Source organism: Eucalyptus grandis, chromosome 8 (assembly GCF_016545825.1).
Source record: "Eucalyptus grandis isolate ANBG69807.140 chromosome 8, ASM1654582v1, whole genome shotgun sequence".
In the NCBI taxonomy this organism is placed as follows: domain Eukaryota; kingdom Viridiplantae; phylum Streptophyta; class Magnoliopsida; order Myrtales; family Myrtaceae; genus Eucalyptus; species Eucalyptus grandis.
This window is the reverse complement of record NC_052619.1, coordinates 27,024,679-27,084,201: the sequence shown is the minus strand read 5'-3', so window position 1 is coordinate 27,084,201 and position 59,523 is coordinate 27,024,679. Positions and strand designations below refer to the sequence as shown.

The 59,523-nt window shown below is 39.6% G+C and overlaps 3 protein-coding genes and 1 long non-coding RNA gene across 4 annotated transcripts; 3 read left to right on the top strand and 1 right to left on the bottom strand.

Moving 5' to 3' along the window:
• The first annotated feature begins 2,666 nt into the window (after nucleotides 1–2,666).
• On the top strand, nucleotides 2,667–16,560 carry LOC104441056 (cell division cycle protein 27 homolog B). Its single transcript, XM_010054055.3, has 17 exons — nucleotides 2,667–2,694; nucleotides 5,686–5,927; nucleotides 6,345–6,417; nucleotides 6,562–6,671; nucleotides 6,844–6,890; nucleotides 7,969–8,066; nucleotides 9,385–9,695; nucleotides 10,881–11,036; nucleotides 11,677–11,893; nucleotides 13,256–13,479; nucleotides 13,572–13,637; nucleotides 14,009–14,128; nucleotides 14,333–14,409; nucleotides 15,023–15,142; nucleotides 15,273–15,492; nucleotides 15,592–15,873; nucleotides 16,086–16,560. The coding sequence occupies exons 1-17, from the start codon at nucleotides 2,667–2,669 to the stop codon at nucleotides 16,134–16,136; spliced, it is 2,442 nt and encodes an 813-aa protein (XP_010052357.2). The 3' UTR covers nucleotides 16,137–16,560.
• Nucleotides 16,561–22,359: 5,799 nt separating this feature from the next.
• On the top strand, nucleotides 22,360–23,376 carry LOC104442663 (influenza virus NS1A-binding protein homolog A). Its single transcript, XM_018872568.2, has one exon. The coding sequence runs from the start codon at nucleotides 22,360–22,362 to the stop codon at nucleotides 23,374–23,376; it is 1,017 nt and encodes a 338-aa protein (XP_018728113.2).
• A 5,997-nt stretch (nucleotides 23,377–29,373) lies between these two features.
• On the bottom strand, nucleotides 29,374–34,687 carry LOC104442664 (2-oxoglutarate-Fe(II) type oxidoreductase hxnY-like). Its single transcript, XM_039299786.1, is given in 12 exon segments — nucleotides 29,374–29,464; nucleotides 29,868–29,947; nucleotides 30,411–30,456; nucleotides 31,077–31,133; nucleotides 31,920–31,978; nucleotides 32,060–32,160; nucleotides 32,243–32,364; nucleotides 32,934–32,985; nucleotides 33,071–33,169; nucleotides 34,277–34,457; nucleotides 34,459–34,473; nucleotides 34,592–34,687. Coding segments are annotated over 12 exon segments (999 nt in total).
• Nucleotides 34,688–38,059: 3,372 nt separating this feature from the next.
• LOC120286560 lies at nucleotides 38,060–39,877 on the top strand. Its single transcript, XR_005545200.1, has 2 exons — nucleotides 38,060–38,295; nucleotides 39,665–39,877. It is a non-coding gene; the product is annotated as an uncharacterized LOC120286560 (long non-coding RNA).
• Nucleotides 39,878–59,523: the final 19,646 nt, after the last annotated feature.

The window sequence follows — 59,523 nt, the reverse complement described above, 5'->3', positions numbered from 1 at the left end:
TGGAAGCCAACGTTAATAATGTTGATGTAGAGGGCGTGTGAAATTTGTTGCATCGGGAGCAAATACATTACTTTCCAAAATTGAACTAATTTAGGATAGAATTGCAGTGTTTTAAAAGGTGGAGATTGCTGTCGGCTAATTCCATAAGTACCATATTTTCCAAAATTGGATATAAATCTTGCACCTTATCCCAAATTGAATTTCCTTCCTAAATTAGTCCACATCTCTATGCATTTTTTTCCATGCCAAACCTTTTGTTTTTTTTTTTTACATTAACATGCATAAAGTAAAAAAAAGCACGAATTCAACAATTTTATATGCGATCACAAATTACTCGAGTTCAAGACCACCAAGGTAACTTTTTAGGCGACCTAATTGACCATTTTCCTACTAATTTTTTCTTGCGTACTATCAAGATCTATTCTACTCAGTCACTTTATTTATGTGCGATCCGCTCCTAGCAAACGCCGAAGCCTCATCAAACTCATCTGATTCGATTTTGCAACCCCTCTCTATTTCACCGCGTTCTCCTCCCAATTATTTTCCATGCAATCTACTCGATAGATCTTGTCATACCTCGAAATAGAGTACAATCGGTCTCACCGGCCGACCAAATCGAGAAACCGGTCAATTCGCAAAGACTTTAGGGCCAACAAAAAAAAAAAAAAGAGGGGCATGTGCCTTGGGCATGTGCCTTTTTTTTAATTTTTGTTTCGACATAGGGATAATTTCCTCTTGCCCCTGGTATTCTATTGGGCGGACAATTATTTGGGCATTGATTGGGGGAGCGGAAACCGAAATGTACGGTGATGCTGGAAATAATCAAACGGCAAAAAGTAAAATAATAATAAAAAATTAATTCGAGCGACCCAATTGGGATTTTAAGGTTGCCGGGTCCGCGGGGCGGGCCCCACCGGTTTTGCGGTTGCGCTTAGATCACACTACCACCCAGCCAATAAGAAATTTTCAAAAAATTAAGAAAATTTTAAAAAAATTTAAAAAAATTTAAAAATATTAATTTTTTTTTTTTAAAAAAGTAAGGAATTAAATAGCGATGTAAATTAGGGGTGGACTTGTAGGGGGCGGAGGTTGGCGCCACGTTTCGTCCGCTCACCTTACGTGAAGTTTCCGACACGCGCCACTCGCACGTGCCGACGTCCGTGCTTTTTTGTTTTTGTCGTTTAAAAAAAAAAAATTAATGAAAGTGCGTTGACGGGTCAAAGTTTTCGAGCCAATGCGGAAATTGATGCGTGAATAGTCGGTGGAAAATTCCACGGCGTCCGCCACAGTGGTACTTGAATATTAAATTCCTCAACCCCTCCCTCAAAAAAAGAAAAAGAAAAAAGAAAACAGCAATTTACTTTTACCAAATTGGGCTTTCTAGTGACACAAAGCCCGTGTTGAATTGTCCTAAATCTCGTCGAAACGCTCTCGAGTGCTCCATTCTTGCGAATTGATTTCTTTGAGATCCGATTTATGTGAGATCCGTGCTGCTCGGTTGGGGTTCCTTTTCCTTTTTTTTTAATTATTATTAGAGAATGTTCTTTGGTGCAAGATGGTGGGTATAGATCGTTCATTTCGCAAATGATTTTGATTTTGCGGCGGAAAAAGTTGTGGGATGGAGGAGCATTGCGACCCGAATGATCCGATGAGATTTGGGGCATTTGAAGACGGTTTTGTGCGGTACGGGGTCCAATTTGGGGAGAAAAACTATTAAGGGGGCATTTTATGAATCTATTGTTAATATTGGGGTCTATTTGGAATTTTCTCAAAATAGTTTGTGTTAATTCATAGTCCAAGTCCATCCGAGCCAGAAGAGCTCAAAGCCCAAACATTTGGGAAAAAGCTCGCTCGGCCCGACCCCACCCAAACTCATGCAAGTGATTGAAATAATTTGAAACAGGGCACGGCACAATAAAAAAAGTTTAAAGAATCTTATTAATTGAGAAGATTATATTATACCTCAACTTGTGTATTAGGTATATCAATTTAGTATATTGTACATATAATGACATGTTGTAATACTAGATATTGCTTTACGCTAATTTTTTTTTCAGACAAATAATTATCAAGGGTTTGTACAATGGGTTGAAGATCAGATTGAGGAATGTCGAATCCATTCACCTATAGATGTGGATGTAGTCGATTCTAAAGAGGCTTCCGATGAAAATGATGAATTGGCAATCATGAAATGAGATTGAAAGTTAATTAGAAGAAGAATGGGCTTTATTATGTCATTAATAATATCATATGGAGTCATCGTATCTTTATTTACTAGAATTGTGATCTCTATGTATATAAGTAATTATAAGAGTCAATATTGATGGTTAGCTTAGATATGATTTTAAAAAATTTAGAGTATAATGATTTTTTTTCTCGAGACAAATATGCAATCGATGATTATTTGAGATTGGCTTATCTGATTTTGACAATTATCTAATAAGATCACGTAACCTTTGATTAATCATGTGACTCATAAAATGTAATCACCCAAAAGCAAAATCTACTAAAGGAGATTATGCAAAAGGTGCAATAGAAAAAAAAAATGCCTCAAAATTTTGAAATCTTGATATGATTGCAAAAATTCAGAAGATGTTCTAGATGATAGAAGAAAAGAAACCCTTTGGAAGTTCGTAACCAATTAAAAGATGACCGTACTCATAAGAATGGGGGCCGGTGGCAATTGTACCGGAGGTACTCCCTTTATTCGGTTGTTACTGCTTCTGATTGAAGGACGGTGAAATATAAAAGCACTCAAAAAGGGAGTGGAAACAGCAGATTCTTTAAAAAAGAAGGCAATACATAACAAAACAAAGCTCAATATTCGCAAAAATCAACATTGTCAAAGCAAGAGAAAGAGGCGCATATTATTGCCAAAAAGGAAATTATGCTTTCGAAGCTTTCTAAAGTATACAAGATAAATAGTTGTTACAAGTATGCTCTCTAATAAGCAAAATTGAGCATGGAACAAGCATCAACTAAGAATTCTTCTATTTATTGATGTCATAGAACACCATTAACGCTTGCTGCCATCTTCATGTGCAAAAAAAGGACAAATTTCAAAGGATAAGGATTAGTCAAAACTACAGTATGAAAAAAAAAATGGTGTAATTCCACAAAAAGAAAAGAAAAGGATTTTCTCATATCTTGCACCTATCTTGGACCTAGTATGAAGTGCCTCTTTTGCATAAAGATTCCTTTCTCTTTCGCTTCGCCTCTTGTGCATGAAGATTCATATCTCTTTTGCTTCTCCCTAACTAACACCCTTCGACCAAGTATTTGGTACATCTTTTGGCCTTCTCCAAATGGGATCAAGTATTTGAATTCCACAATTTTCTGCATATTCAGATTCATCATTTTCCATTAAGAAATTAACCTCTTCAAGCAAAATGCCTTTGACTTTATTGCGCTGTGAAAGCTTTCTCTAGCATTATCACAATTGGTACTTTATTTTGCAGCTTTTGTCTACCTCTTCAAAATGTATTATGAGGGAATACTTGTAACATTTAAAATGCATAAAAGTATGCCTATATAACTATCATTGCATTTCAAATAACTTTTAGCTCCATATATGATAGAATTCTCGAGTCAAAAATGGCAACATGCTGTCTTTCACTATTTTCAATTCCCACGATATAAGTGTGCGACAATCTATTAACTCTTGATCTAAGAACATGTTTAGATAAAAGCATGCATGAGCTTGTCCTAGAAAAACCTATAAATGACATCAGTGTAGACATGTGCAGTGTGTTTTACTATTTATTATTTTCAACCATAATCTGCGGCTTTCATCGAGCACATTCAAAATCATCTACAACTTAAGTAGTACACATTTGTTTTTGTTTTTGTTTTTGTTTTTTTTTTGCTTGTTTCTCATAATGACTTATAGATTCAGATAAAGTCATGATCTTACAAGCCATATATTGAGAGGCATTATTAGTGTTTTCACTTCCTAGTGTAGATCTAATTCCCATAAAAAGTATCCCGACCAAATGCAAGACACTATTTATAATGTAGGCGATAAATATTATCCAATAATTGTTGTCCTCCAAGTTTCACTTGTGACACATTGCTTTCCAATTGTTCTCTATTTCAAGTTTTGATTCGCATTAATATAAAGGCTTATTGCAATATTTATCACGAAAGGCCAACTTTCCGAGAAGATGTGCTATATGATGCGCAACATTTTTTCTAATATGCCATGCACATAAATTATGATTAGCGTCCAAAAGGACAGTTTTAATGACACGTGACATTGTATGATCTTGATCAATGAAAATAGTCTTTGATGCTTTGTTGCTCATTACCTTTAAAACGGATTGAAATGCCCTCACAAAAGAAGTAATATTTTCATCCAATAGAAATGCCCAACCAAAGAAAACATTTTTCCACTGATGAATCAAGCCAACAAAGGTGCACAATCTTATTGTATTTTTTTTTTGTACATAAAGTAATATCAAATACCACAAGATCTCCAAAACTTCCATCTTTAGTGTACCATCAGACTAAAAGAAAATTGATCGGTCTTTCCTCCTTATCCAATTGAAATGTATAAGAAACATAGTTTCCATTAGATTGTATGCAATTAAATTGGTTAATGCGACTTTTCTGATTTGTGGCACTAATCAAGTCCCTTTTCTTTGATTGTAATTTTTTTTGAGAATTGTGCAATGTAAAGCCTACAATCTCCTATCCCCCACTTCACCACTAAGGTAGAAATATGCTTTTGCAGCCCTCATACCGACTTTAGCCAAAATAAGCCAAAATATTTCTATTAGTATATATTATGTGTTGATATAATCGTATCAAACATTTTTAATTATCATCGTTAAACTTGGCTATAATCCCAACTCCATCTTCGATTGAGATTATTTGGTTATTTTCATAATCCTATAAATATCTCTTTGCTCATAAACATCCTTTACAATTATAAAAAATGTGCATGTTCACAATATTCCTTTATATATTGTTTGCTTTTTGTCCTTTTGCACTCCGAATTCCTTGCAAATTGTATAAACATCATATGTATTATAAGCTTTGTCCTTGTCAGCAAATGTCGTGCCAATTTTAAATTCAAATTGTTATCGACATCATGCACGATGACGTTATCCTTCCTTGTATACGTCTTAAAAATAAAAATCTAATCATTTAAATAAGAAAAGTAAATTCAAAATAAACTTAAATAACCCATTTATCTCGAGAGCAAGTCAAATTATCTATCGAAAATCGAGAATTATCTGCTGAATATCTTGTGAAGATGTAAGTGATGTCAGAAGTTTTCGTGCGAGCATGCTTTATTTCAGTTACAATAGAATAACTTAAACCTCTTTTCACGAATTAAGGGTGCAGAGTCTTCTAAGCCAAACTGAACTTTTAGCAAAAGAGGAAAGGAAACCTTCGGAGAAGATTGCGGTACCTCCTGCTTTTAGCTCCGGAATCGCACCTAACTCCGTAAAGAGCTGTCTAGTAATTATGAATGCTGGGGTTTACTTGGAATTCTCTCAAAATAGCCAGTGCAACAGACTCACGGTCCAAGCCAGCCCGGCCCAGAAAGAGCCCGAAGCCCAAAACATTCTGGACAAAACGACCCGACCCGAACCGACCCGAGCCCTCACGCACGTGACCGGAGGCGTTCGGGGGCCAGGGGACGGCACGTGCGGCACAAATTTTTTGAACCTGCTGCAGGCGCACCACGGCGGAGGAAGAAGAAGAAGAAGAAGAAGAAGAAGAAGCGAAGCCCCCGCCGGAGCAGCACGGCATCAGTGGCGGCCGAATCGAGAGCGAGAGGAGGAGCGACCAGCAGCGGCTGCGGCGGCGGCGGCGATGGAGGCGATACTGGCGGAGTGCGTGCGGAGCAGCCTGCGGGGCTTCATGCACCGGAACGCCGTCTTCATGTGCGAGCGCCTCTGCGCCGAGTTCCCCCCGAGGTAAGCCCCCCTCCCGCCCATCCTCCTTCTCCCTCCTCCGGTCCGATCGGTCGCGGGCAGAGCTCCAACACCGGGTCGGTTCGGGTCGGGTCGGTTCGACTTCGGGTCGCAATCCGTCGCGGCCGCATTGCCCGATGCCGGCGTCCGATTTCGCTCCCTGGAGTCCCCCCGCGCCTTTTCGGTGCGGTTGTCGGCGTGAATTTCGCGATTGCGGAATGCTGTTTAGAAACTTCGCATCGGTTTACGAAGCTTCGGATGATGAATCTCGAGTTTTTCGATTTTCCCTCCGTTTCTACTCGGGTCGTTACGCGATGGTGTTGCATTGGTTTTTGATTTCTGTTAAGTTGATTCTGCTCCCGATTTTTTATGTTGAAGTTCGTTGTTTTTTTTTTTTTTGGGTCGCTTGGTTGCTTTCAGGTGAATCTGCAGCTATTAGCTGGCTGTTATCTGCACAATAATCAAGCTTACTGTGCTTACCATGTTCTAAAGGGTAGGGCTTGTCCCCCATGCCTCCGTGTTTCGCTAATTATGCATCTTTTGCTGAATGACCCGTGATTCCAGGGCATCATCCTTACTTAATATGTTTCTGGGGGAATTCGTTTTCCTGATCAATTCAAGTGTTTTTCACGTGAAGGGACTCAAATGCCTCAGTCGCGCTACTTGTTTGCAATATCGTGTTTCCAGATGGATTTGCTTAAAGAGGCAGAGGCGGCGTTGTGCAATGCTAATGAGCCCGGGGCAGAGGTACGTGACCTGCATATGCAAATGGAGCTGTTGGTCCCAACTTGTTTCGCGATAAAAAGCATCTTCAGTTTATGTCAGTCTAAGCCCATGTTATTTGACGGAAATTTTGTTGCATACGGCTTGGGTTAATGGATGTGGTCGTTTGTTGACTGCTGTTCTGGTCTCCTGGCAGGTTCCTAATGGTGCTGCTGGTCACTACCTTCTCGGGCTTATCTACAGGTTGCTCTCGTGTTTTTTGCAGAGTCATCCTGATAACATCCTTTCCTAATTGCATTGTCACCGTCCGAAGTCGTTAAGATGGTTTGCTATTTTGTAGTTGGCAGAAGAGAGATAGGTCATATCAATGGTGTGGACAAATATGAAAGAAGCAAAAAAAGTTGAAAATATAATTTTCTTTGGATTTTTTTTTTTTTTCCTGAGAAATAAACTAGATTTCAAAAATAAGGTTCCGAGGGATGCTATAGTCATATAAAACAGTTTCAGATGGGGAACCACCTATATATAAAAAATTATGTTCAAAATTTGCATTTTCAAGGGCAGTAACTTGTAGCTGTGGTTCTAGTAGGAAAGTGAAGTAGTAATGTGAGTTTCTATAAGAAAGAAAAGGTAAGAGGATGGACTCTTGTCAGCACAATAGAAGGGAAGTAGGCATGTGCATATTGTCCACTCTATAAATTAATAATGTGAAAGTGCTAGGGTGGATAAGCTAGTGGAAGGAAAAGCTTTACCCTTTAACAATCTATTCTGAAGCTTTAGCTCTTCTGGGCACCATTTACGCTGCACTGTTGGGATTCTTAATGGTGTACTTGCACCATGGTGAATCCTGACTTCTATATGTCTAGAGGTGGCTTATATAGGTCGCATGATTGAGAGCTATAAGTATTAGCAATGCTAAATTAGTTTTTATGATATATCGTCAGTGCAATAATAGGAACCATAACACACTCGTTCTTTCACGATCTGAACACATGCTCTGACTCATGGCACACCGACAATTCGATAGACGGAGTCAATGATGCCACCAGTATTAGGCTTTTCTTTAAATTTACGAAAGTTCTCTTTGCCTTTCTTTCATGTTTCTACCAGAGCATCTCCATACATTGTAGTTTCTGTGGTTTTCCAGGTCAATTTTGTTTAATTATATGTCGAATCGTTCAGAATTACATTTTTTGTTGTTAGTCTTATAGGATCTTACATGGCATAAATTTTGACTTATTGACATACAGTGATGGATGCTAGTTAATTGTTCTGTGTATATATATGAGGCTTCCTTATCCAAGTTTGCTTCTGTTCATAGATATACTGATAGAAAGAGAGGTGCTGTCCATCACTTCAAGCAAGCTTTGTCAATAGATCCTTTACTCTGGTCTGCATACGAGGAGCTCTGTGCCTTAGGTTTGTATTAAAGTACCCTAGTTATCTCACGTGACTATGATGTTTGGTGATAATAATTGGCATATTTCAATATTGATTGGTTTGATGTTATATATGGGAAGTGCTTTGTCGATGGACTCGGAAGTAGTTATAAACAATTTGAAATTAAATTTGACCTCGTCTGCTCTTACTTCTCACATTTAAGATGAGTTCTCCTGTTTAGTGTAAAAAAAACCCAAAAATGGTTCATGTGCATAGCGATAATCTTTTTCTGACTATAAGCAATTTCTGACTTTCCCATATGTGTATTTTTAAATTCATGTGGGGTACGATGACAACCAACGAGCATACATTATGTAAATTCCGTGTCGAGTGTATTATTTTAAATTTAAATTGCACATGTATGTGGCAAGTGCATATTTTTTTGCTATGAGGCTATAAGTGGGATTGAGTTTGTTGATGTACTTGTCTATTTAGGACACATTTGGTAATCATTCTATTCCCGGAAATAATTTTTGATCAGAAATGGTTTTTTCTAATTTTGTTCCTGGAAACAATTTTTAGGCAAAAGAATGCGTTTGGTAATCATTCTATTCCTAAATAATTTTTGATCGAAATGGTTTTTTCTAATTTTGTTCCCGGAAACAATTTTTAGGCAAAAGAATGCGTTTGGTAACTGCACAAAATTTATATTCCCGGGATAAAAATGCGTTTAGTAGGATTCTTAAATTTTTTTCTTTCTTTTAATTTTTTAATATTTTTATTATATTTTTCTTATTTTTCTTTTTCCTTCTCTCTTCTTCTTCTTCCTCCTTCTTTGTGGCCGGTCACCGGCTGCCGTGGCTGGTGACCGGCTGGGCGAGTTGGTCGCCGATGACTAGCTAGGAATGGGAGGAAGAAGAAGAAGAAGAGAGGAGGAAAGAAAGAAAAGAAAAGAAAGGAAAGAAAAGTTGGGCTTGATTCTTGAATTTATTTCCGGAAACAAGAAGCAACTTTTTCTATTTCTTAATTTTGTTCCAAATCTATTCCTAAGAACAAAAAAAATAGATTTTTATTTCTGGAAACAAAAATTTTACCAAACGGATTTCTATTTTTATTTTATTTTATTTTATTTTATTCCGAGGAACAAAAGGAGAGAATAAATAGGGCCTTAGTTTGAAGCATGTGCCTTTCTTGGATAGTGGCTGTTTCTATTTACAGCAACTTGATCTTACGCTAGTTATCAATTAAATTGGACCGCCACTTGCTTCATGAATTTTAACCTTCTTATTGGGTTCTTACTAATAGGATTTTCTCCACCTAGGTGTCCTGTTCATCGTGTTTTCATTACTCTGTGTAGGTTCTGCTGAAGAAGCGGCTGCAGTTTTTGGTGAGGCAGCTGCTCTTTGTATCCATAAGCAGTACCTGCACAATGGGCTTGCCCCTCCAAACGCACATATGTCTTGTGAGGATCGAAACTTGAATTCTGCCAGATGCTCAACTGATGATGTTAGCCCTAAGCAACTGAAACAGACATTAGGCAATAATACAAGAGATCTTGCTGGAAGTTACCATGGAGGTACTGCATCTTCCCAAGTTGCTAGTCAGCCTCTAAACGGTGGATCTGCTCAGCTATCTTTATATAATACTCCTTCCCCGATAGCTACACAGGTAAGGTAATGTTTTTTTGGTCCTAATAGGTTGAAGTATGTGTAGTGTAATTAAGTTAATACTTCCATATTTTCGTTACTTACCATAGCCTAAGGGAGGTGTAATAAAAAAGATAAAGCATATCTATTGAGAAGCCCAAATCTAACTTGTCTAACGTGAAACTGCAGGCATAGACACATTTTAATCAATTTTTAGTGAAAAAACAAAATTCATACTATATTAGTAACAATATGAAATGACATGAATATTTGATGCAAATATGATGATGTTGCATAAATTGCCAGCCCCAATCATAAATAAATGAATGTCTTGTAAAACATGTGACGAGCTAAGAGCTTCATTTCACTTGAAGTAATGTTTGTTGTTATTTGTAATTTCTAACTGACCTCCTCCAAATTTGATTGGTTTATTAGTTGATGTTCACCATGCCAACTAAGCTTTATTCGCTGGCAATCTGTGATTTTGAATAAATGCACATACCCTCTTATGGTGCACCATAGATTTGCAACTTGAAAATGAACATTTCCAGTGTTTCTATGCAAGTGATATGTTACTTTCACACAATATATTCATTTTGGTAATATTTTCAGTAAAAATATATTATTAAACCGTGAATTTTTTTTCTTGGTTCACAACTTGTTTTAATTATGATTTAATCATATTGTATCATCAAAATTGTTTTAAATGAAAAATCATGTTTTATTCAAACTCCATGTCCAAACAAGTATGCCCCTACTGTACCATTTTTTTTTTAACCATTTTCATTCGATGTATTGGTACGGTCCAGGTAACTTGTGTCATCCTTGAGTAGGTCTTGATTCTTCATTTTGTTATTCATCTCAATGAAAGTCATGTGTACATGCTTCATTCGTTCTCTGTGTGCTGGAGTCATGTTTTAGTTGGGAAAAAAGTTGCGACGTGCTATAGTGTATGGCAGGCAGTGCTGGCAGACACTATTCAAAGGATGTCATAATATGTTGGTCTAAATTTTCAGCCAAGTTTCACCATCTTCACTTTCTTACTGTCCTCATACGAATGGAATAGGGAGTTCTTTTCTCATGTTGAGTTCTTCATTGGAATGAGCATGAGCTTATAAAGCTATGTCTCATCCAGTTTTGGCTTTTAACTTCTGATCATTAGTATTGTACAAATCATCTGGATGTCTCTGTTTTAAAATCTCTGCAGTTGTCAGGTGCTGCACCTCCTTTACCGTATAGAAATTTACTGCCGAATGGACCATATGTGAGTGCTTTTGGTGCTGAGAGTTCCTCACGGTCAACCGTAAACTCAACAATTCAAGCACCTCGAAGAAAGTTTGTAGATGAAGGAAAATTTCGAAAGGTTAGAAGCTTCTATCCTTTATAATTGTATGGCTGTGCCACAGCTTAGATGGGCTGACCATATGAAGATTGCGTCTTAAGTTAATAAAAGGGTATTATCATCCTATTGAAACAATTTTTAGGTGTATATTTGCTTGAGTGCCTCCTGTTAAGGCTTTGATTTATCATTTTCACTAGATACTCAATTTCTTGGGCTTGACAGGTGAATTGAGGTACAAGAGGTGGACTATAGATGTTCTGGAGTCCTTGGCAGAACAATAGGCTGAGTAGTATCCCACTCCAAAACGAAAATAAGAGAACAAGTAAAGTAGGCTAATAAAGTGAGATCTCACTTGTTTAGCAAGAATCTTATGGCTTTTGAGACCACTAGTCATCTAGAGGATGTATTTTATGTTTCAAATGTTGGATAGTACCAGTCATTTCTCTGGGCTTTCTGCTTTTGAATAATTTGGATGAATTCATGCTTCTTCAGAGTTTGTGCTCTGATGATTGTCTACCTATAGAATAGTGATTTGATGGCTATATGTAGTTTATACAGCATATGTCCCATTTCATCTTGATATTGGGGGGAACATATCTGGTCTGACTAATAAAGCTGAGACCAAGTTGATTTTATTGTAAATCACATTTCTCTTTTACAGATTTCAGGAAGATTGTTCTCTGATTCTGGTCCTCGACGAAGTACAAGACTTGCTGGAGATGCAGGGGCAAATGCAGGTACAAATGCAACATCAGTTTCTGGAAATGGCACTAGCAACTCCTCTAAGTATCTTGGAAGTTCAAAACTGAGTTCTGTGGCGCTCCGTGCTGTGACTGTACGAAAAGGACAGTCCTGGGCCAATGAGAATTCTGATGAAGGTGATGTTCTGGTCAACGAATGATTTGTTTTCCATTTAATTTTACTTAACATTGATGGAATTGCATCGGATTTGTAGAAAGAGAGCATGGTCGACCACTTTGATGGTAAAAGCATGGTTCTGTTTCAAGTTTTATCAATTAATTTAAGTTTTAGTTACTTTGATCTTGTAAGGCCCATATGTTCATGGATCTATAATATGATGGTTTTGAATTCAGAATGCTGGTGAATATGAAGCGTACTTGACTAGGCACCTTGAAATTTGATGGGACCAGAACAAGTACTTGTAGGTTTTTTAGATATAGGAATCTAGATTATTTTTGTATTGGGTATAATAAGATAAACCCTTCCAGTTTCTTATATTAGGTATGTTAATAGAGATATTTTGTAAAGCGAATTGTTTGGAGCTTACTAAGGATGGTAAATAGATGTTCGGGTATAGGGAAATGTCGAGAAGTATGGATGGGGGGTTGTGATAATGGATGTCATGCATGAAACAGCTAGGGATTTGTAAGACTGTCTGATCCAAAAGTTAAAGCTCTAAGATGGAGCAAAACTACATGAGTATAAGGCCAATTTAATCCCTAAAGACAAGAAATGTGGGATACTTTAACACCCCATCTCACACGTGAAAAAGATTGAGAAAAGCACATGGAATTGACAAACAGGAGCCTTGTTAAAAGCTTAAGCTTTTTGGTGGAGAGAGACCACATATATATAAGATCATTTTAAACCCTATAAACAAGCGATGTGGGATACTTAGCAAATGGTGGTCGATGCAGAATTTGAAGAAAATGGATTAGTGCCCATTGAAGAATGGGAACAAGACCCAGAGACACAATGGTTGACGCCTTTGAGAGTCCATGCTGTTTGGTTAGCTGGGCTAAGATTTTGAAAGGCATCGTGTTAGCTCACAAGGGTTTTAAACTGAATTTATTCTTATGAACAGCTCAGAAATGTTTAGAGAAGTGAGCACCTGTGATCTTTCAACGTTTTTTCCCATCTATGTTCTGGTCAATAAAAGGATGTTAAGTCCCAAAACTATGACTAAACATATTGAAAATGTTCATGTGGTGCTATTTTCTCAAGTCTCCTCCTTTTGGTGTTTACATGTGTCATTGAGGGAGATGCATCGGAGAGAGCTCATTCTGTGTCCTAAATTTGCATATTGCTGCCGGAATATCTTTAACCTGCTCAAGATCCTCTTTCAGATTGGGGGAGCCTTTTTTCTTTTTTGGTTGTTTAGGCAAATCCACAGTAAATTACTCCTTCATTCACGCGGCTTCCACTGTTGCTGCTTTTACTTCAATTGTAGTCCTCATTTATTTTGTTCTGATAACCCCCTTTTTTATCACATTCTTTAGGAGTACGGAATGAGGTTTCTGATGATTCTCGTTCCAGTTCTACATCAGGGAATTGTTTTTGTCCTTCAGGGGACAATAGATCTCTTGATCAAGAAGGAGCAAGTATGTCTGTTGCTGGGTCTGTACTGACTAGTACAAGGGTGTTAACAGGCACAAAAGAAGTATTAGGTCTTCTAAGATTATTTGGAGAGGCCTATAGGCTTTCTTGCTTGTACAGATGGCAGGTACTTCTGAATTGCATTTGTAATAGCAAAAGATGGCATTCTTATCTTCTATGTAGCATTTTATTTTCTGAATGTAATTTTCTTTTGTGCAGGATGCACTAGATGTTTACTCGAGACTTACACACAAGCATTACAATACAGGCTGGGTGCTTTCACAGGTAATATTTATGGAAGTGGCCCATCGTGAGATCTATCATCTTTTTCTGCATGTTTGGTTTTACGTAATTATTAATTAGATGAATACAGAAACTACAGGATATATAATTAAAAAAGAATTTTTTCGTCGGCTTCTTTTTAACTGCAATCTTATGGTTTATAGATTACAGTGAGATCTTGAGAATTTGTTTAAATTAAATTGTTTGTGGTGCTTTGGTGGTTCGAATTCAGTAAGAAGATGAAACATTCTTTGCTGCCAGGTGATGGAAAAAAGCAGAAACATTGCACATCGACATTTTTTTTTTTTCTTATCAGCAACTTTGTTGCACTTGCAGTAAAGATATATTTTGTGAATAAGCATGGCAAAACGCAGGTTGGCAAAGCATATTTTGAGTTGGTTGATTATATGGAAGCGGATCGAGCCTTCAACCTCGCTCGTAGGACTACACCTTACAGTTTAGAAGGAATGGATATTTACTCAACTGTTCTTTACGTAAGTGCTACATCCTTCAGCTATTTTGTTCCATTGTCTGATTGAAAATTTTGACCCTGTCTAATTTCCAGCTTTGCAAATTCAAGTAACCCTAGTCTGGTTCCTATCTGTGGTGTTCTGTTTCTTAAGACACCTGATTATCGGTAAATTGATCTCTTCACCTGATTGAGTTTTCTTAGAATGTTCTTTTTCCTCTCTTTGCAGCATTTAAAGGAAGATATGAAGTTAAGTTACCTAGCTCAAGAGCTGATAGCGACAGATCGTCTAGCTCCTCAAGCTTGGTAATTTTACCCTAGATCAAGTAACTTAATTGTCAGTTCAGAAGCAACTGTTCCATGAGTAGCATTGTGCCTTAGATACTGATTTTGACATTAATATTTCTCCAGTACTTAAAGCAATTCACATATGTATCAGTTCTGATGCGTCACTTGACTATTGGTTTTCTCTTGAATGAGGATAGGATTGTCGCTATTTTCAGCATAAGATTCTTACCATCAATAGAGAGCATAGCCTTGTAAAATGCTGCATATTTTTCTGGCTCTAGTGTGGGAAGATTGACTTCTTTGAGACTGCTTTGTACTGATTGAACCAAGTAACTTTGCTGCTTTTCCTTCCACTTCTGGAGAATTGAATGAAAAAGTTTCATAATGGTCATGGTGGTTTTTTTTCCTTTGATGCTCACTGTTATAGATCTGCTTTGAATACCTATATAGATCTGTCGGTTGTTGTAACTGCGATTTTTTATTCTGTTGCATAAATGTATTCAAATAATCTAAAATTATGACTTTCAAGGACTATGCTTTATAGACCTTTGTGGGTCTCTGCTAGGAATGGGCTGTTAGTTACAAGCACTTTTAGTTCCCTAGGCTTATTCCTTTGTTCAATGAAATGCAGGTGTGCCATGGGTAATTGCTTCGGCTTGCAGAACGATCACGAAACTGCTTTGAAGAACTTCCAGCGGGCAGTGCAATTGGATTCAAAATTTGCCTATGCCCACACTCTGTGTGGCCATGAGTATGTCTTCACCTTTCTTGCCCCTTTATAGTTTTCATCCACCTAAAGATGCTGGACAAAATCTTCTAAACTGCTAATTAATTGTTTCCAGCTACATATCATTTTATCTTAAGTTTAATGCTTATTACAGATTCGTTTCTTTAGAGGATTATGAGAATGGAATCCAAAGTTATCAGACTGCCCTCAGGATTGATGCAAGACACTATAATGCGTGGTATGGGCTTGGAATGGTTTATCTTCGCCAAGAGAAGTTTGAGTTCTCAGAGCATCACTTCCGCATGGCTTTCAACATAAATCCCTGTTCTTCAGTTATAATGTCATATCTTGGAACAGCTTTGCATGCCTCGAAGGTTGGATCACTAATTGCATTGAAGCATTTGATACTTTGATTTAAGAGGAACAATTTATGTTCTGGTTGTGTCTGAATTTTCAATTCCTTCATCTGGCAGAGAAGTGAGGAAGCTTTGATGATCATGGAGAAAGCTATTTTAGCTGATAGAAAGAACCCTCTTCCTGTGTATCAGAAGGCTAATATACTCATGAGCCTGGAAAAGCTTGACGAAGCTTTAGAAGTCCTAGAGGAGCTCAAAGAATATGCCCCTCGAGAAAGCAGTGTATATGCTCTCATGGGCAAGATTTACAAGTCACGAAACATGCATTCTCAGGCAATGCTTCATTTTGGCCTTGCTCTGGATTTGAAACCATCAGCAACTGATGTTGCAACCCTTAAGGTGATTTGACTTCTCTTTTCTTGCTATATTGAATATAATATCCTACACTTCTTGATCTTAAGAAATCTGCTCGATTTGTGGTTATGTGAGAATATGCAGGTGACTTGGTTGACTCTTATAATTTGCTTCTCCTTCAGCTGAGAAGATTTTCATTATTGCCTCCTGCTAAGCATGGCTTGATTTCTCCTCTCATCTATTTAATTTGTTGACAGGCTGCAATAGAAAAGTTGCACGTTCCAGATGAAATTGAAGACTGCTTGTAATATTAAGGAAAAACTTTTGAGTTGAGAAGAGAGCACGTTGTACATTATCCGGCTCTAACTACTTGGCCTCGAACGTGGCCTGCTTGTGCTTTCGAGGGATCACAAACATAGAAGATTAGTCCTCAACCCATTCAGAGATTAGTACCCCTTTGGTGGGCAGGCTCCTTGACCTCTTTTGTAGATTACCGGACACTGATGGGATCAGGCGACGAAACACATGGAAGGCCGAGTTACATGCATGCTCATTGACTATGTTAAAAATGTAACAGATGCTACATTCATCGTCTTCGACTTTTGTTTTTGGTATAGCCAATTTTACCCCTCATTGAAGGACCCAATCCCTTGTACTAAGCACGTATTAATGCTTCCATTTATTGAGCTTCTTTTGGATGAGCATTCGCATATTTTATACAGCGTTCTGCAATAGACCTTGATTAGAACTTTAGTATAAAAGTGGATATTTTTAGACTTAAGCATTGTTTGACAATGCTTCTATTTTTTTTTTTTCTGTTCTATTTTCCGGAGTAAAAAAGGAATAGAAATCCTTTTAATAATGTCAATTAATTTTTCTATTCTCGGAATAGAAATGTGATTGGGGAATAGATTTAAAACAGAAATAAAAATTAGAAAAAAATAATTTCTCGTTATCGGGTATAATTTCTAAAAATAAGTCATCTTTTTCTTTTCTCCCTAGTCGTTGCTGACTGTGATGGCGGCAATGGCGAAGTAAAGAAAAGAAAAACAATTCTTAAAAATTCTTAAAAAAATTAAAAGAAATATTATGTTACAAAAAAATTTGTAGATCATATCAAAAGCATTCCTAGTATTTTTCTATTCTGAGATTAGAAATTTTACATAGTTTTTTTTTTTTTTTTTTGGTAATCCAGGGAACCCCGTCAGTAGTTCGTCACCTTACGGCGGTGCATACATAGCGCCAAGTAAACCCAGGTGATCTTGACAAGCAATGCCCACCCACCACCCCGACATCACGCTTAAGACGCCGATGCTTCCACTGGGTTTTGACCCTTGCACCTTTCCCCCAAGGTTCAAGGTCTTATCCAACTTCGCCACCAAGGCCGGTGGTTAGAAATTTTACATAGTTATCAAACATGTTTTTTATTTATAAATTGTTCTAGGGAGTAAAAAAAAAAAGACTATTTCTAAAAAGGAATTATCTCCTGAAACAGAAATGTTACCAAATAAACTCTTCATACTTTTGTGAATTGATGATCATTGGAATTGAATTTCATAAACTTTAAAAGTATTGCTTGCCTTACTGTAAATGAGCTTGCGATATTTGTTTCATGGGCTCTTATGCTCATGTCTAAGTTTTTAAAAAAGGGTAAATGTTACAAATGGTTATTGAACTTTTATGTAATGTTCAATTTCGTCCCTAGGCATTTGATTTGCTCAATTTGATCCTTAAATTATTGACAAATATTTAATCTAGTCCTTTTGTTTGCTCAAATTGTTAAGTGATGAAGTGGAGCATTGATTGATGATGGGAGCTGGGGAAAAGTGCCAAAAAAGTCCTAAACCTTTTGGCTTTGTGTCGATTTAGTCCTAAACATTTTTTGGTGCCGCCGATTTAGTCATAAACCTTTTACGTTGTGCCAATTAAGTCATTTCCGGCCAATTTTGACCGGATATTGCTGATTGGACCAGCCGGCCGACGTGCTTTGATCGGCGCGACGTGTATAATTTTTAATAGTATTTTAATTTTTTTCTTTATTTTTTTTTCTCTTTTTATTTTTATTCTTTTCTTTTTTCTTTTTCTTTTTTTTTCTGCTCATCTTCTTCCTCCAGCCGGTCGTCGGAGCTCGGCGACCGGCCAGAGGCTACGGCCGGCGAGGTCTCGACCTCGCCGGCCACCCTCGCCGGGCCGCGAGGGCGGCCTCGCGTCGGGCGGGCGAGGCTCGCCCGCCGGATCGCGAGGCTCGACCCTCGCCGATCCGGCGCGAGGAGGAGCGGGGGCTCACCCTCGCCGGATTCGGCGAGGGCGGCCTCGTGCGGGTGGGCGAGGCTCACCCTCGTCGGATCTGGTGAGGGTCGAGCCTCGCCCAAGGCCGGCGAGGTTCGACCTCGCCAGATCCGGCGCGAGGAGGAGCTGGCGGGGTCGCCCTCGCCGGCCATGGGCGAGGCTTGACCCTCGCCCGGATCCGCGAGGGCGAGCCTTGCCCGGGTCTCGAGGGCGGCCTCGCACCGGGCGGGCGAGGCTCTCCTCGCCGGATCCGGCGAGGGTCGAGCCTCGCCCACTACCGGCGAAGCTCGACCTCGCCCGGATCCGGCGCGAGGAGGAGCGGCGGGGTCGCCCTCACCGGCCGTGGGCGAGGCTTGACCCTCGCCGGATCCGGTGAGGGCGAGCCTCGCTACCCGTCTCGAGGGCGGCCTCGCACCGGGCGGGCGAGGCTCGCCCTCGCCGGATCCGCGAGGGTCGAGCCTCTCCCACCGCCGGCGAAACTCGACCTCGCCGGATCCGGCGCGAGGAGGAGCTGGCAGGGCTCACCCTCGCCGCCCAGGCCTCGAGGGCGGCCTCGCCCGCCCGGCCGCGAGGCCACCCTAGCGGCCCATCGGCGAGGTGGCCGGCGAAGTCGACCTCGACCTTGCCGGCCATCGCCTCTGGCCGGTCGCCGAGCTCCGGCGACCGGGCCGGAGGAAGAAGATGAGCAGAAAAAAAAGAAAAGAATAAAAATTAAAAGAGAAAAATATTTAAAAAATAAAAATGTTTAAAAATATTAAAAATATTATTAAAAATTGTACACGTCGCGCGATCAGGCCACGTCGGGGCGGCGTCCGCTTAGCAAAATCCCGCCAAAATTGGCCGGAAAGGACCGAATTGGCACAACGTAAAAGGTTTAGGACTAAATCGGCACCAGAAAAAGGTTTAGGACTAAATCGGCACAAAGCCAAAAGGTTTAGGACTTTTTTGGCACTTCTCCCCAAAATGAGTTGGATTACTAAAATTATGAGTCAATATATAAGGGAGAACAAATTAGGGCTTCAAAAGCCCTCTTGACCAGATCTGAGCGTAATCCCCCGTGATGAGCAAAAGCTTTGAGTGTTGGAAGCCGGCAACACCAAACAAATGGAAGAAGAGAGAAGACGAACCTGTATAGTGGAAGCCACCGAAGAATGGCTCCGGGAAGCTTAGTATTGACGAATCCATCCTTGAGGGAAAATCGGAAGGTACCATCGCCAGCATACGTCACAATTCCCTAGGAGAATTCGGCCACCGAGCTTGTGAAATCGATCAGCGCGTCCTCGACTGAGTGCATTGAAGCCCTAACCTTCAAAGAAGCCTCCTCTCTCCTGGCGACACACTTGGATCGGAAGAGATGAACTGATATGAGTGGGGAAGTAGAAAGCATAGCTTGTCCATTTTTCATTTAATTTCTTTTGGTTAGAATAGCTTATCCATTTGTGATCCTCTTTTTCACATCGATGATTCTTCCTCGTCAACATCAGACTTTTCAAAATGTTTGAATTGAGATTGGACCAAAGATGGTTGGGTTGAGGTTGATGCTAGCGACAATTCGCATCTTGGGGTCTTGGTGGGTGCGCCACCGCTCGGTCAAGCAAAAACTTTGAATTTGCTCAATCAGAATTTAGAAAGAGAGGAATAAGTGAAGAGCCGTGCGAGCATCACAATTGAAAACTTTGAAGAGCTTGTGTTTGGTCTACCTTGAACGCTATGGATGACCTAGGAATTGACTTATGGGATATTACTCATAATTCGGCAATTAAAGGACTTGCTTCCTAGAAGCAGATAAATTGGTTATCTTTTGAGTCGATTTTGACATTTTCACCTTTGTATGCCGATTATACTAGATCCTACCCGGAGCAAATTCCAGAACCAAAAAAAGTAAGAAGACATACAACAATGAAGAAAGAAAGGGAGCAAGAAGTGGAGATGAATACACTCCATTTGACACATAAAGCTGATATCCTATGGCAAAAGTGGCATAGGTAGGATATCCGTGTAGTTCAATGAACTGAGCACTCACTGAAGGAGAAGGAACAGAGGGGCTCGACCATACTAGTGCTAAGGAGCAAAAGCAGATGATTTTTGAATTCAATCAATAATTCTTCCCTCCATCAACTTTTCCTCTTTAGTCTAAAGCTATTAACGAAATTGGTCAATTTCCAGATAATCTAGGGACTAGATCAGACATTTGTCAATATTTCAAGGATGAAATTGAGCAAATTGAAAGTTCATAAATGAAATTAAACATTAGATGAAAGTTTAGGGATTATTAATGACATTTTCCCTTAAAGAAAATGCAATGGTAATGACACCATTGCATGCAAGCATTATTACGATCAGTCTAGTGCTTAAGCAACGATATGCAAAAGCAATAACTAAAATGTTCTGCCAAAAACGTATAGCTCTAGTTTTAAGTAATGATTGTATGCTGAACACTTACTCATTAAGACACTTAGCTGATTTTTCTCATAACAGCTTCAATATTGGAGTGAAAAATAGGACTCTAAGGCCCTGTTTGGTAACCGGCCAAATAGTAAAAATTTATATTCTTTTGTTCTCGGGAATAGATTTCTATTTTTTTTTGTTCTCAGAAGTAGATGTGGAATAGAATCAAGAATAAAAAAAAAAAGTTGATTCTTATTTCCGGGAACAATTCTAGAATCAAGTCCATATTTTCTCTTTTTATTTTCTTTTTTCTTGTTCTTCTTCCCTTTTCTTCTTCTTCACCGCTGTGGTTGCCGTCTGTTGCCGTTCGCTGTCCGTCGTCCATCGCCCACTGCTACCGGTCGCTAGCAACCGGTCCGGCGAGCTCGTCGGAGGCTCACTATGGCAGGGTGAGGTCTGGTGAGCTCACTGGTGGCCAGGCGAGTCTCACCCAGCCTCAGCGAGGCTCAAGCTCAACATATCCTTATCAGTGGCTGGGCGAGCTTGGCCTTGCTGGTGGCCAAGCAGGCCTCGCCTAGAGTAGGGCCTAGCCTTGCCTAGCTGCCGGTGAGGCTCGGCCAACAAGGGTCGACCTCGCCGAGGGTCGGTGACGCTGGGTGAGGTCGCCGGTCCTCGTCTAGCCGGTTGGTAGTCATCCCAAGGCCGGTGACCGGCCACTTGAAGAAGAAGAATAGGAGAAAGAAAGGAAAAAAAAAAAAAAGAAGAAAAAAGAAAAAAATTAATAAAGTAATAAAATTATTTAAAGATTAAATGAAAATAATTTGGAGTAGAAATTTTGAGCACGGTACTAAACGCAATTCTATTCCGGGAATTGAAATTTTGGATAGTTACCAAACGGCTTAAAATGCTTAGAAATTGTTCTCGCGACAGAATAAAAAAAAATAATTTTTTATAAGAAATGGTTCTTAGAAACAGAAGCATTATAAAACGAGCCCTAAGCCCATAGTTTGTGCAGATAGTTGCAATGAAGTCATTGAATCAATCACCAAGTTCATTGAATCTCTCAGTTTCATGCATCTTGGGAGTTGGATTACACTCCTGCCAATATGCAATGCTTACTCTATGCATATGCGAACGGACAAAGCATAGAACATATCGTCCATTCTCTTTGTTTCCAATACGTACATTCCGTTAAGAGCTATGATTCCGAAATTGAAAATCCTGTGTGATGTTATTATCAGCTCTTAGCAAGCCGACGACGGTCCCATCCAAGAAAGATGGAGGAGAAGGATCGCATTGTTTTGGATGAGGATTCTTCTCTTGAGCCACCACTGATGGAGCCCTTGGGTTGGATCCTCCTAGTCCTACCGTGTTACATCAGCCATGATACGAGAAAAGGACAATGCATTAGGCAATAACCCACCAAACTACATTCCACAGTTCGCAAAACATGCGCCAGGACAAGGGAAATCACCTAGTTGTTATCTAACACGCTTGGATGCTGCCTCATCCTTCTAGACGATATTCTTAGTCAATATCGGCAAGACCAACGCTCCTCTCGTGCTATCCGGTCGCCCTCCTCACTATATAATTCAACCGAATCGTTACTTGATATTTCCCTTTTGCCAATCATAAGAACCCCAGGAGCTAGTCAAAGCGAGCTTTAGTTCGTCACCTCCCCCTACCCCTTCAATGGGTTCGATCCCTTTCCCCCCACAACCCCTAACACGAGAGCCGTCCCCGGATATCGATCGCCACGGCTACCGGGTGTACGTTTCGTTTTGCCTAAGGCAACCAACACTAACCACAAACAACATATCGAACTGGATAGAGTGCTATAACCCGTATAGCCACATGTGGAGTTACGTTAGCCCAATTCCCGGGATAACCGAGAGCTATGTCTTGAAGGGTTTCGCCATGGCTTCGCTCCGAGACTCGATCTACATCGTTGGTGGCCGATTATGCTACAAGGAAATGGTTCATGTTTCGGACGGATTCGCCGACTTGGTGGACGTGAAAGTCGAGGTCCTATCCACAGTATTGCGCTACAATGTTCGAACCGATCGATGGTCTACTTGTGCACCTCTTCAAACCCCCCGTTCGGATTTCGCGTGCACCGTATGCAACGACAAAATATATGTCGCCGGGGGCCAGTCCACTTCGACAAATGCCAGGGGAATTTCATCCGCCGAGGCGTATGATCCGACTCTAGACGAGTGGACTTCTTTGCCCAGCATGAGCACGTTGCGATACAGATGTGCAGGGGTCTCGTGGAACGGTAAGATCCACGTGGTCGGCGGGTTCGCTGAGAGGTCAGACTCGGACTGCTCGTCGCCTGGCCTCGCGGAGCGGAGCTCAGCCGAGGTGTACGATCCCGAGACCGGGAGATGGGAACTGAGGGCGAGAATGTGGCAATTGGATGTTCCACCTCACCAGATTCTCGCCCTTGATGATGGGAGGCTGTTCAGCTCAGGGGATTGCCTCAAGGTATGGAAAGGCCACATCGAGGCCTACGATCCCGAGCTCAGCATGTGGAACATTGTCCCCGGATCGCAACAAACGACTCGATCCCCAGCGGGGCACCCATCGGATGGTGCGGATGGCGCATGGTCACCGCCTATCCACCCATTAGACGTTGCAGACGGCACTTGGCCACCCATCCAACCAACGTACGTTACAGTTGCACCGATCGGGAGCCGTTTGTATTTCTTGGTCGGGTATCGGACCTCTGGGCCCTCGCCCAGAACGGTGTCGATGGTGCACATGTTCGACACGTTCGCAAATGCTAACTACTGGAGGAGTTTCGGGCAGGTCGAAGAGGATGGAGAGAAAGAGTTTTGTAGTCACTGCTGTGTTATTCAGCTATCTTGAGAGTATCAGAAGCAAAGAGAGAGTCCTTGTCCTTTACCCCCAAAAAAAAAAAAAAAAGAGTCCTTGTCTGTGTGGAATCCTTTTCCTCAAGCCTGTCCCTTTTGATGTTTCGACCACCCATGAACTCCATTTCCTACGTTGCTTTGTCCATTTCCTTTTTAACATTCTAAAATGTTTCTGATGTATTTAGCTAAGGGACAGAACATCAAATAACAAGAAAGAAGATACCACCATAATCTCTCCTTAGGTTTTTCCAGCAGAACTATTTCCTTGTTGAACATAGACGCTCTCTCTTCAAGTAACAAAAACAAGGAGAATGTGAAGCATGAGATGGTGGAGCACATGTTTTGCACACGGAAATGGATTGATTGAGAGAAGAAGGTGACTGAAACAGATCTGGAGCATGCTAAAACATATAACGACCTTTTCCTTCTTTTTTTTCTTTTTCAATATTTATGAAAAAGTAGTAATAAGAATGAGAGGTGTTAAGCTTTTTATCATGTTGACGTTGAGCTATTTTTTCATCATGGGAGATTGATAAGACTGCAGTTTTGAGTGTTTGATGGTTTTGATTGTTAATCAATTAATCTAATCTTTCTTATCATGTTTGGCAAGATTTGGACATGTAATTATAATCTTCTTTTTCCAATGCTCAATCAATATACCAAAATTGACTTGCTGTTGCTCTTTCTTTGTCTTTCCAAATTTGGCAATATTTGAAGGGTAGAATCATTTCCTGTCTCAGCTTTCTTGTCCCGGAAGGCCAATTTCATTGTATGTATAGTTCGTGCAAACTTTGTTTTATATACTTTCGCTTGATCAAAAATTGAATTTTGCATATTTTGCATATTTTGTAATTTGAAAATTTTGCTTTTTATTCCAGATATAGTACTTCAGAAAATAAATGACCAAGAAAGTGCATTTCGAAGGGGGAAAAGGAGCTTCTAATTTAAAACAATTTTCCATCTTTTTAAAATTTCTTTAAAAAAATTTGGTGATGTTTTCTCAAATTTAACAAACCTAAAGCTCTCCGAGGCATATTAAAAAAAAATGGAGCATATTTTTATCTGCTCGAAAAAAAATATTAGAGCATGCTATAAGGAAAAGCTTTTCGTGGTGTGAAATAAATTGAGTCTTGCCAAAAATATGTAAGGAATTATGGAACTAATTATTGATTGTTTATTTTGTTTAATTAGATTCAAAGAGGTAATCAAACATTTAAAATCACATAAATCACCAGTTCACGCTTTTTAATATATATATATATATAAAATCTAGATCATTGACTTTTAATTAGCCTAATCAAGTTCTTATACTTTTATAAATTTTCTAATTGAATTTTTTCCGATACCAAATCCAACCAAATTTAGTTGACATGGCCGTTAGATGATGCCATAGTGATGTCCATGTGGAGGTGCGTGGAAAATGTAGCAAACGCAGGCCATGTCGGAATACGATGGAGAAAATATTGGCTGCAGCTCTGACTCCAACGTGTCTTCCTCCGAGTCCATTCACCGGGCGACACGTGGCGCCCGGCAGCCACGCTGGAGTCCGAGCTTCGGCCCTTTTATTTTCGTAAATATTGGAGCCAGCTCTCGAAAGTTTCTCTCTCCTCCTGCACGTATTGTCCTGTTTTACTGTTTTGCAAGGAACGGAACAGACCTAGCATGCACATTCTCTCTCATTGCATTTATTACGAAGGAAAGAGAAGCAAAGCTTTACGTTGCTCTCCAAGAAAGAGAATTTACCATTTCCCATTTCTTTCACCCGACCGAGGTTTCGAAATTTTGAATCTCAAAATCTCTCTACCCTCGTCGCGCCGCTCGCTTCTCTCTCCGGCCTCTCCCTCCTTCGATCTTCCCCCGCCCAGCGCTGCCCCTCCGTGGATCACGCTCACAGCCGTGCCGTTCGAGAACTCGAACCCCCGAAGTTGGTGTTCCGGAGGACAGCCTCCCCAACCGGCGACGCGATCGAGGGAGCTGAGAAGGAGCCCGCGGTGGAGTAGTCGAGGGACTTGATGTCGACGCGGCGAAGCCTGAGCTCGGGGCTCTTGACACAGGCGGTGAGGGCGAACCCGAGGAAGGCGGCGTGGAGGATGACGATCGGGGCAAGGGTGTAGACGAAGCACTTGCAGCTGCTGCGCCTCTGGTTGCGGCGAGGCGGCGGCTTGGCGAAGTGGGCGAGCTCCACATCGTCGCTCCGGAGGCGGGGTCCGGAGGGCACGATTGGGCTTGTCGGATCTTCTTTAGGCATCGCGAAAGTCGGAGTTCAAGTGAATGCGAGAGAGCACGGTCACTCACTGAGAGAGGCTGTTCTTGAGAGGCTGTTCTTGATGGTGGTGCTTTCGCTTTTCTTTTTGGGTTTGCGGGATGATTATCATCGTGTTCATACGATTCAGGGAATCATGAATAGAGAGCTTTTTAAGGCATATAATACTATATCTGGTCTATCTTCCTCTTCAAATCTTTTTCTTGCTACTTCTCGTTCTTTTTCAATCTATATCTGGGAGAGCAGATTGGATCATTTGTCTCCAGAAATCATTTCCAGTCAATTTCGCTCAAGGGTCAATCTTTATAACCAGAGGAGCTGTCCAGATTGATGCAGATAAATGGACAATGATCTAAGAATCTTTGGTCTTTCAGATCAAAGCAAATAACTATACCGAAGCTAAAATTTTCGATCCCAGATTTCCAGCAAATAAACAGTCAAGAATGCAATAAAATAGAACAAGTGCTAACTAAGACGGCCTTAAGCCACAGGACTCGCTGGCGAGGGGTTTGCATTCCGACGAGGTTTTGCTTTCCGGTGAACCCAGCATTTGATGCATATGCCATAAAAATCGCAGGGAAACAAAGAGAGAAGAATGATATCAGACGTAGATTCACAATATAAGAACAAACGCATTAAACTAGGCTTCTAACGATCGATCCGACTAAGTGGGATTCGGCCGTTCACTCAAGCATTTTGTCGAACATCTAATATGCACCGCTGAAACGATAGATTTTAGACTAGATCAAGGCTCGAACACAGGTCTGGGTCCCTAACAGAGGGCGCCATAACGCGTTACAACACCGATGAAGGACTGGAAGAATCGAAGTTCCCATGAAAACGAAGTGAGCATGCTTCGGGAAACCCACCGGGTTGAATGGGAAAAAGGGCTGCGGCGGACGGCGGCTCTCGGGCGGACGACTGGCGACGGCGAGGCGTTCCTTCAAGCTCCCTCTCTCTCTCCCTTCGTTATTCGATTGCTTTGGTTAAAGTAGTCGCCGAAGTTAGGTGTTGTTGGGAGATCAAAGATTCTTTGCGTTATTCAATTGCTTTGGTTATAGTGGTCGCCGAAGTTAGGTGTTGTTGGGAGATCAAAGATTCTCAGATCATTTCCTACTAAAGTTGCGCATGAAACCCAAAACAAAGCCAGCTGATCCTTCCTCATTGCACACCCCCAACATATTCATACAAGCACACAGACATGCACCCATATTCACACGCGCAGGAAATTATGAGCTCAGAGAGAGGGAGATTACATAATACAATCAATCGCTATTTACATTTGCAAGATTTTAGGAGTTAGTGTGGATGACCAGATCCAGATCCAGCAGAAAGTCTTATTCCTCTCTGTTTCCCAAAACCAAATGAATCTCGTCCTCTTCAATCTGTTTCCTATGTGGTGAGATGATCCTGAAAACATGCTCTTGACTGATGCAGTTGTCCACCATAACTAGCCATCTGCTCTTCTTCCTCCACCCTTCGCTGTCGTCGATCTTGCCTTGGGCTTTAGCACCTTCCTATGCCGCCTCGAACGCCCTGCGCGGGTCATCACCGACGGAGGTTCAAAGAGCGACATCAACAGAGCAGCACAGCACAGACCCACTCAGACCCAGCTTTCACACGGTCCTGCACGTCTAACCGTCAAAAACCTCAGACGACGGCACAGGAACACATCAACCTCCTCAGTGAGTGACCCGTGCTCTCTCGCATTCACTAGCTCGCCCACTTCGCCAAGCCGCCGCCTCGCCGCAACCAGAGGCGCAGCAGCTACAAGTGCTTCGTCTACACCCTCGCCTCGATCGTCATCCTCCGCGCCGCCTTCCTCGGGTTCGCCCTCACCGCCTGTGTCAAGAGCCCCGAGCTCAGGCTTCGCCGCGTCGACATCAAGTCCCTCGACTACTCCACCGCGGGCTCCTTCTCAGCTCCCTCGACCGCGTCGCCGGTTGGGGAGGCCGTCCTCCGGAACACCAACTTCGGGGGTTCGAGTTCTCGAACGACACGGCTGTGAGCGTGATCCACGGAGGGGCAGCGCTGGGCGGGGGAAGATCGAAGGAGGGAGAGGCCGGAGAGAGAAGCGAGCGGCGCGACGAGGGTAGAGAGATTTTGAGATTCAAAATTTCGAAACCTCGGTCGGGTGAAAGAAATGGGAAATGGTAAATTCTCTTTCTTGGAGAGCAACGTAAAGCTTTGCTTCTCTTTCCTTCGTAATAAATGCAATGAGAGAGAATGTGCATGCTAGGTCTGTTCCGTTCCTTGCAAAACAGTAAAACAGGACAATACGTGCAGGAGGAGAGAGAAACTTTCGAGAGCTGGCTCCAATATTTACGAAAATAAAAGGGCCGAAGCTCGGACTCCAGCGTGGCTGCCGGGCGCCACGTGTCGCCCGGTGAATGGACTCGGAGGAAGACACGTTGGAGTCAGAGCTGCAGCCAATATTTTCTCGAATACGATGTGGATAAAATTTAGTCATTTTGACATTTATATTGGAAAAATGTTGTCCATGTCATGCTCTGATGGCTAGTTATATTTTATCAGATTTAGTGTCGAAGAGACTTGATTAGAAAATTTGTGAAAATATAGGGACTTGATTAGACAAATTAAAAATACAAAGACGAGATAAGAAAATACATAAAAGCATGTGTATAGAAAGTAAAATCTCTCCAAAATAAACGAAGCATAACTACTTGTTTGGTTATGGCTTTCCTTTATTTTAAAATAAATTACTAATTCGAAAAATACTCTGAATTTTTTTTATTTATTTAACATATGTATAATTGTAAATTTCGACGAGGAGTTGGAACGTTCCTTCTATCTGGCAGAGAAGTGAGGGAGCTTTGACGATGGCGAAGAAAGCTGTTTTAGCTGATAAAAAGAACCCTCTTCCAGATCATCAGAAGGCTGACATGCACATGAGCCTGGAAAAGCTCGACAGAGCTTTAGAAGTTCTCGAGCCTCCATATATTCATCGTGCCCGTATCCCCTCCTTTTCTTCAACGAGATGTCTTCCTCTTTATTTCTCTTTTTTTTTTCCAGAATTAGCTCTTGCTTGTTTGCCCTTTTAAGCACACACCAGAATATCTTGAGAATTATAACAAGCGTTTGCCATGTGACTAAAAGATTTCTTGATATTACTTCTCGAATTCGCTTCAATGTTTCCTAAGAATTGAATTTAAGATGATGTCAACCTTATTTAGCGATTTGCCACCTTGGCATTTTAAATCGGCCCATTTAAAAAATAACGAGCTTGGCCAAATTCTCTCACCGCAAATCAAGTCCAACTTGCAAAACTAAAGGTTTGTTATTCAAACCATCGCTGATCCAATGCAATAATAAAAAAATAATAGATGCTTCTAAAACTATATATTATGCAATTTAATTCCAATATTTTTGTTTAGGGGTTAAAAATTAATCCCTAATTTTTATGTAATGAATGAATGAAACGGGTGGCCAAAGTTTAGGTGTCAACATTGGTGCTTAGACATCGTGTGGCATTTTCTTTTCTTTTCCTTTCTTAAAGAGTTGCTTCTGGTTGGATTTGTAGAACTATTCAGACCAAACGAGATCATGTAAAAGGCCAAATAAATAGCTAATATAGGAGCCAAATCATAGAGGCAAGTAATATAAAGTTCTCAATCCACCGAACTATTATTTCCATTAACAAACATCATGTGATGTTGTACATTGCTTATGTATCTATAACCGGAGTTCACGTTAAATGGATGCATCTTCTCATTCTCCTTCCCTTTTGTACTCCTTCAAATCAGCAAGAATATCGCCCAACCTTTGGGACAGGTAGGTCTGACATAGGACAGGAGGAAATCTGCACATGATGCAATTTCGAACGAGTTTAGGACTCACTGCCAGCATCAATTTGCTAATGTGTACCACGTCTAATAACTATTGGAGTAGCTATTACAAATACAGCGCCCAAATCCCCAAAGGAAAAGGTTCCAACCTGATAAAGAGAGCGTGCAAGCATGCAGTTGATCATATCAATGCCTCACGAGAACACACAAACAAAATGTCCAAGCATATGCATTTCGATGATCCTTGGACATGCACGTTCAAATCAGAGTATCGGCACTCAAACATGATGCAAAAAGACAATTTGAATCAGGAGGAGAAGAAGTTAAATGCTAGGACTAAGAACTGATGATAGAGAAAGTACAATAGCATCGTCTTGTTGTTATATAGAGAAGTAACTTATGTGTCCGGCAGCTTACTTGGGAGGATTCTCTTCTGAAGTACATGTTGGCAAGCACTGGACAAGACAATCATGGTTGGGCGTCATGAAGAATGGAACCTGCATTTTATGAGAACATGTGCGTAAGGATTTATTTTACAGAGTATCAGCAAAAAAAATCATTGAGAATGGAGAAGGTAATGATTGAAAGATGCTAACTAGGCATAGAAAAACAATTAGGCTTCTTTTGTAAAAATTTAGGTTGGATCATCCTTGAAGATAATCTCAAGTTGAGAGGAATTTCCTACGAGTTTGATCACTAGTCCAATTGACTTGCCACTATAGCATGATAGCAAACCTAGGATCATTTTCGGAATCAACTTACAGCAATCCAAGCTTGGCTTCAATTATGCTCTAATCTTCCTATTACTGCCCTTTTTAAAATTTTATCGACAAAGCTTCAAGATCTCCTGATGATTTTGCAGAATTTTTTTAAAAAGATGAGCAGAAATGTGGGGGCAGAATTTTTTAAAAAGATGAGCAGAGAGGGGGTGAGAGAGAGAGAGAGAGCAAAAGGCCTTACAGAATACCGCTCTTGACCATTCCCTATAACTCGATGAAGCGTGGACCTGATTGAAAAGCAAAGCAAAAGTATAGATTTGACAAAAAAGAAGCAAAAAAAGGCAAGTCGAATGAAACAATATGGAATGACCTTGCTAAATATGGAGAACTGCAGGACACCTATCAGATTCATGGGAAAAGTTCATGTCGTATATCACTAAACATGTTTTCATGCATCATGATGATGCATGTTAACCTTATCGGTTGTTAGCAATCCCAGAACACATACAAAGATTAGTATCCAAAAGTTAAACCAGTGAGAGTTGAGTGTTGATAAGAGCACTTAGCATACCAATTTTATAGTTTGTCATTCATAAAGAGGACTATTTAGAAATTAACACAGGTTATCAAACATATCATGCCATCTTCAATAATTGAGTTTAAGTAGGATTTCTTTTCTGAGGCAATTCAGCTATAATTAACCAATGTCAAGAGCAGATGCCCTCGTACTACTAATGGGCCACTAATATCAGCAACAGCCATGAGGGTGCAACAGAAGATAGTCTGGTGGAATTTGGGACAGATTACACAATCCGTAGTAGGCTGCCATAAGAAAATCTCTGACCTTCATGTTCAAAGCTTTCCTCACACCAATTTATCTGTATAGACTTTTATTAAAGCATATTACCTGAAAATACAATTGCTCCATCGTTCTAGCATATCACCGATATTCACTATGAATGCTCTGTACAAGAAATTAATGGAAAGAATGTTACTTTTGAAGATTATCATGAAATTCTTCTGTCTACTAGTGAAACAATTATGCAAAAATGAATCTACGCAATGAACTGAACAACTAAAAGAGGGCAATCGCAGAAACAACTGTAGAATGTCTATGATGCATGGTAGTTCTATGACTGTGGACTTGCACCTGATTAACCAGGAAAGAATGGCGGAATACCATCATATGCGTTGGTCTAAGAGTATTTGAGGAGAGAGAGAACGAGGTTGTTCAGCAAGGCACCGGAGGGATTAAATTGATCAAGGTTAATATGTATACTTACATAGATGCAAATTGCAGAAAGGAAAGGAGAAGTGGATGAGGGCCTCTCTAAGTTTCTAATTGGAAATCCATCCTTATCCCCATCTCACGATAATACTTTCTCTCTAAACTGGCTTATCGCTGCCTTTGTACGAACAAGAACCACGATAGCAGATCAGGTCAGACAAAGAAGGACTATCGTAAAAAATGTATTCACTAATACTGGTGTTGGATTCCACTCAACATCGGCATGAAGCAATTTTCCAATCATGCGTATCACGGGAAACACATTGTCGTGCCCATGCCCCAACAAACAAGAAGAGCAAGACTTGAGACAAAGTCATTCCAAGTTTTATTTGTAAACCATAAATCACTGGAATATAAATCCTAACATGATGATCTTCCACCAAAAGTGTCCAAATTACTCTAAATATGACATCGATAATATAATAATCTCAAATTCACAATTGAAATTCAGGTGGGCTTTACCCTTTCATAGGTGGCACATATTCCCATATCTGAGGTTTCGCATCTTTGTTCTTGCAAATCTAAAATAGTTAGATCAGTTCAATGCACCATAACTATGCATAAAATCTGCACCAACGGGTTTATAGGAGAATAGCAAATACCTGGAGACCTGAGACAGCATCCGTTGCCAACAAGGTAAGAAACCCAAAGTCTGTATGTGCCCCAGTTCCATATATTCCTTCGGAGGGATCAAAGACTACACCTAAACAATGAAGGGAATATCAACAGGATGAGAAGAAAGAATTGCGGATTTTTGTTATGTAGTTTAGCAAAGTAAAATCTACCTTCATAATGCAGCAAGCGCAAGTCTGCAATAGGCTCACCGAATATTTCTGGCTTTTCAAAAAAATCAGCTTCCAGATCAAGTGCTATAGCAATAACCCTTGCAACTAATTTCGCCACATTCCTGAATGCGCATTTTACAAATTAAAATATTACCAAATTGATTACCATCACTTTGATACCAACAAATTACACTGAATCTTGCTACATAGATCATCTGCGCATTGCTCTTAAAGTATAACTGTATCCAAAAGTCAACTAATTTTGAGTTGGAGACTTTATGTAATGAAAATTGTGACTGTAATATCAGCTCTACCACTGTAAGCAAGTAGACAATTGAGTTAAGGCTCTTAGGCAATGTGATTAATAGTGAATCTCGGGCATAATAGCTACATAAAGATCCCCCAGAAAAACTGTTTAATCAGCAGTTACAAATTACTAGAAGAGACTTATACTTTGGCCATCATAGGTAACAGCTCAAGAAGGCATATGCAGTTAAGAAGTCAGAGGCAATTTAACTCCCTTAGGCCGCTTTGATAAAAAGAACATGGCACTATCTGATGCATGTGGAAGGGAAGGTGGGGATTATTACGGTACCGAAAAGGTCGCAGACACCACGCCAGAGAAACAGGGGATCTCTATACAGAAAAAATTAAGGTGTACAGCTTTAAATCATCTAGAACAAAGACTCACAATGCTTGACTATGATATTCCTGCATAGTCTGCCTCCACCCTGGCAATATATCTAGAAAAAATACAATAGTGAAACTAAATTAAGTAGTGATCATCAGCAGCATTTTTAAGTTGGACAATATTAAGCAATTGGTTACCCTCAGAAGGCCAGACGTTTGGTCCAAAATCAGGCTTCTGCGCGTTGGGATCATATTCTGGTACGTCCACTCCTAAGAAGTACCCCTCCCTGTAATCTCCTATAAAACGGCAATGGAATCAGTACTACTTAAAGATCTTCTGAAGATGATAGCTAGATAGAAAGTAACAAAGCTTCAATTAAATCTTTGTTATAGAATTCATGGTTTTGTGTTGAGTCCAAACACTTGGAGTGCCAAAACTTGGCACGAAGGACATTTAAGTGTCAAAAGTTAGGAAAATGACATTTAAGTATTAAAATTGGAGCAAAATTGATAACTTAAGTGCTAACGGCAATAAAATCCGGCAAAAATGTTGAAGTGACGATTTTCTGGTGAAGTAAATGCAAAACAATATCGTTTTGCACACTAACGTGGCTAGATAATACAAAAATGATGTCGTTTTGATGCTGACGTGGTAAAAAGTTAATAAAAAATTAATTAAATTAAATTTAAAACTAAAATTATTTAACACATTAAAAAATAAAAAAATATTTATTAAAAAAAAAAAAGCCAAGGGAGGTGGCTGAGGGCTAAGCTCTCGCCGCTGTTGAGAAGGGCCGGCAACGGTGGAGGGAGGGTCACCGGGGTTGCCACCCTTGGCCAAGGCTCGACGACCCCGGTCGACCCCCCCCACGTCGCAGGCCCTTCTTGGCGACGGCAGGGAGGTGGCGACGATGGGGGCTCAACCCTTAGCTGCCTCCTTCCTCATTTAAATTTTTATTTATTTATTTATTTAATTTTAATTAATTTTTTATAATTTAATTAAATTAATTTTTATATTAAAATTTAAATCCACACCAAAACAATGTCGTTTTTGCGGTGTTTTGTTGAGTCAACTCTCCGGTGAGCCACGTAAGTGAGAAAAATAATAAAAAATTACCACATAAGATTTTTGATGAGGTTCGTCGGGAGTAACAGTGTCCCACTTTTAAAAAAAAGTAGTACTTAAGTGTCAATTTCCTAATTTTTAGCACTTAAGTGTCCCTTTGTGCCAAGTTTTGGTTCCTGAGATGTACTTCTCCCATTCCGTGTTAGTATTTCAAAGTTCAAACAACTAGCTACTATTTATGTGGTGAAGAGTCCCCACTTCCTTTTAGTCCCCCCTTCCTTTTCTAAGTGCTGCTATTAAATTGCCGGCTGATTACAGGGAGCTATGAAAAATCAAACCTTTTTTCTGATTTGGAGGGTCTAAGGTTTGATCGAACAGAGGACTGTATCCTCTATTCTTTGCGTTTCTTAATAGTTTCATCTTTTCAGTTAATGGAAGATCAAAAAACTGCCTGCTCTGGGAAAAGAGCTCGTCCATTAAATCTTGGCTTATTCCGTGATTGATGACATAAAAAAAACCCTGAATCCGTGCACGCCTGCGGCCAATGAAATGGATTTGTCCGTCAGTGTCAACACAAATTAAAACATCAGTTTTCTTGGTTTCGGTAACGGAAAATAAATTGAAATAGCAGAAAATTCGAGGGAATGGAAAACCTGTTTCACTAGAGAGGCCAATCGTTGAAGGTCGGAGCTCGATAGGTCGATTTGGTTCAAACCTGTAGGGGAAACTCCAGCGACAATGCTGTCCATGCTGGCCATTTTGCTTCTCCGACTAGTGAAGACTGATGATGATCAGCTCACAAAAACAAGTGTGTACTATCGAAGCTTTCTTTAAACTTTGAAATCTTAGATTTAAGATCTTATACTTGCTTCAGCATCATGACCTCCTTTTATACTCCTTTATTTCCAAGCTGACCGTTTGGAAGGAATACTCTTTCCTTCAACCAGTTGTAGTGAGAGATACTATTTCCTTGTAGATCCAAAGACAGGATAGTCTTTCCTAGCTAAGAACACTATTTGTGGAAATCCAACTTCGTTTATATGGGCAACCGAATCTCCCTTTGATTAAGTTGCCCCATGATCTTTTTAATTCCAAACATAAAGAGTTGAACAATGCAATCGAAGTCTGCTAGCATAATTTTTGAATGAGAAATAGGCTCGATCATCCTCAATCTTCTATTTGGATATACATGGATAGCATTAATTTAGGCAAATTCATATATGAACTTCTCAATTTTATAGATTGGTTCTAGTCAAAAGTTACGAAATCGAGTTAGTGAGTTCCGATTGAGCCAATTCGACTTGACTCATTCTAGACTAACATCCACTTGAAGTAATTAAGCTTCAAATTGGCCAAATAAATTTCAATTACAAATGTTAGTTTAGCTTGTGATCTCATATTAGTAGAAATTAACTCGATTAGGGTATTTGATATATAGTGGGATCAAATTAACTTGACTTGTCCCATTTTTTTTTTTTTTTTTCACATGAAGAAATTCAATTATATTCAGTAGGGGATAAAGCACAATATAGTGAATAAACAGCTTTTGCATCTAATACTTCTCTTTTGGCTATTTCATATCAGACAGTGCTTCAGTTGCAAGCGCTTTGCCATCTTCCTCTTTTTTAGATGATAATGATTGTTGATATCTAAATTTTAGTGACATGATCATTTATTTATTATATAAAAAATTAGGCATTAATTTTTGATCCCTAAACAAAGAAACTAGAATTAAATTGCATAGCATATAGTTTTAGGAGCATTTTTATTATTGCATTTGCATTGGACCATTGACATATGGGTTTGAATTAATGTTTTTGAGCTTTAATTTGATGAGTTGGACTAAGCACACAAAAAGAGCGAATTGGCCCAAGCCCGTTATTCTTTGAAGACTGAAAATTGACCTATGAGAAGTGGTGATTTATTTGGAAAGGATTCGTATTATTCTTATGATATTTGGTAAATCTTTTATATATTTGTGCAATATATACATTGAGTGATATTTTTCGTAGCAGATTGGAAGATTTTAGATGAAATATCAAGAGAGAATATTGGATGTGGGAGATATATTGAGTGATATATTCTTTGTCTCAAAACAAGAAAGATTGCATGGTAGGGAGATTTTGTGCATGAGCCCAAAAGGAAAGGACAAAATATTTTGAGAGTCCAACAGCAGAGGAGATAAAATCTGCTAACTTTCCTTGATAGTTCAAGCCCATTATCTATAAAAGGGACTCATTACACGACAAAGGAGAGGCACACGATTGAGAATACATGGCCACAATATAGAGAGCCACCATGGAGAGAAAGAGAGCATGAAAGATGGAGAGAGGAAAGTAGGACTATATATATTGAGATTGAGAGAGAGGGTGTCCATTGAAGGGGACCCATGGCACCCTAAAATAGAGAGAGGAAAACTCATGACTCACTTGGGTCTCGCTTCACTACGCTTTCCCACCATCTTCAACCGTGAAGGCTCGATCCAAACTCCATGCTATAGCTTGGTTCCTCACTAGCAACGAGCTTGGCCTTAATCAATCCAAGCTTGATTGCCACAACTCTGAATCACTATCGTACGTCAATTACTGGGTTTGCTCGTTGTCGACCAAGTTGGAAGTCCCACAAGTTTTGTTGCTATTCACTATGCCAATCTCCTTCGTCCTTATGACTATGGCGGTTTGCACTATTAGCTATGTGACATCCCGATTTTCCAATTCTATTTTCAATAAATTGAGACGGGCATTTCGTTGGCACGCATATAGTTCATTTCCTTGAGTCGGCCACTCATGTGAAAAATAGTCTATTAGGTGAAGCCGTTAAGAATTTCTAATGCATCAGACTTGAGAATTTGATCAGGAAGCGATCTTTCGACCGAGCTAATCTGCAAGGGTCATTACAGCACAATTAAAAATCGATTAGAGATTGGAGATAGGTCGACTCGACAGAGACATGCGATCGAGTGTGGGTAATTCCACCAGATTGCACAATTCTTGTCGATCGGCACTAGATTGACTTTCCTGTCGATTTGGTACTTTGTGTTCGTATTTGAAACCTTGAGATTACCCCGACAACCGAAAGTCACTAATGTTTCAAAGATGTACATTGTGGCTTGAGATGATCAACCACAGGTCAAATGCATGAAAGTTTCTAAAGGCTACCCGGTAGGTTGGGCTGCGCTAGTATCGTGCCAAAATGAAATTAACCGTTGAATTGAGATCGAATTCAGAAATTGGAAGTCTGGGTGTGTCACAAATCAGTTTAGGATTATTGACTTATCTTTGGAAGATTTTTTTTATTTATTTATTGCAATCAGAGTTTTTTAGCAATTAAATCAGAAAATGGCTAATTTGGCTCGAGAAATTAGTAGGTCCGCTTTTGATCGTACTTTTGGGACTTAAGTTGGTTCTATGGACAAGTGAAGATGTGAATTGAAGTGTGGTGACATTGGATTAATTTTATGAGAGTCAATTTAATTCAATTGGGAGAGAATTGATTGGAATTGAAGGAATTGATGTACAAAGTTTCATGCCCCGGCGGAAAAGTAAAATGGACCCATTGGAAAATGTTGTGGGAGGTTTAGAGATAGTGGGGTATGACATCACTTGATGATGTCATGGTGGGCCATTGTGTGGGATTAAAAGAAAGAGAAAAAGAGAAAAGAAAAAGGGTCCCATCTCTCTCTCTCCTCCTTCTCTCACCACCCTCTCCCAACCGTGCGACTCCTTCAGCCCTCTCCATCTTCTTCATCTCCTTCTTCTTCGAAAACCCAGCAACCAGCGAAGCCGGAGAAGTCGCCGGACCTCACGCCTTTGCCCGTCCACTCGTCGTCGTTGCCACCAAGCTGCTCGCCGGCCGCGCCACCGTCGCCCTCTCTCTTCTCTTCTCCGTCTTCGGTTTCTGCTTGAAAACCCAGCAGATCTGAGGAGGTGTCGAAGCTGGCTGCAAGCCAGCCGGACCGCCGTCCGCCGCTCGTCGCCGTCCTCGCCTCGCACGCCGTTGCCGCCGCCGCCACAAAGCGTCGCCCCCGCGCGCCGCTCGTTGGCCGCTTCGTCTCTCCGCCGCCTCGGCTCGCGCCTCCAGCCCTCCGTCCAACTGCTGTTCGGAGCCAGCTCGCCGTCGCCGGGAGACCCGCCGGAGTTGCCGCCTCGCCCGCACGAGCTACCACCGCCGTCCTCCGCCCATTCCGGCGCCGGATCTACTCCCTCTCGGCCCCGATCAGCAACCAAGAAAATGGGTATGGCAGCCCATGTTTGGCCCGTTTTGGCCACCTTCCCGAGCTCGGATGCTCGGCCCGCCTTGAGGAAAGTCGATCCTCGCGTTGTCCCCGTCGTTTTGGTCCGCTCGGTTCGCTAATCCGGTGAGTTTAACTCACTAAACCTTGATTAGAGGGTTAATGATGCTTTATGGGTGCTTAGTTTATGTTAAGTGTTATTAGGTGGTTAGTTTAATTTATTTAAGTGTAGATTATATTAAGGTGTTTGATTAACTTAAATTGTGTTTAATTTAAGGTTAAGTGAGTGGTTCTATTAATATAAACTATGATGTGACATAAAGGAATTTACTTTTGATTTATTTAAATATTTCGAAATTGTTTAATAATTTAATAATATTATATTATTCGAAATTATTAAAATATTATTATTTAATTATTTTCGGAATAAATTTAATTAATTATTAAATTCCGAAAATTTTGTTAGAATCCTAAATTCTCGAATTTCGTACCGGCGCCACTTTGTGTAGTCGATTTCGAAATTGATGATTGGATATTATAAATTGAGTGTGGATTGTGAAAAGTATGGATTTTATTTAGAAAATTTCAAGTATCGAGTTTGGCATTGAAATTGGATTGTTAATGGTTAATATCGTAATTGGATTATGTGAGTGAAATGTAAAGTATTCAGGGATCGGTATCGAATTGTCGTGTGCTAGTTGAAAGGCTCGGGTCGCAGTAGTGGCTAGGCCGACCGGATCCTTATTCTCGCTAGAGATGCCGTCAAGAGAGTGATGTGGCTCGGGTCGCAAAGAAGTGGCTAGGCCGACCGGATCATTGTTCTTCTAGAAATGCCGTCAAGAGAATGACGTGGCTCGGGTCGCAGAGTGGCTAGGCCGACCGGACCTTTGTTCTTCTAGAAATGCCATCAAGAGAGTGACGTGGCTCGGGTCGCGTAGTGGCTAGGCCGACCGGATCCTTTTATGCTAGAAATGCCGTCAAGAGAGTGACGTGGCTCGGGTCGCAGTAGAGGCTAGGCCAACCGGACCCATGCTCCTTCGGGAATGCCGTCGACGTAATGACGAAGCTGCGCTCCATGGGGGGAGGCGATGCCTGGCATTAGTGTTAGTAGATAGCCGAACTGCGAGTAGGCTATGCCCTTGTGTGGCAGTGAATATCAATTGGAATGCATGTTGAGTGTTATTGATGTGTCGGATTATGGGACGGAATTGTGTGGCATGGAATGTGACGTGTCATAACGATTTAGTCTTATAATCAGGACCCCCGCGGTTGTTGGTTATATGAAAGAGAATGCGTTCCGGTTGTTTAAGTTCATATTACTATCTGTGGTTGAGTGATTTGAATTGCGCTAACCTGCAGGAAGGAACTGAGGCGAGGTAAGTCTTTTATGTAATGTGGCTAGGCTACCCGGGGTGTATGTTCTTTCTAATAGGGGTTTAGGGGGTTGAACTTGCTGAGACATCGTCTCATCCCGGTTGTGGGATTAAAATTTCAGGTCTCTAGATGGCGGTCGTGGAGGACCCGAAGCCCTAAGTCTGGAAAGGTGGAGATTGAAGTATCGGTGAACGTGTCATGCTAGTTGGTTTTAGGATGGTTCCCCTTTTATCGAGCTGGTCTATTTTGTAGACAGTCCAGAGTTGTATTTAAACCTATGTGTTTGGAAATGAGTGTTTGGTATTGTGATTGATTGCCTGCTTTTCTATCCCAAGTTAAATGTTGTCAGGGGATTTGTTTCGCTTCCGCATACGTAATGAAATGAATGGGTCGGCGACGTATCCTGGGATGTCGCATATTTGATCGACCGCAGTGGGATGTGCGCGCGCTCGAGGTTCGGGGCGTGACAAGCTATATGCCCTAAAGTAACCATGTAATAGTTACATGTTAAGGATAATGTAATGGCAAAGAAATATTCATTTATCGTCCCATGAATGAGTCCATAAAATCAATTAAGACTGAACCTATTCCTAAGGGGTTAAGAATATGTGTGACAGGTTTATAGTTATACTAAAATTTTAAACTATTCCCGATCGATGGATCATTAAAAGGATATTGATGATTCTGTTGAGATTAGTGTGTTCTCAAGCTTCATCATTCAGTATTGGATTCCTGAGGAGATGATAAGTCACAAGTCATTGGATATTGTGATATTTGAGCTAAAACATAGGTGCTTGTTTGGGACAAGTTCACTGAGCGTGACATGCACATAACGATTGGCAATATGGAAGTTTTTAGTGGAGTCAATGACTAATCAATCACGATTTGATCTGGTGTAAGATCTTTAGACCTAAGGCACGATGCTAACTTGTATGTTGGATGGCTATGGTTCACAAATGTGCATATTGATGCTTCATCAAACTGTCTTTATACTTGATGGTCATAGTTTGTTCACATACGAAGGCACATGCGTATGCGACATGTAATCAATCTTCTTATTATATATAGATATACAAGATTGATGTCCTATGCGATCTAATCATGGCATTGTATTCAAATCCTCAACCGGGGTTATAATTGAGAATGGATGGTTCATATCTCAAAGAAATACATGTCAATTAGATTTGGGCATATGATCTAATTAGTGGTTTAACCAATAATTCCATGGCCTTTGTTCGATTGGGACATTGTGAGACAGAAGAATCAAATTACATGGTCGCTAAAAGCTAACAGGTTCATTGTGTTCTTGAAATATTTCACACTATCTGAGTAGTCATGATATATTGCTAGATGTCACTCATGGTTTGTAGGAGTAGGAGATTGATCTAGACAATCAATTCTCTTGATTGTGCTAATATATTAGCCTACTACTAGCTCAGTAATGAATTTAGGATATCATATACCATAACCAATTAGAATGACGTTTGAAAAAGAGAGAGAATGTTTCAAATATGTTTGCAAGTTGAGCTAATCAAATTGAGTCGAGCTAAAAGATAAAAGATTTGACAAAGGGGCATCCGATCTTATAAGGTCTAAAGCGGGTTTCAAACTTTACGATTGAATCAAAGATTTAAAAGATGTTCAGATTCAATGACCAAATTAATAATTTGAAATAAGTTCAGAATTAATAAATGCATTATAATTTGAAGTAAGTTTGTAATTAATAGATGCATTAATGATCTGAAGAGAGTTCAGAATCAATGGTATCATTAATGATCTGAAGTGAGTTTAGAATAAATAGTTAAATCAATATCTGAAACAGTTTCAGACTTAATGGTCACATTAAAGATCTGAAATGATTTTAGAGTCAATGGATAATTTAATGATCTGAAAACGGTTTTAGATTAAATGACTAATTAATGCTCCGAAACAGTTTTAGATGTAACTGTCAAATTAAGTATTTGTAACAGTTACAAAGTTAATACCTAGAATGAAGACTTGTAATGGTTACAAATAAATGTTTGGAGTAATGCCCTGTAAAATAGTTACAAAGTTAATGCCTGAATTAATATCTAAAATGGTATCAGAACTTACTTACGTCTGTTAGAAGTTACGGCCAAATTAATTCTAACATGGTTTTAGAGTTAATGAGCCGATTTAAATGTGATCTACACTACTACAAAAGGTAATATAGAGAGTAGATCACATGATGATTGATGATTGACAATCAATAACTAAGACTGTTGATAATGATCAACTAAATCATTCACACATGAGAGCAATTGCTAGCACAATTATAGTTGTAAGATCTCTCAATTTCTTTCTTTTGTTCAATGTGAGATTGATGGTATGTCTGAACTAGAGGCCCGACACTCGTGAGGTTGGATTTGAAAAACATCAAAACCTGCAGTACGAAAGATCAAATGTTTCGTATCCGAAGAACGTCAGAACTAGTATTACTAGAAGACAGTAGATGTTTGTGTGGTCAAAATTCCAAGAATTTCATAACTGATGTTACCAAAAGGTGTAAGACATTTGTGGTAAGAGTTTGAAAAATGTCATAACCATTGCTGTAAGGACATTAGACGTTCGTACTCAGAATCCAAAGAACGTCAGAACAAAATTTGGAGTAAGGTACAAGGTTAATATGATTGGTCCATTTCTCTTCCATGTGTTTTTATTAAAATGCACGAAAATGCTTTTGAAACACGTGTATAAGTACTTTTACTTTGGCTGCGATTAGATTTTGATCTTAGTTTACATATACATGTATGCATGTTTATCAAAACAAACACCAATAGTGGTATCGGAGCCAATCCTTAGACATTTTCATGCTTTTAATTGTTAATTGGCTTATATTGTTTGTATGATATGATGATCAATTCTCATTTGTTATGAGAATTCTTTTAAAGTGACTTTTGGATTTTTATTCGATATGCATATTAATCGGTTAATATGTATGGTGAGACCATTGATTATAAAGAAAACCTCATTATTTTTGGTGTTAAGTTGTAGCGAGTGCTTGAACTCATGACATATCATCATTGTGGTTTATTCCTATGTTTTGATGGTTGATCGACTGATTATGGATATATTGGAGTCAATTGCTATTCAAGAATATGGATCACTCCATTATACATCTGATGATGTGGGGTTTTGGGCCGAATGATTTTCAATAACTGTTAGGTGAGGAATCATTTGTCTTAGATACTTGTATGAGATGATGAGGTACACTTAACTATGATCACGAGGCCAATAACTGTTAGGTGAAGCTTTTGTGATCTAAAGGTCGAAGTATGATTGGAACTCGCACGTAATGTGTTGGATATGATGATCCACTCACTAAGTTTAAAGGATGCCAATAAATGTTAGGTGAGGTGAACTATAAACCGATGGGACTCCAATCTCCACTAGTGATCTTTTTCCAACGAAGATTGTAGTTTCCCATGCTAAGGAGTACGGGATCCGAAAAAAATAGTAAGATATAATATTTCATTCAAATGACAAAATGAAATATTTGTTGAAAGCCAATGGCTAACAATTTATTTTTCTACAATGATTTTTTTATTACTCTGAAAATGGTTATGACAAACCTACTTGCTTTTATTCTTGACAAGAATTGTTTGACGGGACCCAATTATAGCGATTGGGTAAGGAATTTGAGAAATATTCTCAATTCTAAGAAGATCAAGTATGTGCTTTATCGAAACTTAGAAAATACTTTCCAGGTAGTATCAAAAAGAGTGCAAAACTTATGAGAAGTGGCGCAAAGATAACCTAAAAGTTAGGTCATACATGCTTGTTTTTATGAATAATGAGTTTTAGAAGAAGTATGAGACCATAGAAAGTGCTTACTCGATCATCGAGCATTTGAAGGATTTTCCCCCCGATAAGAACGGTTGAATATATCTAAGGGAGTATACCGTAAGAGAATGATTGAGGGATTATCGGTGAATGATCATCCTCTGAAGATGATTTAGCACATTGAGGAGTTAGCCAGGCTAAATCTTATTATGAATGATGGATTGGTAGTGGATTTGATACTCTAGTCTTTGCCTGAATCCTTCTTTGGATTTGTCCAGAGCTTCTCATGCATAAGATAAAGAAAACTCTTGCTAAGTTACACGTTATGCTGGTAGTTTATGAGAAAGAAATGCACAATACTAATCATACTATAACAGTTATAATTAGGCTTCATCTTCAAAAGAGTAAGACTACTTTGAAGAAAAAGAAATGGAAGAAGCTTACAAAATAACCTACATGCCTAAAGCCCAAGACTGAAAAAGGGACCTATTAGTATTATGGTGTCAAGGGTATCATGATAAAAGATTTGTTGGTTTTGATTTGTTGGCCAATAATCTTTATACCATTACAAATTTTTTATAATGTAATTACCAATGTCAATAAGCAAAGTAATGTAAATGCCATAACTATTTGGCACTAACTATGCCTAAGATTAATGTTCTTAAATGGTTTTAGAATAAGTGTCTAAAAGTTCTGAAATGGTTTCAAAATCAAAGGCCAAATTAATATTTTGAAGTAGTTTCTGAATAAATGTGTAATGTTCTGAAACGGTTTCAGAATTAGCAGGTAGATTAATGGCATTTAATCATCATGGACACCTTTGGGAACTCTAGAACACAATGGTGTATCTGAAAGAACAAATTACACTTTGTTAGCTATGGTGTGATCTATGATTGGTTATATCGATTTACCCATATCCTTTAGGGATATGCCCTCGAGATAGCCACATATTTACTTAATAGAGTTTCGACTAAGTCCTTTTCAACTATGCTTTATAAGATATGGCATGGTTGGAAACCAAGTCTTAATCATATTAAAGTTTGGGGTTATCTAGCTTATATCAAATAAGTTGAAGACAAACAACTTCTAAAGGAGGTTGTTTCATTGGATATTCAAAGAAACTCTTGGATATTATTTCTATTTTCATTCTGATCAAAGAGTTTTGATTAGTAAACATGCTTCATTTCTAGAGAATCAGTTCATCCAAGAAAGTGGATTTGGGCAGAAAGTAAACTTACAAGAAGAAACCGATGGAGTAGCCTTTGACTAAGTTCAGATACAAATGTCAAATTCAGTGAGACGTTCTAACGCAAAATTTGATCAGGTTCAGATGCATATCTCAGATTTAGTGGAGCTTTTAATACACTAAATCAAATCATTTGAACGTTGTGTATACAAAAAGGTTAGTGGGAGTGCAATTATATTTCTTATTTTGTATGCAAATGACATATTATTGATCAGAAATGATATCCTTATAATATCATCGATCAAGATATTCTTGTCACAAAAATTTCTCCATGAAAGATTTGAGAGAGGCAATCAACATTCTAGGTATCGAGATTTATAGAGATAGATCAAGACAAATGATTGGCCTCTCACAATCTAGATAAAGTGTTGACATGTTTCAACATACAACATTCCAAAAGAGAATTATTGCCTTTTGGGCATGAATACTTTTTTCAAAGGATATGTTTCCAAATACTCCTAAGGAAAGAGAGCAGTTGGTAAAAGTGTTTGATACGTCTGTTATTGATAGCATAATATATGCTATGCTATGTACAAGACCTGATATTATGCATGCTGTAAGCGTTACTAGCAAATATCAATTTGATCTAGGTGAAGAGCATTAAATATTAGTCAAGACTATCCTTAAGTATTTGAAAAGGACTAAATATCTGTTATTGATATATGGAAAATGAGAATTTAGAGTTGAAGCATATACTATTTCTGATTTTCAATCAGATCCTAATGACTATAAGTCAATGTCTAGGTTTGTCTTTAAGCTCAATGATGGTGCGGTTAGTTGGAAAAGTTCCAAACAAAGCATAATTGTTGATTCCACCATTGAGGCAAAGTATGTAATTGCTTCTAAATCAGCGAAGGAAGCGGCTTGGATGAAGAAGTTCATTTTGGAACTTGGAATGGTTCTTTCCATTGAATAGTTGATTACATTGTTTTGTGAAAACAATGGGATAATATCTTACGCTAAGGAACCAAGGTCTTACTAGAAATCCAAGCATATTCAGATGCTTCCATCTTATCATAGAGATCATTAGAAGAGGTGATTGTCACCTTGTAGAAAATAACGTCCGCGGAAAGCGTGGCGGATCCCTTCATTAAGTCATTGCCCTAGTCATCTTTTGAGAGATATCTTAGCAAGATGGGTTTGGGGCATAAAATAGGTTAGCTTTAGTGCAAGTGGGAGATTGTTAGCTATATGTCATAAAACAATCACGCAATAGTTACATGTTAGGGATTATTTAGTGGCAGAGAAATAATCATTCATCGTCCCATGAATGAGTCCATAAGTAGTTAGGATTGAACCTATTGTTAAAGGGTTAAGAATATGTGTGACAGTTTTATATTTATGCTAAATCTTTAAACCATTCCCAGTCGATAGATCATTAAGAGGATATTGATGATCTTGTTGAGATCAGTTGTTCTCAAGTTTCACCACTTAGTATTGGATACCTGAGGTGATGATGAGTCACAAGTCATTAGATATTATGATATTCGAGTTAGAACATATGTACTTATCTTGGACAAGTTCACTGAACATGACATACATATAACGATTGACAACATAGAAGCTTTTAGTGGGGTCAATGATTAATCATTCACGCTTTGGTCTAGTGTAAGATCCTTAGACTTGAGACACGATACTGACTTGTATGTTGGATGGCAGTGGTTCACGAATGCACATATTGATGCTTCGTCGAACCGTCTTTATACTTGATGGTCATAATTTGTTCACATACGAAGGTATATGCGTGCGCAATATAGAATCTGTTTTATTGTCATATATAGATATACAATATTGATATCATATGCGATCTAATTATGACGTTGTATTCAAATCCTCGACCGGCGTTATAATTGAGAATGAATGGTTCATGTCTTCAAGAAATATATGTCAATTAGATTTAGACATATGATTGAATTTGTGGCTTGACCAATAATTCAATGGCCTTTGTTCAATTGGGATATAGTGAATCAGAAGGATCAAGTTACACGGTTGCTAAAAACTGACAGGTTCATTATGTTCTTGAAACATTTCAGATTGTTTAGGAAGCCACAATATATTACTTGATATCACTCATGGTTTGTAGGAACATAAGATTGATCTAGATAATCAATTCTCTTGATTATGCTAATGTGTTAGTACAAATCCCATCGCCAGCTCAGTGATAAATCTAGGAATGTCACACATCATAACCAATTAAAATGACGTTTGAATGAGAGAGAGAGAGAGAGAGAGAGAGAGAGAATATTACAAATATGTTTGCAAGTTGAGCCAATCAAAAGAAACAGTCCCATCATCCTCGCCAATTTCTTATTCACATGTATTGCAAAATCTAAAAGTTGATATCACCTCATTTTGCCCTTCTTACCTTGAAGGCGGTCGCCGTTGGCGGCTTTCCGGTGGACGAACCTCGGTGAAACCAGAGCTTTCTTCGATGAGTCCACCTACCTCCGCGGTGTCGACGTGGACCTCTCGGACGCCACCTTCCTCTCCCCTTTGCAGTCACCATTATATCCATCTCTGCCACAGAATACCCCGCCATTCCCCCCACCACCACCACCACCACTCTCTTCTCCTCAAAATCCTTAGACTCATCAAACGCCTCCATCACTGGTGCCGCCTCCACGACCTCCACGACCGCGATCCTCCTTAGGGCGGCAGCCTCTGGCTGCAGGTGGTGGAAGCACCTGGAGGTGGCAGTGATGGCGATGATGATGCCGTTGACGATGACAAAGTGGCATGGAGGCCTGAAGCATGAGAGGAGCGCCGCCAGAGTGTCAGCGGAGGTTGATGGGACAAAGGCTCGGAGGGCGACGGCGGTAATGGACACCGCCGACACGAGTAGGGCTTTCAGGGACGCCATCAGAGCGCTTGACGACTCCATCTCGACAATGATGGTTTAGCAGTGGAATTTGAGAGTGCGAGCTTTGCGAAGTGAAGTTTCGGTGCTGATGAACTGATGATGATGATGAGAGCATCGAGTGGGAGTTCTGCAGAGCTATAAATAGACGAAGACGAAGAGTGTAGAGGGAGACGTGGCTTTGGGGGTGATCTGGAGCCGTTCTCGGATCCGACGGTAGGCGTGGGAGGAGCGCTGTTGCGTTGGTGGGGGAGCCTCGCCTGGGGAGGGGGTCCCGTGTGGGGCCCACTCCACCTTCTTTTCCTTTTAAAATCGGTGAGTTGACCGGCTTTCTGTTTGACAAGTCGTAGCGAGGGGCACTAGAAAGTTCGATTGAGATGTTGACACGTCAACCGATCGATCGATTCCAAACGTAGAACATCCGACGGTTCGAGTTCGACGTCTCGATTTCAATTACTTTCAAGCTGATCTCGCTTGATGCAGGGAATAAGGCCGACCTCTGTAGTATGTAGTAACATTAATCGGGTTGAAAATTTTGAACGCTTGATGTTGTTAAAATTGAAAAAAAAATTGGAGAGGTGGCCAATGCAAGGTCGGGTTCATTAGCTTTAAGGCAATGGAATATAACCATCGGGATGTGTTTTGACAGGAGCAAGTCATCAATCTTGACGATACCCATTATTGACGGGAGTGGCCCCGTGTGGCTTGCTATGCTAGTTGAGTAGCAGAATTTAATATCTAATTTTATTGCATAATTTTAAAAGTAGAGAGCTGCAATCAGGTTGATTTAAGCCAAACTGAGCGCATGTAGCTTTATCGAATCAAGTCTATCTATTCGAAAATCCAAGCTCCTTAGAATTTGGGGCGATCCAATGAAAAAATCGAAAAGGTAAAAAACGTAAAGAGAGAAAAAAGAAAAAAGGAGAGGCTTCAAAAAGCTAAAATAAGAAGAAAAAAAAAGAGAAGATTGCTTTACGTATTAAGACTTCTCAAAAATTTTAAAAAACTTTTAGAAAAGGGGGATTGCTTTATGTGTAAAGGTGTCTTGATGATTTGCAAAGTAGGTAGCCTTTTCTAATGGTTTATTCAATCAAGCCGTTGTTCGCGGCGGAGCCTGTCATTTTGGAAGCAATTTTATTTATAGGGATTAAAGAATATTAACATCATGCCACCCCCCACATAAGACAGCATCCTTTAAGTTAATTTGAACAAAATTGGGAGCTTAGTTTAACGTGGATTGGGACTGAGGGCGTTAATTGTGGCCTGGATCATTCCTTGGTCATGGCCTAACTGTGGTTGAGTGCATTGCTCGTGGGGGAGGTAATGGCTGAGCTCATGAGTCTTGGCCGATCGTGCATGGGATCAAGCTTATATAGATTATGACAAAGATGTTAACTCCATGTTCTTGCAATAAGTAGGTTGGGGATGTCGGGAGATTTATAGCTCAAGAGTGTATTTCATACCCTTATTATTACTTTGGGTTTAAGGAAGGGGGGTTCCTCCTCCACTACTCTTAAAGTAATTTTCTTCTTGCAAAGTTACTATTAAATGAAGACATTTAATAATTAATTAGTGGAAGATTTGTATGATTATTAACAAGAAGACCAATGAGATTGGGACAAATGAGTGAAAGGTTTCATTAGGTGAAAACCTAGAATTAAGCATAGATTTAAGGTGGAAAAAATAGAGAAAAATCAAGCAATGAAAAAGGCCCATCTGTTGTAAAATATTGGGTTGCGAATATATAATAGATAAGAGATTGAGAAGAGAAAGCAAGTGAACACCAGAAATAGTAGAGAAAGCAAGAGGAGAAAATATTATTTCTAGTATCTTACTGTTGTGTTTCTGTTGTTATTCTATTGTACATCAAAACTAAACTTCTATTTATAAGAGAACAAGAATGTACTTATCATTAATATCAATGTATTGAATGATATATGTATTGGATAGGAAGATGAACGTTCATTGTATAGGGAGATGTACTTAGAATGTATGATACAAATGTACCATAATAAGTAAATTAGATAAGATGAATATAATGAATATTCATTCATGTATTTCATGAATATTCATTATATTCATGTATTTCATAACACTTCCCCTTGAATATTCATTGTATTCATTATGAATGTGCATCGAATGATACTGCCTCATTAAAAACCTTAAGCCGGAAAAACTCAGTGAGACAAAAACCGGACAAAAGGGAAAAAGAGTGCAGAGCACAAATGTTATGATCTCTCCATTTTATGAATGCATTAATTGCCTCATTAAAAATTTAAGCCGGAAAAATCCTGTGGGAAAAAAATCGGACAAAAAGAAAAAACAGTACAATGCATATATAGCCACTGTTGGGGCTAATCAATCTTGTATCTTGTGAACTCGCTGCATATTAATGTTGTAATGCATAGTTCATAATATCTCCCCTTTAATTGAGTCATGTAGCCACTGCTGGGGCTAATCAATCTTACATCTTATGAACTTGCCGTATACCAATGCCATATACTAATTTCTTAAAAGTTGATGTTGGCAATGATTTGGTAAAAAGATCTGCAAGATTATTTATGGATCAAATCTGTTTAATATCAATTTGTCGACTTTCTTGGAGTTCATGAGTATAGAAAAATTTGGCGAGATATGCATGGTCCTATCAGCTTTGATATATCCTCCCCTAACTTGTGCAACACAAGCAGCATTATCCTCATAAATTATAGTGGGAGAATTTATGTATTATAACGGATCTTAACCAAACACACTTTCTTCTAGCTACTAAGCAACAAGAATTATGAATATAACAAAATATTATTATGTGGACGGATCTATATCCACCAAAAACACAAAATCTTTCCTCGGAGATAACGGAAAATATGTTTAACTAAAACGCTTTTATCGCAAAAGCATATAAAGCAATTAAAACCCCAATCATTGAGATATGGTTTTAGAAGATGTAGCTACTAGTGATTACTTTGTAGAACGCCAAAAAATAGCAGTGCCGTTATAACAAAATAAATACCCGGTTTGAGAGCAAACATTATGTGGATCGGATCTATATCCAACATTAGCATATCCAACTAAACCAGAGTTAGTGGAATTCTTGGAATAATATAATCCAAAATCTATGGTTCCTCGGAGATAACGGAAAATATGTTTAACTCTATTCCAGTGTCTTCGGTTGGCTCATAACTAAAACGTGCCAATAAATTTATCGCAAAAGCGATATCTGGTCTCGTACATTGTGCCAAGTACATTAAAACCCCAATTGCATTGAGATATGGTACTTTAGGACCAAATATCTCTTCATTTGATTCTCTAGGACGAAATGAGTCCTTTTGGGGATCTAAAGAGCTTACAACCATAGGGGTGCTCAATGGGTGGGCTTTGTCCATGTTGAAACGTTTAAGCAATCTTTCAACGTACGCTGATTGATGGACGTTTATTCCATTTGCTTTATGCTCAAGCTCTAGACCAAGACAAAGTTTGGTTCTACCCAAACTCCATTTTCAAATACTTAATAGTTTTAGCTAACTCTTCTGGAGTTCCAATTAAATTTATATCGTCGACATAAACTGCTACAACGGCAAATCCGGTTTTTGATCTCTTAATAAACACGCATGAGCATATATGATTATTCTTGTACATTTCCTTAATTAGGTACTCACTTAGATGTTGATACCACATGCGTCCGGATTGCTTTAATCCATATAAGGATCTTTGCAATTTTATTGAGAATAAATTGCGGGAGTGCATGCTTCAGGCATTTTGAATCCCTCTGGAATTTTCATATAAATATTAGAGTCTAATGAGCCATGCCGTCACAACGTCCATATGACGCATTTCCAATTTTTTAGAGATTGCTAAGTTAATAAGAAAACGAAATGTAATCATATCCATCATAGGTGAATATGTCTCATTATAATCAATCCCATGTTTCTAGGGAGAATCCTTAGGCAATGTGTTGGGTTTTATACTTGACAACCTCGTTTTTTTCATTTCGTTTTCGGATAAATACCCATTTATATCCAATGTGCTTTACATTATTGGGGATATGAGTTATAGATCCAAAAACCTCTTGTTTAGTTAGGGAAGCTAATTTAGCTTTAATTGCTTTCTCTCACTTAGGCCAATATTGCCTTTGACGACATTCAATAATAGATTGTGGCTCGTAATCATCATCTATAATTTTATGAGCAACTAAGAATGCAAAAGCATCATTAGTGATTATTTCATTTCGATCCCAGATTTCATTACAATATGTAATGGAATTCTCGGTATTCCCGGGGTTAGTGTTCCTTTCATGGGTTTGCGCCTCTTCAAGGGTAATAAACTTTTTGGGAGCAAGCACAACGCTAGGCCCTTCTAGAGCAGATTCCTAATTCTTTCCCATTCGTTTTCGAGGAGCAGTATTTTTTGATCCTATCGGTCTACCACACTTCAAGTGTGGGGGATTTTGATCCATTTTAGCCTATTCTTTGGGAACAACTATCCTAGCTAGAGTATTTGCAGCTGGAATATGAGACTTCGTTACCTGTTGCGACCTCTTTTTTTTCGGCGCCCGCGATTGGGTACGAGCGCCTAAGGAGGCTAATGGCTCGGCTGAAATTAGTTAAGCTCGGACTCTCCCAAGTCCACCAATTCACGACTTAATGGTTCAAGTTTTTAACTTGTAAATCAATTTTTAAAATGGAGTTGCCACTAATCGATTTGGGGTGGGTTGATTAGAAACCCAAGCAAAGTATCGGGAGAAATTCTCACTCCTGCGCAACCAGAGAAATTAGGATCGGGGACTTGATTACACTAGTTAATCACTAATGCCCTTTCGGTACCTAATCTTGTTTAAACCTTGAGGCTTTTTGGATGTTTGAGGGATTTTCCATGCATTTTTTGGAGGAAAAACATTTTTGAGTCTTTTTCTAATTTTTTGGACATAAAAGGGATTTTTTTTTGGATTTTTTGGTATTTTTTTGGAAAAATACAAGTCTTTTTGGCTTTTTCTGAATTTTTTGGCCTTTTCATGAATTTTTGGCTTTTTTTGGATTTTCGGCATATTTTTGATTTTTGATTTTTATTTTTATGGAAAATAAAATATTTTTTTAATACTTTTCAAAATATTTTTGGAAAATAAATTATTTTTGAATTTTCTTGATTTTTTAGAAAATAAAACATTTTTCGACATTTTTTTTAAATATCTTTGGATTTTCTGGAAATTAAAACATTTTTTTAATATTTTTTCGAAAATAAAACACTTTTTGATTTTTTGGAAATAAAATATTTATTTTTTATTTATTATAATATTATTTTATATTAAAATAACAAAATAAAACCGACCCGGCCGGATCCGTGGGTTGGGTCCGACTCCAGTCCGCCGACTTAAACGCCGGATTTTTTGTCTTTTATTATTATTATTATTAAAACAACGCCGTGGCCGGGCGGTTGGGGACGCTTGGCCCGGCCCGACTACCCGGGTCCGACCCGACTCCCCGCGAACCCTACTAGGATCCGATCTGAATCGCAACCCGACTCTCGCCGCCCTCGAAATTTCGAAACCCTACCCGGTTCGTAGCCCAAGTCCGATCCGATGACCCGAGGCCACGGACCGGAAAATCAGAACCCTAGGGTTCCCGATTCGCGGCACCGAGGGAGGGGGACGAGGCGTCCCGGCGGCAGCGGCGGCGACGACAGCGGCCATGAGAACGGGACAAAGAGGAGGGCTGCGACGGCAACGGCGACGGCGACAGAGGTGGTATGCTACCCGCTCGTGGCAATGGCGCGACAAGGGCGGCGACGAAGGCAGGGCTCGCGTGGCCCCCTTTCCCTCCAATTTCTCTCTCTCTCAACCTCCGGCGGGCCTCGGATTTCCAACCGCGAGTCCTCGGATCCCCTGAAGTCTCTCAGTGGGTTGTCTAAGGCCTGCGACTTTGATCCGTCTCCCTCTCTCTCTCTACCCTCTCCTCCGGTGAGCCTCGAATCCTTGGCCGTTCAACCTCAGACCTCCCCTGAAGTCTCTCAGTGGGTTGTCCGAGGTTTGCAAGCCCTAGATCCGACTCTCCCTCTCTCTGTGTCTCTCCGGCAGAACTTCTCCCTCTCCGGCCGCGAGCCTTCGGATCTGGGCTTGCTCGACCTCGGCTCCCCTTCTGAAGTCTCTCAGCAGGAAGCTCGAAGCTTTGTAGCCTTCGATCGTTCTCGGCGTGCCCTTTGCAGTCGTTGGGAGAGGCTTATTTATAGGTGAGGGGGGGTAGCCGGTCAACGGAGCTTCGACCGCCAGTCTTCGCACGCCGAACAGCCTTTGTTGGCCGAACCGGCGTCCCATTCGGCGAGGTGGCTCTAGCTAGGCCGCCTCGCATTGAAGAAACGTCCCTTCCGCCTGCAGCGTCGCACGTCGCCATCCTCTCCTTCCTTCTGACGTCGCGCGCGTCTGGCCTTCGGCGTGTGCTGCTTAGCTGATCGAGGAAGAAGACAACAGAGGAAGAAGACAAGCAGGGAGGGCCGGGCCAAGAAAAAAGAAAGAAAATGGGCTTAGGGGCCCACGCGAAACAGAAAAAGGGGGCTGGGTCTTGCGCCCGCCCGTCGCTTTTTTTTCTTTTTAGTTTGTTTTTACTGATTTTTTTTGTTGTTTTTTTTATTTGTTATTTATTATCTAAAAAAAGGAAAAATAAAAGAAATTAAGGCCTAATTAATAACCTAATCAAAATTTAGGTGTCAACATTACCTTAGTAGAATCATTAAATGAGTCAGGAAATCTATTGGCTATAGCATGTAAATGGATTATGCGCTGCAACTCGTTTTCACATTCAGCAGTCCTTGGGTCTAATTAAGATAAAATTTTCTCATTCCAAGAGAAAACCTTAACTGGTTTTTGTTTTGCAGTCATGGAAGTTGTAGGTATCCCAATTGATGGAAACCTAGTCTCATCAAAATGACAATTTGCAAATCTTGTAGTAAAAAGATCACCAGTAGTTGGTTCCAAAAACCTAATGATAAACGGTGAATTAAACCCAACATAAATGCCCAAACGGCGTTGGGGACCCATTTTCATCCTTTTTGGCGGTGTTACATGCATCTATATTGGACAACCAAAGGTGCGTAGATGTGAAATATCTAGTTCATAACCAATAATCATTTGAAGGGAAGATTGTAAAAGACTAGCATTGTGGCGTAATCTTATTAGAGCTGTTGCATGCAAAACTGCATGACCCATGCTGTATCGTTGATATTTATTCTCAATAATAAAGTGCAAGCAATGATTTGGATACGTTTAATCAAGTATTATGCCAATCCATTTTGAGTATGAACATATGCAACTGGGTGCTCAACTTCGATTCCGAGTGAAGCACAATATGTATCAAAACTCTTTGATGTAAATTTACCAGCATTATCCATCCTTATGCACTTAATATAGTATGTGTTGTTACACTATCAAGCAAACAAACATCTTCATTTTTCTCGGTATTTTCCATTTGCATTTATATTGACAACTTCAGGTGTTAAGTATCATAAAAGTTACATATTAGTTATATAGTCGAATAAAATTTCAAAAATAAATATTATATAAGGTTCATAAGCATTTCATAACCATATTAAAGAACAATAAAAAGAGAAACAACATAAAATTTGAAGTTCAAATTATCATCAACTAATCTGATGTCTCATCAAAGTAATCAATGGTCCTCAAAGAATCCAATGATGCATTTGCTGCTTCAGGAACAAGAGGAGTCCCACCAACGAAGATATTGTTGGCCTCAACAGTGGTTATGACAGTAAGATTGATTTCAATGACATGAAATCCATTACGCTTACTCGTATTTTTTAAAGATGCTAGGTCAACAAAATGTTTTGGCGTACGACAGGTACATGACTAGTGCCCAGTCATGCCACAGCGATGACAAATACTTTTATTAATCACCTTCTTTGGCTTCTTTTCTTTGCCATGATTCAGGCAAAAGTTTGATTTTCTAAGGCGGTTAAATTTTTTGCCATCCCTTCTAGGATTATGTTCTTGCCTGTGTTTATAGCTCTTAAAATGGCCAGTATTTTTCTCAAAGTTAGCATGTGCTTCATACCTATCCTTCAACCTCCTCCACAAGATATGAGGGTCTCGAATGGATAAATATTAAGTCTACAAGCTCTCATACAAATGACGACGAATAAAAATCAGTGCATTTGCTTTATTCTTTTTATTTGAGGTTCCATCCTATGTAATTGTATTAGCGAGACCTTGTTCTTGGAGGTGCATTGCCATATCAAGGCACCATGATAGATAATTCTTTCCACTCACTTCCAGGATGTGGAATTTGGGTTTTTCAATATTTGCCATAATTCTTGTAAAAATAAATCCTTAAATCAATTAAAAGGATTTCCAAATATTCACCTCTACTTCAGGAGTAGAAGGATACTTTTAGATTTGAAATTGGCTTCTGGCCAAGAAAAATAAAAATAAAGAATTGATAGAAGAAGATAAAGTATAAGTTGATTAATAAAAAGAATACCCACCTTGCAAAACTTACTTACTCAGTCGGTAGATCTTCGTGCTGATAACGTGTTGTAAAATATTGCATTGTGAATATATAATAGATAAGAGATTGAGAAGAGAAAGCAAGTGAACACCAGAAATAGTAGAGAAAGCAAGATGAGAGAGTATTATTTCTAGTATCTCACTATTGTGTTTCTATTGTTGTTTGTTTGTACATCAAAACTAAACTTCTATTTATAGGAGAACAAGAATATACTTATCATTAATATCAATGTATCAAATGATACATGTACTGGATATAGAGATGAACGTTCATTGTATAAGGAGATGTACTTAGAATTTATGATACAAATGTATTATAATAAGTACATTAGATAAGATGAATATAATGAATATTCATTCATGTATTTCATAACACCATCCTCATCGGCGCTAATTTTAACGAGTTGGGTTTTCCATAGTAAATTTATCCATCCATCATTTCCCATAACTTTTTTTAGATACGGTTGCCCTATACTTTTAAATGAACTCAGTGTTTGAAATTACACTTGTCACTCACTTGAATAAGCTTAGCATGTCCTTTAATTGAACCCATGTGGTTGGATTAATCAACTGGGATCGTTATAAATGATAACCATTGCGTGGGTATCCGAACATAGAAATCATTCCTAATTAGGGTTGATAATCGAATAGGGTATAGAGCAAGAAATCTCCATCTAAGGTAAAACACATCAATTTTAGAAGTTGAAATTGCGAGCTTCCTCGAAACTCACATGAGATGCTATCTCCCATGATATTTTTTTTTGGTTGGAGATAACTTTATTACTAACTCAAAAATGGATTACCATCACCCACGATGTTTGGACACTATTTTCTTGGCAGAAACACACGACAAGTGGGGTCGACCTCATTGGCTCGAAACGAGTACAAGTCAACATCGTTGACTAGAATTGAAGGTATCGTGCACACAAGTGTATACCTCCCTCGTATGCCAAGTACCAAACCTATAAAACACCAACTTCACATCAGAATTTTTTTATTATTTCTTTTTGGAGACGCCTAACTATTCGACATCCCATCTCTTCTTGATTAAGATAGATTATGGAGTAGGGCAAAGATTTTATTTATTCTTTACTGATTGAATACATCTAAAAATATATTTGTACATGTGTCACTCGTATCCGTTTTTACATTTGTATTTATATTGATGAGCAATAAATGTTTGAGGATGATTGACTAAAACGACGCCGATTGATCGAATGAGGACCGTTTGACTCGCCTCGTGGTATTCATGAAAATAAAGTGAAGTGTCACGTTGAATACATAAGAGAGGTAAAGAACAACAGATTAATTAAAAGCGGCCGTGGATAACCATACCCTTTACTGTATAGGGTCAATCCAAGCCGTGAATTAGCAGCTTCTAGATTGAATGTGTTTCCCCACACCCCACGAACATGGCCTTCCGCATCCATCATTTAGGATAGTGCTCTATCTCCTCCTCACTTGTGTTGAAAAAGGGTGGTTGTTGGTCGGTCCATTTAAAACCTGGATAATCTTTTTAGCTGATATTTCCCTCCAATTGAAATGCTTTCGAGAAAATGGAGGTTTTTTCCATCTTTGAAGTCGGTCAATAGATGCTTTGTACTCGTACACACTGCACGCTCCTATGTTTTGTAGGTGGCCAACGAGAAGAGAGAGACGATACATCGTTCAAATGACAATCGTACGCTATACTCCTGAAATGGTATCATATGAATTTGACATACTCAATTTGTTAATATGACAGCACATCGCATAATTATGCTATTTCTTTTTCCTGAGTTACTCCATTCAGAAATGATTTAAATTTGTCAGCCTTCTTCGGTTGTGAATTGCAATTTAAGAAGGTCTTCCGGCATTTTGGATTTAGATTTAGAGGTCTTTTGTCTACAGTTTTTTTTTGGTCGGAAATATGACATTCATATATTAAACACACGGGTTACACGTAGATGATAGTTTAGCATCAAAACATAAGATATTTAAGAGGGATGACGGTGGCGTGTAAACCCAATTGGTTGCCAGAGCATTGAGGTGGTGCATTTTGGCAAGCCAATCGGCGGCAGAGTTCGCTTCTCTTGAACAGTAGGAGAGATTGGTAGAGGGGAGCGTCCGTAAGATTGCTCTAATTTCTGGAAGAAGGCCGCTTACAGCCCATGGGTCAGCAGCCCGGCCCAAGATGGCTTCCACCAGTATGAAGTTGTCGCTTTGTACTTCCCAGCCGCTTGCTTCGAACTGAACTGCTTCCCCTTTACTTCCTATTCGCTGGTGCAGAAAGTGTTGGGAAAATAAACTTCGAATTGGGTAGAACAATGAAGTCGGATCGAGTAATCAAGTCGGACTTTGAGGCGTTGTATCACTTTCTTTAAGGATTTATTTGCCCCACAAAGTTGCTAATAGTCACTGACAAATTTCCTCCAGGATACAACAAAGTCTCAAAAATGAGAATACTAGATAGCAATTCTAGTATTTCTCCAGGGTTTCTCATGGGAAACAATTAGAAACAGTGGCTGTAGTTTCGTTCGAAAGAAAAATGAAAAAATGGAAGAAGGTATGTGTTTGATCTCAAAACAAACATATTTATCTTTTTCTTTCGAATAAAGGCAACTCTGCAAAAGATTGCAAACAAACAAAGACAACCTTTCGGGAAAGGTTGTAAAATGAACAAGTATGTCTCAAAGGTTGCGTTGAAAAGACATAAGAAATTCAGTTACAAGAAATTGATATGCATGTGTATGCTTGAGCTGTTAATCGTTGTAGGCGGTTGACCAAGAAAAGTGAGTTCAATCGCAATGCATTACGAGATTGACACGAGCCATGGATCCCATGCCGCCGATTGGGTAGATTTTTCAATTGGCTGTACAGGAGGAGAGTCAGCGACACGCGACGCTGGACCACACAAGGAGTAGCAAGAGCGTTGCACTCGTAACCCGCGGAGATTGGCGAGACACGGCCACCAGGGAGAGAGAGAGAGAGAGAGAGAGAGAGAGAGAGAGAGAGAGAGAGAGAGAGAGAGAGAGGCGAGCCAAATTAGGGTTCGCAGAAGAGGAGCTCAGGCTCTTTAAAACAAATCGGATGGACGGCCAGGATGGGATGTGAGGATCGAACGGCTCGCAAGCCTTCGATCTTTCGGTTGGATCTAATGGCGGACAGGAGCCCGCGATTAAAGGATCGGATGGTCAGATGCTTGTCACGTCATCAAGGAATTTCAAAAGGAATTTTAAAGGAAAGAATAAGTTATTTTGTGATTATTGCAAATGTACTAATCACTCAATTGATAATTGCTAGAAATTGCATGGAAAGCTCAGTGAAAAAGAAAAAAGGATTTCAGCAGCTTGCCAAGTTACTGGATCAACCGGTAAAAAACTGACCAGCCTATCTCATATAGTCAGTAGCATCAGTTGATGGAGGCACTTCAAAAATGGATGCCACAAACAAAGGAGCGAGTTCTCGTATTACTCATTGCTTGATTAATTCAATATCCAGAAAGGAATGGATAATTGATTTAGGGGCGAGCGACCATATTATATGTGACAGGAGATCTTTCTCAAGTTTAAATGATAGATTGAATTT

Coding starts and splice junctions, on each gene's coding strand:
- LOC104441056 (XM_010054055.3), top strand. CDS start 2,667: ATGGGGGCCGGTGGCAATTGTACCGGAG. Junction 6,418..6,561: donor TGCTTACCATGTTCTAAAGG/GTAGGGCTTGTC, acceptor TTTCACGTGAAG/GGACTCAAATGCCTCAGTCG. Junction 15,143..15,272: donor CACACTCTGTGTGGCCATGA/GTATGTCTTCAC, acceptor TGCTTATTACAG/ATTCGTTTCTTTAGAGGATT.
- LOC104442663 (XM_018872568.2), top strand. CDS start 22,360: ATGTGGAGTTACGTTAGCCCAATTCCCGGGATAACCGAGAGCTATGTC.